General features: G+C 38.3%; 6 protein-coding genes across 6 annotated transcripts; 2 read left to right on the top strand and 4 right to left on the bottom strand.

Moving 5' to 3' along the window:
* The first annotated feature begins 6,320 nt into the window (after positions 1 to 6,320).
* LOC103955642 (ATP-dependent RNA helicase DEAH11, chloroplastic) lies at positions 6,321 to 12,700 on the top strand. Its single transcript, XM_048576214.1, has 3 exons — positions 6,321 to 7,364; positions 7,776 to 10,896; positions 11,334 to 12,700. The coding sequence occupies exons 1-3, from the start codon at positions 6,534 to 6,536 to the stop codon at positions 12,545 to 12,547; spliced, it is 5,166 nt and encodes a 1,721-aa protein (XP_048432171.1). The 5' UTR covers positions 6,321 to 6,533; the 3' UTR covers positions 12,548 to 12,700.
* Positions 12,701 to 13,114: 414 nt separating this feature from the next.
* Positions 13,115 to 14,047, bottom strand: LOC125473430. The gene has a single exon (XM_048576210.1). It carries the CDS (start codon positions 13,903 to 13,905, stop codon positions 13,285 to 13,287), a length of 621 nt encoding a protein of 206 aa, XP_048432167.1. The 5' UTR covers positions 13,906 to 14,047; the 3' UTR covers positions 13,115 to 13,284.
* A 5,130-nt stretch (positions 14,048 to 19,177) lies between these two features.
* On the bottom strand, positions 19,178 to 19,786 carry LOC108867950 (eukaryotic translation initiation factor 4 gamma-like). The gene has a single exon (XM_048576199.1). The coding sequence runs from the start codon at positions 19,784 to 19,786 to the stop codon at positions 19,178 to 19,180; it is 609 nt and encodes a 202-aa protein (XP_048432156.1).
* Positions 19,787 to 23,491: 3,705 nt separating this feature from the next.
* LOC125473423 lies at positions 23,492 to 25,770 on the bottom strand. The gene is made up of 4 exons (XM_048576198.1): positions 24,881 to 25,770; positions 24,481 to 24,789; positions 24,287 to 24,392; positions 23,492 to 24,184 (listed from the first exon to the last, which is right to left on the bottom strand). Exons 1-4 carry the CDS (start codon positions 25,768 to 25,770, stop codon positions 23,492 to 23,494), a joined length of 1,998 nt encoding a protein of 665 aa, XP_048432155.1.
* A 126-nt stretch (positions 25,771 to 25,896) lies between these two features.
* On the bottom strand, positions 25,897 to 27,147 carry LOC103942047. Its single transcript, XM_048576197.1, has one exon. It carries the CDS (start codon positions 27,145 to 27,147, stop codon positions 25,897 to 25,899), a length of 1,251 nt encoding a protein of 416 aa, XP_048432154.1.
* Positions 27,148 to 54,081: 26,934 nt separating this feature from the next.
* Positions 54,082 to 55,838, top strand: LOC103955640 (RING-H2 finger protein ATL54-like). The gene has a single exon (XM_009367539.3). It carries the CDS (start codon positions 54,123 to 54,125, stop codon positions 55,422 to 55,424), a length of 1,302 nt encoding a protein of 433 aa, XP_009365814.2. The 5' UTR covers positions 54,082 to 54,122; the 3' UTR covers positions 55,425 to 55,838.
* The last annotated feature ends 4,547 nt before the right edge of the window (positions 55,839 to 60,385 follow it).

Here is a 60,385-nt window from a genome sequence, read left to right as displayed (position 1 = left end):
AGGAACCCTAACCCTAACGGCTAGGAGACTTCCAATACTTTAACATCCTCCCTTAAACTGAATATCATAGATAATCAGTTTATCCTTGGGTATTTGTAGACACCCATTGCTTCTCGCATCTTTGCAAACACTTCTAACTTCAATGGTTTAGTCATAACATCTGCAATTTGCTCCTGGGTTGAACACTGTTTGAGCTCCGCTACTCCATCATTGACCAAATTTCGAAGAAAAAGAAATCGAACGTCAATGTGCTTGTTACGTCCATGCATTACTGGATTTTTCGAGAGTTTGATGGTTGAGATGTTATCACAGTACAAGACAGTAGGTTTAGACTGCTCACAATTTAGACTTTTCATAATCCTCTTTAGCCAAACAACTTGACAATCACTTGAAGCTGCAACGATAAACTCAGCTTCGGTAGTGGAAAGAGTAACCACTAGTTGCTTCTTTGAGGACCAAGATACTGCACTTGAATTCACCATGAAGACATATCCTGATGTACTTTTCCTGTCATCCTGATCTCCTACATAGTCACTGTCCGTGTAGCCAAAAAGCTTTTCATCTCCTCCCTTCCTATAAAACACCCCAAAACTGGATGTTCCCTTCACATACCTTATTACTGCCTTCAAGTGAGTCTTCATGGAGCGTTCCATATACCTACTGATTAAGCTTACAACAAACATCAGGTTAGGGCGTGTGGCTGTAAGGTACATAAGACTTCCCACTAGTTGCTTGTAAGAAGTACTATTAACTCCTACTCCTTCTTCATCCCTTGTGAGTTTGAAACCAGGAATCACTGGATTTTGAACCGAGTTGCACTAATCCATGTTGAATCTTTCAAGGACCTTGTAAGCATATTTTCGTTGGCTTATAAAAACCCCATTTTCCTTCTGCAACACTTCAATCCCTAGAAAATATCTCATTTTTTCGAGATCAGTCATGTCAAATTCAACCATCATGGACTTCTTAAATTGTTCAATCATATTTCCATCGTTCCTAGTGTATATAAGATCATCAACATACAAACAAATAATCAATATTTTACCTCTATTTGTTATTTTAATGAACACATGTGCTCATGAGGACATTTGTTGAAGCCTTCTTTGACAAAATATGATTCTATGCGACTGTACCAAGCTTGGGGAGCTTGTTTGAATCCATACAGTGCTTTCTTGAGTCGATAGACTTTTGATTCTTCTTTCTTCTGTACATAACTGGTGGTTGATCAACAAACACTTCTTCACTGATTTCGCCATGCAGGAATGCTGATTTGACGTCAAGTTGGTATATCAGCCAACCTTTATGTGCAACAAGTGAAAGCACTATGTGAATTGTGTCCAAGCGAGCCACCGGTGCAAATACTTCTGCATAATCCACTCCTATACTGTTGACTGTACCCTTTCGCCACTAGCCGTGCCTTGTACTTGTCTACTTTCCCATGCTCATTGAGTTTGGTATTGAAAATCCATTTCACTCCAACAGATTTTCCTCCTGGTGGCAGATTAGTTAATTCCCACATCTTATTTTTCTCTATTGCCTTGATTTCTTGATCCATTGCTTGCCTCCATTTCTCACTTTTCACTACTTCTTCATACATCATCGGATCACCATTAGTGAATAAGGCTAGATGAGCTATATTCACGTTTTCTTCATCAGAAAGACCTTGACCAGTCTCATAATATCTCATCCATGCAGGAGGTCTTCGTATTTGTCCTTCTGGGAGTGAGGTGACATTTGAAGTGTCTTCTTCGAAAGAACCACTGCTGTTGGACTTATGTTCTTCTAGTTCTTCAGCTGTCTCAGAACAATTTTCATCGTTTTCCTTTTCTGTACTTGTTTCTTCATCAACTTCCTATTCTAAATCAACCAATATGGTTTGCTTGTGGGCCTAATCCCAACTTCATTCTTGGTCTTCTTCAAAGACCACATTTCTGCTAACAATTATCTTGGAAGATATAGGATCAAACAATCTATAAGGTTTAGATTCGTCACTTACCCCCAAAAATATGCATTTGAGACTTTTGGCTTCAAGTTTCACTCTTTTGTTATCAGGTATGTGAACATGTGAATTACAACTGAAGACTCTGAAGTGCTCCACTGATGGTTTGAGACCCTGCCACGCCTCTTTAGGTGTTTTGCTTTTCACGGCAATGGTTGGACTTCTGTTTAGCACATTTATTGTCCAATTCACAACTTCAGGCCAAAAAGTTTTAGGAATTTTCTTCTCTATCAGCATGCTTCGTACCATATTCATTATGGTCCCATTTTTCCTCTCGGCAACACCGTGTTTCTGTGGAGTGTATGCAGCAGTTAATTGTTTATGTATCCCATTCTCATTGCAAAAGGTTGTGAACTCTTGTGATGTGAATTCACCCCCTCGATCTGTTCTCAAACTTCGAATGAATGCTCTAGTTTCCTTCTCCACTCTAGCTTTATAGGTTTTAAAGGTAGCAAAGGCTTCTGATTTCTTTATCAAAAAATAAACCCAGGTTTTTCTACTATAATCATTAATAAAGATGATTAAATACCTTTTGTTGTTGTTTAAGGTTGGGTTGATCGAACCACAGATGTCGGCATGCACCACCTGAAGAACTTTGGAAGCCCTCTATATGCTTTCTTTTGGGAATAGATCTCGATGCTGTCGTCCTACCAAACAGCCTTCACATACTTGCTGAATGGCTTTGTTGAAGTACTTTGAGTCTATTCCAACTCAGGTGCCCATATCGACAGTGCCAAAGAGTGGCCTGATCTGTGGTTAGAGAGGAGAAACACTTTGTCTTACTTGGTGGTGGGCAGTGAGCAACCACGATAAACATTCTGTTAGGAGTCATTTTAGTTTTAATGATGAGCCCCATCTCAGGGTGAAATATCTTACATTTGTCTCGTTGAATGAGCACAGTGAGTCCCTTTTCTTACAACTGCCCAATACTTAACAGATTGTTCTTCAGTTCGGGTACAAAGAAAACTTCCGTGATCACATGAACTATCCCTTTTACCTCCACTCGAACTGTGCCTTTACCTTGAACAATAAGACTCGAGTCATTTCCCATCTTTACTGATTCCTTGAAACTGCTATCAAGATCAACAAAAATGTCCTCTTGCCACTCATATGGTTGCAACACCCAGAGTCAAGAAACCAGATGTGTTCAGTACCAGCTTTTTTGAAATTGACATGCACTATCAATAACATCTCCTCTTTTGTTTCTGCATAGTTTGCCTTTGGATCCCATGCTTTCTTTGGGCATTCCCACTGAAAGTGTCCCAACTCATGATAGTTATAACATTCTAGGGTTGATTTATCAAACCCAGATCTGCCCCTTCCTCTTCCTCTTCTTCTTCCACGATAGTTACTGCGACCTCCACCTCGTCCTCCTTGTTGAGTCCTAGATGTGACTTGCAGCACTTGTTCCTCCACTACAACATGGTGACTAATCCGTTGTTCATGCACCAACAAACTGTTTTGAAGCTCATCGATGGACAAAGCATCCAGATCATTTGATTCCTCAATAAAACATACAACGTAGTCATATTTTGGGACCATAGACCTTAAGATCTTCTCTATGATCACCACATCCTCCATGTGCTCTCCGTGAATCCTCATCTTGTTGGCAATGATGAGAGTTCGTCCAAAATATTCATTGACAAATTCTCCAGCCTTCATATGCAGCACTTCAAACTCCTTTCGAAGAGCCTGCAGTTGAGCACGTTTGACATGTGATGTTCCTTGATATTTCTGCTTCAAGGAATCTCAGATGTCCTTCGCAGTGTCCTTCTTCAATATGGTCTTTAAGATCGAACGATCGATGGCTTGAAACAAATAGTTTTTGCACTTCAAGTCTTTCAGCTTCTGATCATCAATCATCTTCTTCTGTGCTTTGCTTGAGTCAGCTCCCTCTGATGCTGCAGTGGCTTTCATTTGCACCAGGTTCCAATACTTTTTGGAACGTAAAAAGTTTTCCATTAGCATACTCTAGTGATCGTAGTGTCCATCAAACCGCAAAATCGCAGGTTGAACAAAGCTGCCTTCAGACGTCATATCTTTGTTCCTCCACACTAGTTCTTGTGTAGTAGGTTTTGATCAGGCCTCGTGGTGGGGCTCTAATACCAGATGTTGAAACTCAGAGAAAATGGCAGAAAGCTTTTGTACGTGTATAGTTTGATAAAACTAGAAACTGAGAGAATGTCCTTGTTTATTGAATGAAACTTGTGGTTGTTAAATAGCCTTACAATGCAATGAAATAGGAAATAACAACCCACGATTTACATGGCCTAAGATCGTGGTGTATGACTAAGTCAGAAACAGAAAGATAAGCTTGTCCCTCAAGAATAGGAGAGATTATTTGCATGGTTAGAAACTGATCCCTAGAAATAAGGAACCCTAACCCTAATGGCTAGGAGACTTCAAATACTTTAACAGTATCGCGGTGGAAGATAAATGTGGACTCCTCCTCCTTGCCCCTCAATAAAGATAAATGTGGATGCAAGTTGGAAGAATGGTGTATGTTCGACGTGGGTTAAAGTGGTTATGGTGGTTCGTGACTCGGGGTCCAGATGTATCATACTCAAAAGGGTTGAGGTTTCAGCATCTAGCGCGTCCTTGGCTGAATCCTTGGCGGTCTTGGATGGGTACAATCTGGCGAAGAGTTTGAATATCCCTCGGCACTAGTGGAGCCAAGGTGGGTGCATTGGGATTCCTTGACCCCAATAAGTTTGGACTGCTCTTTTCCTTTTCGGTGCAAAGAAGAGAAAAAATGGGAAAAGACATTGTTTTGGCAGCATCCAAAATATATTAAGGCATTTATTATGCCTTTTGGTTCTGCAGTTGAGAGAATAGAAGTTGTATGTCGACAATTCTAGTTAGGTGGCGCACATTGATTGGTCAATGGCTAAAAAAAAAAAACAAATTGGGGTAATTTTGAAAGGGCACGTGGGTGGGATAGGAGAAAGAGAAAGAGTCTCTCTTCTTCTTCCCTCATCTTCTTCGTTAGACTTAGAACCAGAACTCCATTTCCAAAAGCTGCAAAATGCAGATCTTCATTTCTCATTTCATTGGCCAAGCCTAATATTTTTCTTTAAAAAAAATGAGAACCCGCACGCAGCCTGCGGTGTGCTAGAGAAGGGAAACCCTAAAGGCCAGAAAACTAGAAATTTCCTCGCCCTCACGTAGCTTCGTCTATTAGTATGATCGATTTTTTAAAGCTATTTTTGACCCCATTGTTGTAAATTCCTAGCTCCGCCACTGTCCCTCGATTAGTGGTCGAATTGGATTCGAAATAGGTTATATCATGCTTGAACAACTGTTCTTTGAGATGCGCTTGGGAAATCTTTCCAATCTGTAATCGTATTAGTGTGGGTGGGAAGACTTTGCAAGCTTGCTCCTGGTCTTGAATTTCAAGATCAGCAAATATTGCGGCGAACTTCGTTGCGAAGAGTTATACTCCAGAGATGTGCAACTTTGTTTGGGTCGACAGGCCCCCATCTTCCTTTGTTAGAATTTTGAACAAGGATGGCATGCCTTGTCCTTCGAGTATAGGATGTTGTTTTTTTGGGACGACATGTTCGCCATATGTGGTAGCGTCTTTATGTAATCTTGAGTCTCATGTTGTTTGATGGCTTTTCCATGTCTGTTAGCCTTTTCTTGCTTTCTTTGTTCTTGGTTGGCCTTTGTGCCTTGGTAATGAATCCTTGTTTCAAAAAAAAAAAAAACAAAAAAAAATAAAAATTGGAATAAAGTACTGAATAGCCGCTCATGTGTACAACACCTATTGGTGCATGTAAAATCCACTTAGAAATTGACTGGACCAGTAACTGATTAAAAATGATAAGGAATTGTTAGAAGAAATAAAAAAAAGGTAATTTAATAGCCGTTCATATGTACATCATGCACAAACGCATGAATGGCTACCTAGTGGTGCAGAATCCTCTCATAAATTGATGAGTACTAGTAGCGTATTGAAAATGATGTACACATGTCAATCATGCTAGTTACCTCCTCACCCACCAATTTATAATGATTCTTAATCCAAAAATTAAAAATAGAAAAGAACAAAACGAAATCTCTAGAGACACACCAAACTTAACCCCCAAGTCACCAAGACCTTTCACTTCTCCTATTGATATACAAAACCAATGACAGCACCCCCACACCACCACCACCACACCTCCCCCCAACAACAAAAACAACAAAACCCTAGATTTCCATAATCTTGACAAGCACGAAACAAAGCAATTAAAGAAAAAAGCACTTATTGAAAATGCAAGCGAATTTGGTTGGTTAGAGACAGAGAGAGAGAGATAAAGAGGGGAGAGAGAAAGAGCCAATTGTAATTGACTACATTATAGAGCACAGTCAAGTGAGTCGACACCTTCTTACCCCTAATATTAAGGCATTGCCCGCCACGGATTCACACTTGCAATTTCCCCTGAAAATTGTATTTCTTTTGTCCTTCTCTCTTCCTTCAAATCCGCACTCACTCTCTCACTCTCTCTCTGCTTTCTTGCTCTCTCTAGGGTTTTCCGGTTCTTTCGATGCCATGAGGTCGTCGTACCCTCGCTCTACTTTCCGGCAACCTCAGCCCTCGGAAATTCCCCGCCGTTTGCCTCCCCGGCGACCCAATTACCCGCGCAACAACTTCTACCACCAACGCCTTCCTCCCTGCCGCGCAAGCTTCATCGTCGAGCTTCTCTCCGACCACCGGAGCCTCCGTAAGCATGAAATCGACGCTGTGATCGCTAACTGCAAGTCCAGGCCCGAAGGCGTTGAGGTTTCTCCCGCCAATCGCATCGTCGCCTCCTTGTTCTACACGCAATGGGTCGACGCGCTCGAAGCCCTCGTTTATTTTTGGGAGTCCCGGCTGGACCAGGTTCATGATCTCACTCCCAAGTTGAACCGGATCGTCTCTGTTCCCTCCGATCTCGACGAGCTCCGGGAGAGGCTGAAAGCCCTGTTCGCCGGCCGGATTAAGAAATTGATGGACGGAGAGGCGCTGAAGAAGTGGGAAGCGAAGAGGGTCTGGTTGTGCAACGACAACGAGCGAGTTTCGAAGTTGCTTCGTGGGCATAACAATCTGCGGAGTTTCAGCGAGTTGAATGAGGCGATGAAGAGGAACAGGAGCGAAATTCAATTGGTTGAGAGCCGGATTAGGGAGTTCAAGTCCGCCATGAATTGCTTGCTTGATTATCTTGAGGAGAAGGGGGCGGAGGAAACTGGTGAAGAATGCGTGAAAGTGTTCAAATTTTCGAGTGAAGATTATGATTGGAGTCAAATTCAGAGCTTAATTGTTCGGGAATGCAGCAGGCTCGAAGAAGGGTTGCCCATTTACGCATATCGGCAGCAAATTCTTCAGCAAATTCTTAGCCAGCAGGTACAATGTGGTTAAATTTGGCTGTGTAGTTGTTTTCCGTCTTCGGTTTTATGTTTGATTTTGGTTTTGATTAGTAATCTCTCTTAGTGTTACTCAATTTTCAACATTCTTGATTGTCAACGGTACATGTTTTTCTAAAGGCTCAATTGCATTTGTTGGGAGTGAACTTTATGATTGTGAAAACTAATGCTCAAGCATGTACTAAATATTCCTGAATAGTTTAAAAATATGCCTTTTTTAATACAAAAAATTGATGCTTTTCTGCATTGTAGGTTATTTGTTTATTTGTTTGTTTTAAGCAATAATTAATTATTTAAGCTCAAATTTAGGTACTTTAGACATCTTACATAGGTTTCTATTTAGAATTTAGATTTTCCCCTTTGTCTATCTTTCTAACTTCAATCTGCACAGGTCATGGTGTTGATTGGAGAGACTGGCTCAGGGAAGAGTACGCAGATGGTGCAGTATCTTGCTGATTCTGGAATTGCTGCTGAGCAATCCATTGTATGCACTCAGCCTCGTAAGATTGCTGCCATGTCGTTATCGCAAAGAGTTAGAGAAGAAAGTAGTGGGTGTTACGGAGGAAACTCAGTATCATGCAATTCAACATTTTTGTCAGGGCAGGGGTTGGTTTCTAAGGTTACATTTATGACAGATCACTGTTTACTGCAGCACTACATGAATGATACGAATATGTCAGGTATTTCTTGTATCATAGTTGATGAGGCTCATGAAAGGAGCTTGAATACTGATCTCCTGTTGGCATGTTTAAAAGATTTACTTGGTCGAAGGTCTAGTTTACGACTTATTATAATGTCAGCAACAGTTGATGCCAATGTGGTGTCCGACTATTTTTATGGTTGTGGAATATTTTCTGTAACGGGGAGGAGCTTTCCTGTAGATGTTAGATATGTACCGTGTTTCAGCGAAGGAACTTCTAGTGATGCTTCCTATGTTTCTGATGTGCTGAGGGTAGCAGCAGATGTACACAGGAAAGAGAAAGAGGGGACGATTCTCGCCTTTTTGACTTCCCAGTTGGAAGTAGAATGGTGCTGTGAGAAGTTTATAGCACCTGGTGCAATTGCATTGCCATTGCATGGAAAACTTTCTTTTGAAGACCAATTTAATGTTTTCAAAAACTACCCTGGAAAAAGGAAAATTATATTCGCCACTAATCTGGCTGAGACATCACTGACAATTCCCGGGGTAAAGTATGTGATTGATTCTGGTATGGCTAAAGAAAGCAAATTTGAACCAGGAAGTGGCATGAATGTTCTCAGAGTTTGTATGATCAGCCAGAGTTCTGCTAATCAAAGAAGTGGCCGTGCTGGAAGAACTGAACCAGGAGTATGTTATAGACTTTACTCAGAATATGACTTTGAGGCTATGCCTCCTTGTCAGGAACCTGAGATCCGCAGAGTTCATCTTGGTGTTGCAGTTCTGAGGATTCTGGCTTTAGGCATCAAGAATTTACAAGACTTTAAATTTATCGATGCACCTTCTTCTGAAGCTGTTGACTTGGCTATCAGGAACCTTGTTCAGTTGGGAGCTGTTATGCACAAGGATGATGTTTTTGAGTTAACTCAGGAAGGTCGGTGCTTGGTTAAGTTGGGTGTTGAACCTCGGCTTGGTAAATTAATTCTTGGTTGTTGTGACCTTAACTTGCGTATCGAGGGTCTTGTTCTTGCAGCTGTGATGGCAAATTCCAGTAGCATATTTTGTAGAGTTGGTAATGACGAAGAAAAGATTAGATCAGACTGCATTAAGGTGAAATTTTGTCATCGTGATGGTGACCTCTTTACCCTTCTCTCTGTGTACAAGAAATGGGATTCCTTGTCTCGAGACAAGAGAAACACATGGTGCTGGGAAAACAGCATCAATGCAAAAACTATGAGGAGATGCCAAGACACAGTGATGGAATTGGAATCTTGCCTTAAACATGAACTCAACATGATAATTTCTGGTACCTGGCGTTGGGATCCACATGAATCAACTGGTTGTGATAAACATTTGAAAAAGGTTATACTATCTTCCCTTGCAGATAATGTTGCAATGTTCTCAGGTTATGATCAACTTGGTTATGAAGTGGCATTAACTGGGCAGCATGTTAGACTGCATCCTTCGTGTTCATTGCTAGTATTCGGGGAGAAACCTAGTTGGGTAGTTTTTGGTGAAATTCTGTCGGTTTCTAATCAGTATTTGGTGTGTGTCACCTCCTTTGATATCAACTCTCTGTCTACGCTTTATCTTCCTCCTTTGTTTGATGTATCTAAGATGGAAAGTCGAAAGCTTCAGCTGAAAATGTTGACTGGTTTTGGCATTACTGTCCTTAAAAGATTTTGTGGGAAGGGCAACAATTATCTGCTTCATCTCGTGTCACGTATTAGGACAATTTGCGAGGATGAACTTATCAACATCAAAGTCGATTACTGTCAGAATGAGATTATGTTGTTTGCCACTTCACATAACATGGATAGGGTTGAAAGCTTTATAAATGATGCCTTGGAGCGTGAACAAAAATGGATGTGTAATGAATGCTTGGAGAAATGCTTATATCACAGTTCAGGCGTGTTGCCTCCTGTAGCATTGTTTGGAGCTGGTGCTGAGATCAAACATCTGGAGCTTCAAAAAAGGTGTTTGACTTTTGATGTATTTCATTCAAAGCTGGACTCTGAAGATGATAAGGAGTTACTTAGTGAGCTTGAAAAGTCTATCTCTGGCAGTATATGTGCTATTCACAAGTTCACCAGCACTGGGCAGGAAAATTTTGACAAAGGAAAGGGGGTGAGGGTAACATTTCAAACTCCTGAAGCGGCTCAAAAAGCAGCTGAGCTAAACGATTCTGAATTTAATGGCTCCATACTGAAGGTTATTCCTTCGCAGGTAGGTGGTGATCATAAAATGTTTTCATTCCCCGCTGTTAGAGCTAAGGTTTATTGGCCTCGTAGGCTAAGCAAGGGGTCTGCAATTGTTAAATGCCACATGAATGACACCCATCCCATGATTGATGACTTTTCTAACCTTGAAGTTGGAGGAAAAGTAATTCGCTGTGAGATTGGCAAAAGAGACACAGATGCTATCATGATATATGGACTAAGCAAAGATCTTTCTGAGGCTGAAATTTTAAATGTGTTGAGGACTGCTACAAGTAGGCGAATCCTTGATTTTTTCCTGCTGAGAGGAGATGCTGTAGGAAATCCGTCATGTAGTTCTTGTGAAGAAGCACTCTTAAAAGAAATATCACACTTTATGCCTAAGAGGTATTCCCACAATAGCTGCAGTGTTCAGGTTTTCGAGCCTGAACCAAAGAATGTTTTCATGAGAGCTTTGATTACTTTTGACGGAAGATTACATTTGGAAGCGGCGAGAGCTTTAGAAGAATTAGAAGGGAAAGTACTGCCTGGGTTCCTTCCATGGCAAAAGATGAAGTGCCAACAGTTATTTCATAGCTCTCTATCCTGTCCTGCCCCTGTCTATCTTGTGATTAAGAAGCAGCTGGATGGTTTACTCTCAAGTTTTATGCATCTAAATGGTACCGTTTCTTATCCAAGCTATTTATCTGTGGTTGCAAGTATATTGGCATTTTCTTCTACTAGTTTAGTGTCACACCCTTTTTTTTTCATTTTAATTCATCCTTCATGTCTTGTTGGGATTTTTGTAGTTATATTTTTGGCTGTTTTTTGAATATCCTGGAAACAAAATGTAACTGCTGCATTATGATAAAAACCATTCTGAAGAACTTGGTTCTTGCACTGACTGAGTCTTGTCATTCTTCTTAAAGCATATTAATTTTCATAATTATATGGGAATATTTACAATCTAATGCACTCTTCAGCTATATCTTGTCAATTATATTGTTATTTTGGTCACTCGTTTTATACTACCGATGGCTAAAACTAAGCACAATAGGTCTGTTTTCTTAGACATATGTGGGTGTTTGACCGTCTTTTATTTTTGTGTTGTTTACAGGTGTAGAATGCAATTTGGATAGAAATTCTAATGGTTCCTACCGAGTGAAGATATCTGCCAATGCTACAAAAATTGTTGCAGACCTGAGAAGACGTGTGGAGGAGCTTGTGAAAGGGAAGACTATCGACCACGCCAGCCTTACGCCAGCAGTTTTACAGATCCTTTTCTCCAGAGATGGCATCAGTCTAATGCATGCACTCCAGCGAGAGACAGGAACTTATATTCTTTTTGACAGACGTAGCCTTAGTGTACAGGTCTTTGGTTCTTCAGGCCAAGTTGGTGTGGTCGAGAAGAAATTGGTCGACGCCCTTTTAACCCTCCACGACAATAAGCTGCTTGAGGTCCGGCTTCAAGGTAATGCCTTGCCTCCTGAGTTGATGAAAGAGGTTGTTAACAGGTTTGGGCCAGACCTCCGGGGGCTCAAAGAGAAGGTCCCAGGGGCTGATTTTAGTCTAAATGTTCGCCGTCAAGTAATTTCCATCCATGGAAGCAAGGATGTGAAGCAGAAAGTAGAAGAGAGTATTTACGAGATTGTACAGATGTCAGGTAGTTCAACTCAGAGGTTTAAGACTGATGTTGATTGCCCCATATGTATGTGTGAGATTGAAGATGAATACCGGCTTGAGGACTGCAGTCATTTATTTTGCCGCTCGTGTTTAGTGGAGCAGTGTGAGTCAGCAATTAAAAACCAAGATAGTTTCCCAATGTTTTGTGCACACAAGGGTTGCAGGTCTCTTATTTTGTTCAGTGATCTGAAATCTCTATTACCAAGTGAGAAGCTGGAGGAGCTATTTAGATCTTCATTGGGGGCATTTGTTGCGTCAAGTGGGGGCATCTACAGGTTTTGCCCGTCTCCCGACTGCTCTTCTGTGTATCAGGTGGCTGCTCCGGGAACAGACGGTGAACCATTTGTTTGTGGTGCATGTTATGCCGAGACATGTACTAGGTGCCATTTAGAACATCATCCATACCTCTCATGTGAGCAGTACCGAGAGTTCAAGGAAGACCCAGATTCATCGTTGAAGAAGTGGTGCAAAGGAAAAGAACATGTGAAGAGCTGCCCGGTTTGCAGGTATACAATTGAGAAGATAGATGGGTGCAACCATATAGAATGTCGGTGTGGGAAGCATATTTGTTGGGTCTGTTTGGAGTATTTTGGAACGAGCGACGAATGCTATACCCATTTGAGGACTATTCACCTGGCCATCATTTGAATATGAAGCGCTCATGATGTTTACTTATCAGTTGGCTTATATTATTGTTGCATGATATGAAATAGGTAACATAGACAGAGTATAGCAAGTAGTAGCGTCTTTTCTATTTATAGCTTCTTCCCAGCACAGCGTTGCCGAGACATGTACAGCTGGCAGCGTTGCCGAGACATGTACAGCTGGTTGGGCTTTTCTCTGTGTAAACTGTAAAGGGCTTTTCTCTGTGTAAACTGTAAAGCGCTTTTTCTCTGTAAGTTCCTTTAACCAGCTGAGTGAATTCTAGCCAAGCTTTTCGGTGTTCTCATCCAGTCTGGATAATTAAGAAATGAGGAGCTCTGATCAGATCATTGATCCAATTTTGTGCTTGATTTTAACCATGACCTGGAAACGGATCGGAAACTCTAATAAGCTCTTTTATTTAGTAATTTTGAACTGTGCTAGGGTCAGTCGCTCAAGCGCGAGTGTACAGTTCTTAACCATTGATCTATGTAGGTCGACATTGCATCAATGGTTAGGTGTTGCTGCATTCGCGTATTCGGCAACTGCCCTTGGGACCATGGCGAAGTGCAAAGTGGGTCCTATACTCAATGGGACCACTAAATCAGAAACATATTATCCCAAAGAATCTCGTTCGAAATAGACCTGTGTTTTCAGTTTACAAGGTGCTTGTTCATATATATATATATATATATACATATACATATATACACCTATATATTTTCCAGTACGAAAATGAAATTTCAGTACAAGAATCTGCATCCGAATGCGAATCCTACGCCGGCGATGCCGAAACAAAGCGCCAAAGCTACAACCCAAGTGATGCCATCCCTATCATCGTCTCCTTTTGATCTGCCACAACCACAACTTGCCGGAATATTCTCTTCCTCCGCCCAATGTGACTGCAACCTTGAAACTTGAAGCTCAAGCAACCTCACCCATTGCTTGTAAGCAAACAACTCTTTAGCCTCCGCAAGCAAGGCATTAGAGAGATGGTCTTTTTCCTTCTCCAACCTCTCAGACTTGTTCTCCGCCTCTCTTGCCCTCGTCTGCGACAGCCTCAACGCCTTCAGCAGCTCCAGTTTCTCATTCTCGCCGTCAATTTGGTTACCATCCGTGTCACACTGATCATCCGTGTGATCATCATTATGGCGATCCGAGTTCACGCTGCAAACCCTTTTCATGGATGACACAACAGTTTGACCCGAACCCGTAAAGAGTTTCGAGGGTGGAGGAAGATCGCAGTTCTGTATGAGGTGTAAGCCAGCAGTCTTGTGAGAAACAGCAGTTAGACCCAGAAACATTTCGTTCCCGTCAACAGCTTTAGGATTCAACTTTGTGTTATTAGATATCCACCCAGCCATTGATGTGTGTGATTGATCAGAAATTGAAAACTGCTTAATTTGTTGAGGATTGAAAATGTACACAGAAAGAAAATTGGAAATTTGGTGGGTGTGGTGGTGGGGTGGTTGGGAAACACAAGGAGGGGGAGGGAGAGAGGGAGGGAGTAGTGTGCCTTCAAGAAATGGGGTGTTAGGAATTAGGATTTGGCAAAACAAAAGCTACGAGGATTGAATACAAACGTAATTGTTGGTCATTGCGTTTAGTACAAAGGTTGGAAAAATTCCTTGCTTGCTTTGCTTGTTTGATTAGCTTTACACACAAACAATACGTTATACAATTTGGTGGTGGGGAGAGAGATTCCCCCACCTAGACAATCACTTTGCAACTATAATTTTATCTTAACTACCCAATATAAAAGGGGATTATGAAAAATTCAATGCACCAATATCGCAATGCTTGTAATTAACCTTTTAACTAACATATCGAAGACTTTTAACCTACTTTTTACAAGATAAAAATTGTCTCTACAGAATGCCTGGTCTTTTTAAAGTGAAATGATAGCAGTTTTACTACTACAAATATTTTGGATATGTTAGGGCCTAAAAACGTCACTTAAAAGCCCAATCGTTGTGCAAGTGTCGCAAACCGAGCTTAAATCTATGCATAAAGTACGAAATGAAGAGCATGCATATTTATGATCATGCCATATCAATAAAATAATAGTCTATTAGATGCCCATCTCATACAACTCATGTATATTTTTCATGCTAAGCTGTATGATAATATTAATACATTAATTCGAGTCACGCAAAGCAGGCGACATGTTTAAATGAGCTCAAGCCACTTAAGGGGGCTTGTCGAGTGCTTAGGAAAGACAAATATGCATTGTGTTGTTGTGATGGAAAGCACCAAGTCAATGACAAACTGGAAAGTCCAGCAACTTAGGGGCTCCCTACCTTAACAGACTTTTGATGCACAAGCTGCCAAAAAGAATTGAAAGATACGAGTTTTCTCTCAAATTTTATTATACCTATATTTTCTTTCAAATAACTATGCATAAAGATTAGCTACCCTTTTCTATGGGTTTATGCTTCAGATGTCTACCCTCAAGCAAAATGAATTCAGCAACTCGGGGGCTCTATGCCGGTAAAGAAAAAAAAATTTCATAATGCCCAGTTCACTTTTCCACAGCAAGATCCAAGGACATTATCATCCTCGGATCCCTTTTCATTTTTCGTTCACATGCTTCAGGTTTCTTTTCGAGACATCGACACCACCATGCCATTGTCCATGCTCAATATTCCCGTGACATCGCTAGAGTCCAAGCCAGCTCTACTAGAGCCTCTGCCTACTACGTTCCACCATCCAATTTGAATGAGCAAGATTCCTTGGTACCTACAATTTATAATGCCCGTGCTAGCATAATAACTTTTTATTAGCATGCACCACTAAATCGCCGAACCATATTGAGTATAAAGATGGGGGGGGGGGGGGGGGGGGGGGGGGGAACGTCACTGTTGAGCATAATGGTGCATACGTATGCCGGAAAGGAATCCACAAACAACTCATAATAATTGTGGAACTATAAGGGACATGGGGGATACTTTTTCCATCCCCTCATGTACTAGCCTACAAGCAAAATGTCGTGCTCAACTACCATCAATTATCAAAGCCAAGCAAACTCTGCTAATTTATCATAGTTAAGCACAGAGGCGTCAGAAAGAGAAGGAGGAACAACCACAACGATGGCAAACTCCAACTCAAGCCACCATGCCATTGTCAAAGTTGTCATGCAGGCCACCTCTCATGCAGCCATAACATCCATATCACTGCTACCAACAACTCCCTTGAGCTTAGCTCCGTACGGAAGATAAGCACTCTTTTAACCCATGCTATTTTTTGTATATTGCTTTTCTATTCCTTAAATCAATTAGAAAGTCAAATGCATATTTTATAAACTCCCGGTTTCACACTTATACCATGTCAACTGATAATTTTGATATTTACATGTTACTCATGCATATCGTGACTTAGGAATAGGGATGGGCAAAATACTCATGGATTTAGGTAATCGCGGTTACCCGTTTATTTAAAGTTCACGGTTACGGTTATAGGTAACCGTTTAGATGAACAAACAGTTATGGGTATAATCATTTATCCATGAAATTTAAATGGGGCGGTTATGGGTATTACTCGCGGTTATAACCGGTATCCATCGGTTATGGGTATTACCTGTGGTTACAACGGGTATCCATTTACCCATTTAATTTAATATAAAGGATATCCATTTACCCATTTATTTTGGAGCTTTGAATTTTCTGCAGTTATAACAGGTATCCATTTACAAAATAATCGATGCTCACATGATTATTGTGTGTTCGGACTAATGAAATGAAATGGTTTTCTTAAATCATGTTTCAGTTGCCATTGATGCTATTAGGAACGGGGAATGAAATGGTTATTGTGTGTTTACGAATCATGTTTCAACTTCTGAAAATGCTTACAAGGGAATCCTAACTGATCTTCCAAAGCCTGGAGGTGGCAGTTATAATGGGTATTCATCGAAATATTTTGGAGCTTTGAATCATTTAGTATTCGAGATAATGACTACTTTTTGTTTTTAGAAGCTTTACTTTGTAATCATATGGATTATAATTAAAGACTTGCTTGGGTGTAGCAGAAAAATGTTGTTATTTCAATTATTGGAATTGTATGAGGACTTAAATGAGTAATGCTGGAAGCTTTCCCCAACAATTAAAACTTCACTCATCAGCTAAAACTTTATTCAGCAATGCTGGAAGCTTTCCCCAACAATTAAATGAGTAATTAAAACTTAAATGAGTAATGCTGGAAGCTTTCCCCAACAATTAAAGCTTTCCCCAACAGCTAAAACTTTATTCAGCAATGCTGGAAGCTTTCCCCAACAATTAAAACCTCACTCATCAGTGCCAGAAGCGTTCCCTAGCAGCAACTAAAACTTCATTCAGTAGTACCAGAAGCTTTCCCTAGCAATTGAAACTTCATTCACCAGCGCCGGAAGCTTCCCCCGGCAACTAAAACTTCATTCAGCAGTGCCTGAAGCTTCTTCTTGTAGCTACATGTCTCTTCCATCAAAGCCAAATTTTGATTCCTTTCACATGCTCATGCATGCAATGCTGTAAAAGACAATGAAATTTCAAGTTCAAGTACAACAAGAAAATTGTCATGCAAAATCAAGCTTGGAAGCTAGCAACGGTTTGAACTATTCCTTATAACATGAACTTGGGGGCTGGTTATCTAATGTTTGTGGGACCATGATTTTCCAGGGGAGGAAGGCGGATCAAAATACAAATACCTTGAAAGTCTGGTCATGGACTCAATAGCTCTAAGCGGGGCTAAACTAACGGATCAGTAGTGTCACCATCATCCTGTTTTGTAGCAAAGGGTGAAGTCCAAACAACTTCACTGATATTGACCACGTTTGTTCCGTAAGACACGGGAATATGATCCAGCATGGAATCAGCCAGGTTCCTGTATTGTTGTAGTTCCAACAATCTAGGAATTGCGTGTGCCGCAAGCAAGCATACTTCGAAGAGGATGCAATATCTCCTCGTAGATATCCTCTAGGATTCTCCCAGCTTAATATAGAATTCAATCCTAAAAAAATCTCTCTCCCGACTAGTGCAACCGGCTTGCCCATGTCTCCATCATTCCTAGGGCAAGCAACAAACTTCTGGAGACGACAGCCACCCCATGAAACAATGAGGTCCCAGTGAACCGGCCTCATCCATCCATGGAACAGATTTGGGAGGCCTTGACAAACATCAACGATTATGTTGACAAGCTACAGAAAACTCTCGTGGCCTCTCGGGCAAAGAGCCATGCTAACTTTGTGGACATCGAAAAACGGATGAAGAATTTAAAGAACTCCAGTGGGACTACCCCCCAAACTCAGATTCCTGCTTCTAAATATGGTAACATAAGTATCATAAACCCTGAGGGAGAGGTCATCATGTCGACCACTACTTCGACCCTAACAGATATCGGTGATCCGAGTAAAGGCTCGTCGCGCGATGAGGAAATCACTTACGTCACCTCCGCAAGAAAGCTCCGAATCCCACAAGATTCCCATCCTCTGAACACTACAGGGGCACAAGTTCATTGGCCTGAAACCCATGATGGTTTACAGAAAGTCCATTTAAGAGAATTCTCTTTTTCAACCAAAGAGAGTTGATTTACTCTTCTGCCATTTTCAAGTTTAATAAGTTGAATAAAAAGTTGAATTTGCAAAGGGATTATAACTTAATTGGTTAAGAGCATTTTTTCTTGTATTTGGTTCGTATTTGAATCCTCCAACCCGTGCTTTACATGAATTTAGTGTAAATTAATATATCGTTGTAGAAACAAGAAAAATGATAAACACATATGCTTTTCTCCTTTCACACACCCTTATTTAATCATATTCGTTGTTTCTACGTAATTTATCCACTTTGATGACTAGAAATATAGAGAAATGTAAAGAGATTAAAAATACTAATCAGCTCAAACAAATAAATAAACTGCAGGATCATTGAATAATATCACTCCCTATGCAGTCTTTTTATTTTCCCTCTCACTTAAATTTTACACTACTACAATATATGCTATCACCGGCAGAGAACAAACCGACGAGAAATCAAATTTCTGTCGAAAATTTGGCACAAATCCGACATTAAACAATGTAATGTCGCTTTTCAATAGCGACACTATTGCTAGCGTCGCGAAAGGGCTTCAGTGTCGCTTTTTGAGCTTAATCCACCACTACACAGTGTCGCTTTAAAGCGACACTAACTTTAACGTCGGTTTAAAGCGACGCATACTTACACGTGCATCAGCTATTTAATTATAAAGTATGCAGTCTACTGTCGCTTTAAAGCGACATTATATTAAAATTAAATAAATAAAATATTCCTTAAACCGACGTTAGATAACAATTAAATAAATAAAATATAAAATCTAGTAACGGTCTTAACCGACACTATATTTGTTAATAATAATAAAAATAGATGGACAACTGCATGCAATTTTAATTAATTCCAACTAAAGTAAATTATATAATCAAAATTATAAATTTTAAGATCTAAATAAACATTAATGAAAATAAATAACAAAAACAATAGTGCCAAACTGTACATCTAACATTTCACATAAAATCCAAAAAGTCGTCCGTCGTAACAAACATTAAATCCGACATTACAAACATAACATTAAAAAACAAAAAGATAGACCAATTATACTGTCGTATTTAACCGACAAGAAAAAGAACCAATTAAACTACCCAACCGAATCTGCGCCTGAACGTCGTCCAGATCCTTCTGCTTGAGAACCTTCTCCTTGAGATCCTCCTCCTTGAGATCCTCCATCTGATCCAAAAATCCTCGACAAGTCCACATCAAATCCAACACCTGCAAGCATTCCAGAAAATCCCCCAACTGGAACTTCAGGAAAAGATCCACTAGGAGCAGCCATCTCAGGTCGATATACTGGCACTTGATAAGGTGGCTGCTGCATGTATGGCATGGGCGGCTGCTGCATGTATGGCATGGGCTGCGCAGGCATCGGATACACAGGATATGGAGGTTGCTGATTATGGCCAATATACGGATATGCAGGGGGAGGCTGACTTTGGCCCGACTGTTGAGGAGGTTGACTGTGGCCTGATTGTTGGGTTCCCGGGCTATACGGTGGTTGTGGCTGAAATCTTTGAAAAAACCATGCAAACAACTGATTTTGCTTGTTCTCTAGGTCCGAAATCCGTTTATTATTATTTTCGTCCCTCATTTTCAACTCATTATTTTGAGTCATCAGCAACGCCATTGAACTCTTAGATGATCTCCTGGAGGAAATTGATGTAGAAGATGAAGAAGATGCATAAGACACCATATCAGGAGTCACACCATGACCGTATCCTCTGACTCTATTATACCTCTCAGGACCCATAGTATCAACATAAACTTGGGTCCTAAGATCTTCATTATCGTCTTGGCCCGACTCAATCAATGTTTGCAGGTTGCTCTCCATTGTTGACTTGCATTACAATTTTTAAAAACAAAAATTCAATCGTAAAACAAAAAAATAAGATATAGATAATAAATACTAATAAAATCAAATACTAACACGAAAAAATCAATTACCCCTGTACGCTCCGATGTTTCATCAATCCATGTTTTATCTTTTCGTGTATGACATTCACGAAAAAAGGTTACAGGATCTGCTTCTTTCCCATGCTTCTTCCACTTTATCAAAAATAAAATTTCATACAAACAAATTAAGCAAACCTCATACTAAAAATAAATATAATTATTTAAAATTAATCATCTCTTCAAAATGTACAATCCATACATATTCTTCCCGCACTCTTGCAAAGGATTTTGTACCAGTAGTATGGTTCATTGATTTCAATCCCCGATTAATCTTATTTTTTTCAGCAACCTCCTGAAAAAAAACGAACGAAAAAAAAAAAGATTATATTAGGCAACTTTAAAGTTATAACGAAATAAATCGTGTAAGGTTTACCTTTGTTTTGTCTCTATTCCAATATGCCAACAAATCATCCCACTGGGCAGGAATCACATCAGGAGGAGGCTCGCTGCGCACCTCTTCTGCTCTTTTAGTATAATACTTTTTTTTTAACTTATTTCTAAACTCTTTGTGCGCATGCTCTGCAATCTTAAGCGTCATATGACGGATCAAAGGCATTTTTACTATATCTGCATCTTCAAAAAAAATATTTCCGTACATACATAAAAACAAAAAACAAAAAAAATCACGCTAGTCAAATATTATTACAATCATTGACCTATTCTTCTATTTTCAACTAAAAATAAAAACATCTATATATACCTTTATTCTATTCCAGAAAGCTTCCTTATCTTCTTCCGTAACCTTACGCCAATCTTTCTCCAACGGCAGATTTCTATAGTCCCTAACCTCCGCTGCTACATGTTTTGAAAAAGCACTAGCATTATCACTAATGCATTTTCCGGACGAATCAAACGAACAAAGCTGTTTCGTCCATTTAGGAATTGAGGGTCCACGCCTCCGTTGAGATGTACCTTGTTAATACAAACACACAATTAAAAACCAGGAAACAAATGTATATTTTCAGTTTAGCAATAATAATAGTTCAAACACACACACAAAAAAATAAAAATAAAAACTGAGATTAATAACAATTCAAAAAAGAACCAGCATCACCCTCGTCCTCTTCCAAGTGACGTTCTTCAGAACGTTGATCTTCACGAGAACTATCCATAGCAAAATTTAATGGAAGGAGAAGGAATATGGCTGAAATGGGGGAAAGAGACGAGAGACAGAAGTGGAACGAATATGGCTGAAGTGGGGGATAGAGATGAGAGACAGGAGTGGGGAAGTGGGGGATAGAAAGGAGAGACAGAAGTGGGAGGAGAGACAGAAGTGGGGAAGTGGGGGATAGAGACGAGAGACAGAAGTGGGGAAGCGGGTGGGGAAGTGGGGGATAGAGACGAGATAGGAAATCAAGAAGATTAAATGTGGATAATTGCATAGCGTCGAAATATGAACACTTTGCGTCGGTTAAAACCGACACAAGGTCTGACTTTGACAGAAAGCCTACACAGACCTGACATACTTTGGGCAGAAAGCTACAGACCTGACATACTTTGGGCTTGACATACTTTGGGCAGAAAGCCTGACATAATTTTCAGACCATTGCGTCGGTTAAAACCGACGTTATGTGGCATAGTGTCGAAATAAGGACCCATTGCGTCGAAATAAGGACCCATTGCGTCGAAATAAGGACCCATTGTGTCGCTTAAAACCGACACTATGTCTTATAGCTTTTGACTGAGGACAGTGCCGTCTGACTCAACCATCATTATAGGCTGACATACTATGTCAGTAGCGTCGAAATTAGGCCACATTGCGTCGAAATAAGAACAAATTTGTGTAGTGTCTCTGACAGAAAATCCATTGTAGCAGATACTCTCGAAATTGTATAATTTTGCGTCGGTTAAAGCCACTATAAGCATAATTTGATATGATAATGACTGACAAAGTCTTCCAACCCATTCCCCCGTGCAAAAAAACCAGGAAAATTCCCGCCCAACATAAAAAAAAAAGTTTTAAGTTACAAAAAAAAAAAGAACAAGGATAAAAATAGAAACAAAAAAATTAAAAAATTTTAATCCAAAATTAAAAAGTAATCAGTTATGTTATCTCATATAATATTTTAATAAATAAATTTATTAAGTTGAATCAATTTTTTTGCACTGTAATTGTTATTTTAATTTGTTTTTATTTTGATAATTTTTTGTTGTTATTTACTAGAATGGATTAGATGAACATAATTTGAGTTGTTTTGAGAAAATGGAATGAATAATATTTATAAGCATTTATGTTAAATTAACAATATTAAATATAACATAAACTTATAATATTTAGTAATATAACATTTGGTAACATTTCTCAAAAGTTTAACTTTGATAACATTTGGTTGTTATTTACTATAATGGATTAGATGACTTTGATAACATTTAATTTGTTGTTATTTTGATAACTTTGATAACATTTGGTTGTTATTTACTATAATGGATTAGATGAGCATTTCTCAAAAGTTTAAACCTTGCCAATGTAACTCAAAGCTTGCATTTTATTCTTTTTACAAAATCATCAATTTTCATTGATCATCACACTTTCATTAAGTATAACGTAAGATTTTGTGGTATCCACTAGTATAAATATTTTAATTTGAAGATCGAATTCATTCATTGTATTCATATAGGTTCAAGGAGTGTAGCTGCAAAAAATCATCAAAATCGGACTTAAAATAACCGTTAAATCGTCATTTTTCGTTGATAACCGTCGAAATCTTTTGTCCCGTTACTTCATCCCAGAATGTTTGTTTTTTGCGATTTTTTTCGTATACGATCTCGAATTATATACAAACATGTTTGACGGTTGGATCGTTGAAATTAGTTTCGTAGAATTCGTATAATAATTATATATATAATTATTATAATTTTTAGGGGTGTAAAATTGTTAAATTAATATATAATTATATATAATTATTATAGTTTTTAAATTAATATATATAATTATATAAAACTGTTAAATTAATATATAATTATTATAGTTTTTAAATTAATATATATAATTATATATAATAATAATTATAATTATTATAGTCTTTAGGGGTGTAAAACTGTTAAATTAATATATAATTATTATAGTTTTTAAGTTAATATATATAATTATTATAGTTTTTAAAACTGTTAAATTATATATAATTATTACATATGATTCACAACATTGCGTCGAAATATGATAATAATGCGTCGCATAAAACCGACGTAAGGTTAACGTTGCGTCGGTTTAGGCTAAGGTTGCGTCGGTTAAAACCGACGCTAGGTTAACATTGCGTCGGAATAGGCTAAGGTTGCGTCGGTTAAAACCGACGCTAAGTCTGACACACATGACATTTGCCGTCGGTTAAAAGCGACAGGAAACAAGAAAAAAAAAAAAAAAAAACAGAAATATAATTTTATGATAGGATATCATAGCATACAAAATGAAACAAAGTCTAATTAATACAAAAAATAATTAATATATTTATTCCCTGTCATCATCTGTTAACTCATCGTCGGTATTTGCATGATTAACGAACTCGGTAGGCAACGCTAATGATTCAAGAAAGGGAGTCTCTTCCACGTCAACCCTTGTAAGGAAATTTTCATTATCAAGAATTCGATCATCCAAGTTCGGCATGGCATAATCATCAATAGCATCACTATCCTCTAACACGTCAAATAAATCTCTTGGCTGAGTTCGAACAACTACGTGCCAACCTTTTTCAATCGTGTCCTCCACGTAAAATGCATGTAATGCTTGTGATGCTAGTATGAAAGGATCATCTTTAAATCCCAATTGATTGAAATTCACCATAGTAAATCCATATTGATCAGTCTTCATTCCTCGTGGACTTTCACTATTAACCCATTCGCACTTAAATAACATCACAGCTCGACCTCTATCTCCTGCTTCAGTAGGACCACAATATTTGACCTCGAACATATCTACAACTCTGCCATAACAATTCACTTGCCCAATTGCTCCAGGAACATTTGCAGGTACAAAGACACCACAATTTTGATTCTTATGCTTATCATCCACAGATTTTATACGAAATCTAAATCCATGAACAATGTGACTTTTGTATCTACTCACAACCCTACTAGGATAATTAGCTAGCCAATGCAAGTCTTGAGATATCAATGTGTCATTAGCATCATATCTTGAATTCATCTGTAATAAGTATTAAGATAAAAATTGACACAATAACTATAAACATGTTATAATTAAAATGCAAAACAATAAATAAATAATATGATTGTTATATCAACTCACATGTTGCTTGAACCATTCTGGAAATTCTTTCTTGCTTAGCTCCTTAATTTCTCGCATAGTTAACCTTTCTCGACGATGTTTAGTTTTCAAGAATTCTTCATGTTGCCTACACAATTATGTCCAATTTAGATAATTATTTTTTCAAAGTTAAGAAAACCAATAAAACATTAAGACGTATGATTAAACGTTCTTACCTTCTAAATGGGCTAACCTCATCACAATTATTTAGAATGTATCTATGGCACTGATCAAGAACATTTAGATCGAGCTCCACATTTTCTCCTGAACCCATATAACATCCTTTCGAGTCAAAAATTGATAACCCACCAGATACTCCACGTCCAATACCATCTTCATTTCGGCCTTTACGGGTACGACGAAACTCAACGTCTCTAAGATACATGGAAGAAAATGACAACCACTCATCCACCAAATATGCTTCAGCAATAGAACCTTCAGGACGACCTTTATTACGAACATAGCGCTTAAGTGTTTGCAAATACCTACAATTATAAAACGAAATACAAATTATTATAATTATTAATTAAAGTTATGACTACAATTGTAAAAAAATTATAAAAATTTATTCATTACCGTTCAATTGGATACATCCATCTATATTGAACAGGCCCTGCAAGAGCTGCTTCATCTGCCAAGTGAACTGGGAGGTGCACCATTATATCAAAAAATGCAGGAGGGAATATTTTCTCAAGTTGACATAATGTCAAGGCAATTCTTGAATTCAGTTGCTTAAATCCTTCCTCAGACTCCTTCTTACTACATAACTGTCTGAAAATTGCACTCAACTCTAATAAAACCATAGTAACAGCTTTAAGCAAAACCAGACGTATTGCAAGCGGGAGTAACTGCTGCATTAAAACATGGCAATCATGACTTTTCAACCCATGTATTTTTCGTTCATTCACGTGCACACATCGCGACAGATTTGATGAATATCCATCTGGGACCCGAATAGTAGACAATACTTTACAAAACGCAGTTTTTTCTTCTCTTTTCAATGTGAACAATGCTGGAGGTCGAAATGTTCTATTTCCTTCTCTACGTGGGTGTTGACTATGTCTTATGTTCAAGAATTCAAGATCTGCACGTGCCGCCAATCCATCTTTAGACTTTTCTATATCTAGCAATGTTCCCACCACACTGTCAAATATATTCTTCTCGATATGCATAACATCAAGACTGTGTCTAATCAACAGATGCCTCCAATAAGGTAGTTCATAAAAAATCGATTTCTTCTTCCACTGACTGTTACTACTTGTACTGCTCGAAGCTCTTCTTCTGCGTTGCCCAACTGAAGCATCCTTGTTTGGTTTTCCAAAAGTAAATCTCAATGTAGAAAGTTCTTCGAGACATTGTAAACCAGTCCACTGCCTTGGTGCACTACGATGCTCTCGACGACCATTAAAAGTGATGGTTTGCCTTCGAAACCTATGATTATCTTCAAGAAAACGTCGATGCCCCATATAACAAATCTTGCGACTCGCTGGCAAGTAAATAGATTCTTTATCATGCATGCAATGTGGACAAGCTTTATAACCATGTGTGCTCCATCCTGACAACATTCCATAAGCCGGAAAATCACTTATAGTTCATAACACGGCAGCCTTCATCGTAAAACTTTGGTTGGAATACGCATCATAAGTGGGAATGCCCACCTCCCACAACTCATTCAGCTCGTCAATCAATGGACGCATGTATACATCAATCTCTTTACCAGGACTGCGCGGTCCTGGTATTAACAAAGACAATAACAAATTTGGTTGCTTCATGCACATCCAAGGTGGCAAATTATAAACAGAAAGCACCACAGGCCATGTGCTATGATCATTCCTCATTTTCCCAAAAGGATTAAATCCATCACTGGCTAACCCTAATCGGACATTTCGAATTTCTGACGCAAAATCCGGATATAAATTATCCAAATGCTTCCATGCGGGAGAATCTGAAGGATGTCTCATAAACTCATCCTTAGGACATTCAGTTGCATGCCATCTCATATGTTCAGCCATATGCTTCGACATAAAAAATCGTTGCAATCGTGGTTTTAAAGGAAAATACCACATAACCTTTGCTGCGACCTTTTTCCTCGAGCTATCTTCTGCATTGGTAATTTTATATCTTGATTTACCACAAACTGAGCACACGGTCAAATCTGAAGTATCTTTCCAATAAATCATGCAATCATTGGGACATGCATCAATTTTCACATACGACAGCCCCAAGTCATTTATAAGTTTTTTTGCCTTATAACAGGATTCAGGCAAACAATCCCCTTCAGGCAACATTCTTTTAATTAACTCCAGTAAAGTGGTGAAGATCTCGTCAGGCATTCCCGCTAAACGCTTGATCTGATACAATCTTACAACTGCTTCCAATTTCTTAAACTCCTTACAACCTGGCCACAAATCTTGATCTGCATCTTCAAGCAACTTAAAAAAAGTCTTCACCTCTTCTGGACGCCCTTCCCCAATAGGGGGCTCAGTAGATGGCCCAACACCTTCTTCTGTTAATGGTTGGACAAATACATCATTAAGAAAATCATGCATGCCAATCACCTCATCTCCTGTTTCTTCTTCTCCAATTCCCACATTTTGCTCTCCAATGTTTTGCTCGCCATGATGTCGCCAACAAGCGTTTTTATAATCTTTATCCATATCATACAATATGAGATGTTCAACAATGGTGTTCCTAACAAAAGTATATCGATTACAACATCTTTTGCAAGGACATCTAAACTTATCAGGACCAACACCATTTGCAACTGCTTGATCCAAAAACAAATTAATTCCAGTTGTATACGCTTCAAAATTTCGGGGTATTGTCAACCAACTCTTGTCCATATTTTACCACTTTACGAAGGTAAAATATTACGTTGACACTAAGATGCCTACAATCTTTCAATCCCTATCATGTAGGCATAACTATCAAAATTTTCAATTTCTATCTTTCACCCCTCGAACTCTATCACGATTGCAATCTTTTAATTTTCAACACCTATTATAGTAAAAACAAATTAAAATAACAACAAAAAGTTATCAAAATTATGCTCATCTAATCCATTCTAATAAATAACAACCAAAAGTTATCAAACTTATCAAAATAACAACAAATTCAAATAACAATTAGAGTGCAAAAAAAATTAATTAATATATTCTTATATTCCTAATTATTATAAGTTTAGGTTATATTCTTATATGAAAGGTTATATTCTTATATGAAAGGATATTCTTATATTATAAGTTTAGGTTATATTCTTATGAAAGGTTATATTCTTATATTCTTATATTCCTAAATATTATAAATTTAGGTTATATTCTTATATGAAAGGATATTCTTATATTATAAGTTTAGGTTATATTCTTATGAAAGGTTATATTCTTATATTCTTATATTCCTAAATATTATAAGTTTAGGTTATATTCTTATTAGAGTGCAAAAAAAAAAAAATTAACATAATATATTCTTATATTACTCAATATTATAAATTTATGTTATATTTAATATTGTTAATTTAACATAAATGCTTATAAATATTATTCATTCCATTTTCTCATAACAATTCAAATTATGTTCATCTAATCCATTCTAGTAAATAACAACAAAAAATTATCAAAATAACAACAAATTAAAATAACAATTAGAGTGCAAAAAAAAAAAAATAATAACATAATATATTCTTATATTACTCAATATTATAAGTTTATGTTATATTTAATATTGTTAATTTAACATAAATGCTTATAAATATTATTCATTCCATTTTCTCATAACAATTCAAATTATGTTCATCTAATCCATTCCAGTAAATAACAACAAAAAATTATCAAAATAACAACAAATTAAAATAACAATTAGAGTGCAAAAAAAAAAAAAATTAACATAATATATTCTTATATTACTCAATATTATAAGTTTATGTTATATTTAATATTGTTAATTTAACATAAATGCTTATAAATATTATTCATTCCATTTTCTCATAACAATTCAAATTATGTTCATCTAATCCATTCTAGTAAATAACAACAAAAAATTATCAAAATAACAACAAATTAAAATAACAATTAGAGTGCAAAAAAAAAAAAATAACATAATATATTCTTATATTACTCAATATTATAAGTTTATGTTATATTTAATATTGTTAATTTAACATAAATGCTTATAAATATTATTCATTCCATTTTCTCATAACAATTCAAATTATGTTCATCTAATCCATTCTAGTAAATAACAACAAAAAATTATCAAAATAACAACAAATTAAAATAACAATTAGAGTGCAAAAAAAAAAAAATTAACATAATATATTCTTATATTACTCAATATTATAAGTTTATGTTATATTTAATATTGTTAATTTAACATAAATGCTTATAAATATTATTCATTCCATTTTCTCATAACAATTCAAATTATGTTCATCTAATCCATTCTAGTAAATAACAACAAAAAATTATCAAAATAACAACAAATTAAAATAACAATTAGAGTGACAAAATTAATTAATTCGACTAAATTTTTATTAATTTAACAAAAATAGTAGAATTTTATCTAAGTGCTTAAATTATAATTTTTGAATAAATAAACTTGTGTATTATACAATTTAAAAATTAAAGAAGTTAGTGATACAAACCTAATTTGTTGAAGAATTTCGACGTCAACAATTCTTTATGTACTCAACCAACTCAAATAAATTTCCTACAAAAATAAATTGTAACTAAAAATTAAACATAAGAGGAGAAAATAAAAATATTATAAGCAAGAAAAACTTACTGTTGTGAAGAGGAACAAATGAAGTTTGAAAACCAAAGGAGAAAGCTGAAAGAGAGAGAACACGGGAGACTTTGTAAAAATTGGAAGAACGAATAAGAAAAGTGAAAGAGAAGAAAAAGAAAACACGGGGGAGAGGATATAAAGACGATCAATGTGTCGCTTACAACCGACACTGGTTTTCAAAATATATATGGCGCTCAAAACCGACGCAGGATTTAAAATATTAAAAACAAGAATTAGTGTCGCCTAAAACCGACACCCATAGTTTATGTCGCTTAAAAGCGACACTATTTTATTTAAAGCGACGCCAGTACTTAAAAATATTAAAATATATGTCGGTTATAAGCGACACTAAATTTTTACGTCGGTTTAAAAGCGACATAGAAATTTTATGACGCTTATAAGCGACAGTAAATACGACGTCATCTTCAGTGAGTGTCGCAAATCTCTTTTTCGCCACTATATAATATTAAACCGACGCAACAACTGACACTATTAGGTCCTTTTGTAGTAGTGTTATTTCTTTAGCAACTCCTGTTAACTTTCAATATATTGCATGTCACACCACTTTGGAGAAACAGAGTTGACAGTTGAGGTTACACTACATAAGGTAAAGCTTGATGCTACCTTGCGCTCAAAAGAAAACAACGGTGACAAATAACAAACTCTTAACGACTCAACAACCACTAATCGATCGAACCAAAATAGGATAAGCTTTGATTATTTTTGTACTCAGAAGTTCAATCTTTTCTGCATTAAGGATAACATTTGATTTATTTCCAAAAAGAAAAAGCAGAAAAAAAAAATCTTAAATTAAACTAGATTGGAGCTTGAGGCCTTGAGGGGACCAAGGATTATTCTATCCGAGAGTTAGTTCTTACTTCTTACTAATTGTTCTGAGGGGGAAGAAAACTTGTAATTGATGACTAAACCTGAAGCTACATGTCGTCAATGAGAAAATCTCAATAAATTGGTAGTGTAGTGTAGTCAAGGACCTCTCCCTTCCCAGGATCAATAGTATCTGATCCAGTTGTTAGTGCCTTCTCAACGTCTTTCTCCATTTCCTCTACCTGCAATTAAAATATATGAGACATTTTACATTGTGGAAAAATAGTGTCACCATTCATCAATAATGCACCTACAATGTGAAAAAATGCTTTTGAAAATCCAAAGCAAATTACAATTTTGTAACGCAATAGTAATTAATTATGTGAGCTGATTTTACATTTTTTAGCCTCCCACAATATTTTTATCGATGATTGAATAAATCAAATAAAAACAAAAGATATAATTAAACTGGATGTGTAAGAAGAAAAAAATAGTGTCTTTATCATTTCCCTTAATTATTCACCTTGTGAATGACATCCTTGGCTAGCTCAGCTTTCTTGACTGCCTCGTCAGCAAGATGTTCAATGGACTCCATAGCTTCTCTAAGCTTGGCATCCTCAGGAAGCTTGTCTGTCACTTGCTCAGCAACCTTCTCTACCTCCTCAACTAACTCTTCCACCACCTGTGTCACAGATTTCACTGTTTCTATTACCATGTCCACCTTGCCTAAAACCCCAAAATTTAAATATACTAATTAGAAGCTTAATAATCCAGATAATAATAATAGAAAAGTTAATACGATGGAAAATTAATGATAATTAGGTTTGAAAAAGTACCTTTAAGGGCTAGCAAGGGTCCCCATTTGTGTCTCAAAGAAGGTATTATGATTGTCAACATTAATCCTACAATCTAGTTTTTCCTGCAACGAAGGCCAAAAGCACCCGAGTTAATATGTGTGCCAAGTAAAGTTAATCAAAAGCATCCGCAGTTTAGATTAGTTATAAAGTAAAATATCATTTGTATTTGTATCAAAAAAATAACAACTACGATTCAAATAATGTCCCCAAGAAGATAATGGGGAGTTATGAGCAGGAAGTTGAGCATCTGGTGTGGATTTATTTGACGCATGAGTGACCCCTTAACCACAGCCAGATTTTGTGACAATTTAGAAAAACAATAAGTGGAAGATTTATGCAGAAAAATATATAATACTAGTGAACTGAAGCTTACAAGGTGACTAGTCTCTGATGATGATTTCTTCTGATCAATTGATGACGATCACATGGGATTTTGGTGAATGATGATCTTTGATATGCAAACGTGGTATGGAGTAGTTGGGACTTGTACATGTTAGGGTATCGGAAGCCATTGATGGTTGCCATAGATCAATTCCAAAAGGAGATGTTTCTAATAGAACAAGGAAGAGCAAAGAAAACGAGAACAGACTAGTTTACACGTACATCACCTTTTAGTAGACAAGAAAATCTTCTGTGACGGATATAGATATTCTCAAAGGCACTTTGTATCCCATTCATGAGGGGAAAAAACATTTGATTTTTTTATGTTGGGGACAACGACTTTTGATTTATTTTATTAAATGTAAGGGCCCTCTCGCCATTTTTGACCTCCAACTACATTTTATGATAATTGAGATGGAAATTTTCGAAACTGAATCTGGTCTACTCTAACTCATCATCACTACGCTAACACAATGGCTTTCAATAATCACTGCTTCAATAAATCAAGCAAATTAATCACTATTCTGTGACTTGGAAAAAAAAATTAGACAAAATATAAAAGTGATTGGTAACTTTTTTTTTTTTTTTTTTTTTTTTTTCGAAAGGAGGACAATTGGTGGTAAGCTACGATTATCCATCACTTTTAGGCCCAGAGTGGCTATTGGGAATTTCATTCTGCCCGTGACCACAATTAAACAGACTCACTAACTCGGAACATCGAACAATATGATCTAATAATATTTCATAGAGGTTGAATCTTTCATGTACCAGAGATGCATTTTCACATTGCCCCCATACGAACAACGTTGCAGAGAAAATTTATTGATATGGACGTACAGCACAACATTTAGTAGATAGGCCCCCTTCGTCCATAAGAATTAGGTACGAACAGGGTATATATTCATATCATTTTAATTCCAAAAAAACGAAGGATAAGTCAGCCATATAGGAGAATGATAAGGTGGTTCTCATATTTAATACCCATAACCTTTTTTATTATTATTATTTTTATACTAAATATGATATATTTGCACCAAGGACTCTGTGATTCATGCAAAGTCACCATTAGAATAATTGATAACAAAATCACTATTCATAGAAATTAAACCTACAACTTCTCACGTAGAAATGAAAGAATATTACTAAGCCACGATGTTAAAACCCTACATATCTAAGGATAGCTTAGATTGATTCATGTTCAATCAACTGGTTGGCAAAAAATGGGAAGTTGACCGTCTTGATGGAGGGTCGACCTTAATTACTAAGATTAGTATTATTAAAGACTTGATAGAGCTTAGTGGGCCTACTTTGGTTAGCGGGCCATCATGTATCCCTTGGTTTATGTCTAAGTGGCACCTTACCAAGATTTAAGTGTGTACTAGACCTCGAGTGGAGAGTAAGAATAATGTGTGATTGCTAGTATGAAAATATGAGCCAATGACCATATTGGAAGTATTTTGTAGAACTTGTATGTCTATATGACTAGATATTTGGTCGTCATGTGGAATCAATAGTGTATGTGCTCACAATACAATCATGGGTGTTGATATAGGATGTATGACGTATGTTGTCTGATGTGTGATGATGCGACTGCACCATGTAGTAGTTTGGTACATGGATAGTCCTGCTTGGTCAATCTGCAATGGGGGATCATACACATTCTAGGGATGATCTTGTTTGGTATATTCGAGATGGGTGATTAGTACCTAGTATTATATGAACTAGTCATGCCTAGTTAATCCATAGTAAGAGCCACACTATTAGGCTATGCCTATGGTTTTGCTGGTTAATCCGACTTAGGGGGTGTGATCATGCTTAGTATAGCACGATAGTTGACCACTACCTAGTACTATAGGATACAATACTTCTTGGTTAATCAGCATTAGGAGACCCCACTATTAGATGCATGTCTATGTTCATGCTTGGTTAGTCTACGTTGGGGGACCATAAGCATTCTAGGGGTGTTCATGATGGTATATCCACGGTGGATGACAACTACCTAAGGAATGGTTGTATCTGGTAAATCTGTGTTGGGCAGCCTCTTCCTATTTGAATTCCGTTGAGTTATCTGGAATCCCTTTTCCTATTCAGTTTTGTTGAGTAGTCCGGAATCGTATCTTCATTGGATTCCCTTGAGTGGTTCGAAATCCTTTTTGCTATTCCGTTCCGTTGATAATTGGATTTCAAGTAGGGAAATACAACAAACCTTACGGAGGTTGGCTTTATTAAACTTAGTGAAGTGATATATGATCTTAATGGTTAATCAATGTAGTTAAATGTTAACATTTAGCATCCTTGATTCATTGAATCGATTATTTTTTATTGTGATTATGGAATTGTTGTAAAAAAGAAATATAATGTATATATGGAAGATGAATTGATATGTTGGCCCATCACTCTTATTGGGAAAGGTTTGGAACTCTATGTTTATGGCCAGTTAATGGCATGAGAAATTCAGAGCTAAACAAATGGTGAACTACGAATGGCTTGATCCTGACTTAGGGTATGTAGGCAGCCTAACCTAATTGTTAGATGTAGCCATAAAGTAAAGTAAGGTTACTATGTTGTAGAATCATTAGTTTGTTTTTGGTCATGTCTCGGAAGCGAGACATGGTTGTTGAGCATGTACGCTCAAATGTCATGTATCGATCCTAGACGTATCTCAGGATTTGGCCGTGAGGAAAATCTTTAGGTAGTGTCATGGGTAACTAAGATGAGACTGTACATAAGCGGTTGACTTTGTTGGTTTGAAGTCTTATGTTATTCTTACCTACATTGTTATGGTTTGAACTAAGGTACTGAAAATTTCGAGGACAAAGTTTTTTATATGGAGGAAGGCAGTGAATCCTGTCCCAAATTTCACTATTCACTCGTTCGTATTTTGTATTTTTGAGCAATTTTTTTTTTAATTAATCTTTGGATTTTTTGTTAGTTAGTTAAAGTTTGATATATCATGGTTAGTCATTGAAAATTCATAGACTTCACAAGGTTGCTTTTAGTATTTTTGATAGAGCTCGATTCTACAAACGTGAAGGCAAAAGTTGCTCGTGAAATAGGATTATAACGAAGGAAAAATAAAATCAAAGGTAGGGGTATGTTTGTAAATTGGACCTTTTAAAAAAGGCAGGGGTGTGTTTGCAAAACGCGATAATCTGTTTATTAGTAAACATTAGACGGAGAACATGTTAATTTGAGCATAAAGAGGCTGGTTATATTTGGTTGAATTTATTCTTTGGAGAATCATGAAAAAAAGTTGGGATTCCACTATAAACCACCATAAAATCAATTGGTAATATGGGAAGTAGCTCAACGAGGTGATGGAGTAGCTCAACGAGGTGATGTGGAACGCTTGTAGCCATTTGGCTTCACATGTGGGACAACCTGCAAAGATCAATTTATGTGAATGTTGACATTAGTTCTTTGATTAACTCCTCTGATTAACAGTCTAAATTTTTTCAAGTACTTTTGGTCATGCGAGGTTTGTTCGTTCGGTGCTAGTATATATAAGCTATTTGGGTTCAATGGGAAAATGAGTTGAGGAAAGTACATAAAAATAATCCAAGAGGGACTCCATGATTATTTACTCGTCCATAATCTATTAATGGATTTGGTATATGTATGCACGCCAACACATTTGACAATAGGAAAGTATGAAATAGATCGATGACTTGTTCTTGCTAGCCTACCATGATCAGTTACAAATTTTCTTGAATAATAGCATCTCCAAGATGTAAAGGTTTTGTGTGCAGATTGCGATAGACCTTGTATGATTTCAAGCAGCCTCCTAGAGTGTGGTTTGTGTTTAGGTTTATATTTAACATTGGGCTTTGTGATAATGGAGGCCCAGAGATGCAAAAGCAAATGAAGACTTGCTCGAGCCTAATCAATAAGCTCGAGAGGGGTGGGAAGCCATTTCAGCAAAAGTATAGGCCACATGCCTATGATTGAAGTGATGAGGAGCAGAGAACGCCTCACCACCAGCCAAAAAGCACTTTTTAAGGGTATGGATAGGTAATTAAGTGATGACGCATTGCCTTCCGAAAGATATCAGCTAAAGGCAAAGAGGGGACAATTAGGCCATATTGTCTATAAAAGTAGAGAGAGACACCAGAGACAACGACACTTAACCAACCAATCAAAAGACATCCAAACTCTGCTCTCAAGCCAGTTCGTACCCATAAAACTTTTGTCCAGATCCAGTCCTTTTTAGCTATAGTTCCTTTAGGCAAAACCATCTTTTGTCAAGTTTAAAAGCTCTTCTACCTTCCCTTAGTGTTGATTCCCTTTAGTAAAACCTATTTACTTTTCATCCCTCTCAGTATACAAACCTCTGTAAACCAAAAGAGAAGTCGTTGCAAGAAGTTCAACCTTGCCCGACAAGGTTAAATCTTGCCCGAATCTCTTTTGCTTGTACCTATATATAGTAGATCTATCATTTAATGCATTTTTCTTTATGTATTTAAGCCATTTTCAACAGTTTTACACTTAAAAGTTTCATTTGCGATCGAATCTGGGTAACTTAATGAACCTGTTTTTATTAAAGCAAACTTTAATCAAGGAAATGGTTGAGAAGGCCTTGAACTCCTTTCATCTTGGATATACAATGTTATGAATTAAAAGCCCTTTTTTACAAGGCAAGAAAAAGAACTTAATGCAGACTTAACCCATTTGCGACAATCCTTTGATAAACAAGAAATTTAAATAACTTGTGGCGCAAGTAATCGGCCTAAATCACATCTATTCAACAATCTATTATACAAAGATAACAGTGGCATGCTCAGATCTTTGTTAGTTTTCATTATGAGCCTTAAGCCCTACACCAAAGGCCCCACAAAGGCACCTTTCAAACTAACCATAAACTTGTCTTGCAACACACCAAGTAGCAAGATCTTGCCCAACAGGCAAGAAATAGCCACTTTCTCGGGGAGCTATACAAAGGACCAGATCCAGAAATCTTGCCCAAACATAGTTTGGGCACGCTTGGTGAGACCATTGATAATCTTGTATGCCAAGAAGAAGGAATAAGTGAAATTTCAGGTGGAAAACAGAGTTTGGGTAATCCTCTTGTCCGACAAAAGTAAACATGATAGATCACCCAGAAGATTTTCCTTCACTACAAGGTCCTGCGATTCTAAAGAACCTATCTTCTTCTGAGAAGTCAGGTGGAAAAGTTACTAATGAAGACTTGCAAGCTACCATGGTGCAAGTATTAGGATGTATGGAGAAGATTACTCTGGAGACCAGATGAGAAGTTAACAGACTTTTTCCTTAACAGGAACTCTACAGAGAAAGTTGGAGTTAGAGTACTCTACACTAAGGGATGGCTATGCCAGGGATCCAACCAGAAAAACAAGTCCAAAGAAGGGACCAGTGATTCTTTTGTTCCCCTTACTCGAGGAAAAGAAAGACAAGGGGAAGAAGAATGGGGATGCTAGAACTAATCGGCCAAAGGAAGAAAAGATTCAAGAAACAAGTTTGCCAGACCCTCTACTACTCCCATTAGATAGCAGAGGGCAGATCGAGCTAAAAGGAAGGAAGTTTGAGACGACCCATCAAGTGGGAGCGACAAGTGAGAAAGGTTTACCCATAGCTGTGGGCAAACCCCTACTTTATAGGTTACCATCGTTGGCTAATAAGGGAAGATAAGCACGGTGGAGGCAGCTAGAACCATAGAGGGAGGCTTTCTCAGGCAATGAGCATAACCCAAAGTAGGGGACTTCTTACACCCCACACAACAATGTGGCTAACCAGCAACTCAGAAATAGGTTAGCACAATTAAGAATGATAGTGGTCCACAATGCTTAGCCATAGGCTCGCCCGCAATTCAGGATACCATACTAGAAGCCTTATTTAGAGTACATTGATAAGCAAAATCTTTTCCCTCTCAACTTCAAGATGCCCGCATTCCCAACCTTCAGTGGGGAAAACAGTAATGCGTCTTCCAGATACCACATTTTTAAGTTTTCAAACTATTGTGTGGCATTTGAAGACAACCCTAATTACAAGTTGAGATTGTTTGGAAATTCATTAATAGACTTAGCCTCTTAGTGGTATTCTCTGTTACCCTCTAATTCCATTGCCAACTGAGGGGAAAACAGAGATGGCCTTCCATGAGTAGCTCTACAGAGCCAAAAATGACCAGCAACGATTTGGTGGAGGTAAAGCAGTATGAATATGAGTTTACAAGGGATTTTATGATGAGGTTCAAGAGAACCAGGATGAGGTGCCACTTCCCAATCAATTATGCTAAGCTCATAGCCATTGCCCAAAAGGCTCTAAGGCTACCTTTGAGAAAGAAGTTTTATGATGTACAGTTTAATGAGCTTCAAGAGTTGGTGATTGTAGCTACTAAGTGTGAGAAGTTGCTGACAGAGGAACAGTAAGTGAAGCACTTATCTAAAGTGCCTCATTTCTATAAGAACAAAGCCCCAATACACTAGTTGGAGTTTGAAGGCCTAGAGCTGGGAGAAAATTATAGTAATGTGGGAAAAGGGATTGAGTTGTGTGTTGTAGAGATGACCACTCCTTTCAAACCTTTAATGGTGAAAGGATTAGTCCAGCCTGTCAAGGACCAGAAAATTGTGATGAATGATGGAGGTTTTGTACTTATGAAACCCCCAAAGTACCAGGCTTATTATTTTTATCTAACCAAGGCAGCATACATCTATGAGAAATTAGTGAGGGCTAGGGTGATCTTGCCCGACATCACCAAGAAGATGCCCAAACCAGAAGAACTTAGAGGGAAGAAGTACTGCAAGCTTCATTACACCTTCAATCACTCCATAGCTAATTGTGTGCAGTTCAAGGATTGGATCCAGGATCTCATAATTAAAGCAAAATTGTTATTGGAAAAACCCCAACCCAATATGATGATTGACACAAATCCATTCCTAGAAGCCCCAATCAACATGATCAACCTTAACTTGGTTGAAAAAGGAAAAGCAAAAGCTACCTAGGATATGATTGGAGAGAGAAGGCAAGCTATTAAGCTCACAGAAGGTATTAGAAGGTTGCCCGACAGACCCTATGCAACTATGGTCAGAGGAGTGATTTTATGTAGCAGGTGTCAGTCGAGTGTGAACTCAAGGTACCAGCATCAAGCGCGGTTATTGATCAAGATTTAGTCAAAAGAAGAAAGATGGAGGAACAAGAAACCCGCATAAGTGTTATTTGGGCCAAAAAAAAAGAAACCTCCAAGAATGTGTTCCAGAGATTGGAAGGAGATTTAGAACCTAAGGGCCTATTTTAGGTATTCAGAAACTATGAAGCCTTTGAAGAGGTGGAGAACAAATAAGCAAAGTTGCCAAGGTGGGTGGATGTGAAACCTCCCTAGCCAAGTTACCATAGCAGTGTAAGACAAGGATGGCAAGAGAGAACAATGAACCCAATTTCCCCAGTTACTAAGAAAGATTTAGCCTGACTCGGCCGAGGGTGGCACATAGTTGGGAAAGATGGGAGACCTATTAGAGAGATGAGGGCATCCATGATAAGGAGGGTTCAAAGGCAGATTAAGGCTCATATGAATTCATTGAAAATCCCTACCATTTCAGAATCTTTTGAAAATGTCAAGTTCGAAAAGGTCACCTAAGGGGGAAGAAGACAACTCCAATGAAAAAGTTAGAAAGAGATAGACAGAGCTAATAGTAAAGCTAAAGTGAAGGAGATCATGTACCTCAAAACCCCCATCTAGGGAAGTATAGAATCTTGAGAAGAGCTCAAGAGAGTGTGGTGATGATGCCTACACCAGGCTGGAGTCCATAACGTATCTTGTAATATCCCCAAATTTTTAGGTGGTGACTATGAGTAGATTACTTGTGGCCATTAAAAGTTCTCTTACTTTTAAGACCAAGCTTTGGCTTGAAAAAAAAAAGAAAAAAAAGAAAAGTTGACGTTAGAAAAAAGGAATAAAAGGGGATGGGTTCTAGAAAACCCCTCAATTAGCTGCTTCCCCTTCCAACCAAAAGAAATGAAAGGGTCATCCCTTTTTAGCTCTTGTCAAAAAAGGAAATCCAAGGAAGAGGACTTAGTTTTCCTTGCTTGTGAGGACTAGAACAAGTGAGGATCTTTCCTTTGTCTCCATTTAAGGTATCTATTTCTTACCTTTGGGATCTATTTGATTGTTTTTTGGTTTGTTAACCCATGAATTAGTTTGGGTGGGAGTAGGAAACATGAAGGTATCATAGTCCATGTTATAGTTTTAGACTTGAGCACCAAGTGTTTGATTAAAGTCCCCAATTAATCTTGAATTAGGGTATGTTGTTGGTATTTGTATAAGTGGTGTGTGATGATTTTTCTTACTTATAGATAAGGAAGAGAAGGACAAGGGGACTACGGAACAAGTTGACGAACACCTTGGAAGTTGAATGTCAAGAATTTAGTTTGAGGTAGGGGTGCTTTAACCATAAAAATATTTTGATTTTTCAATTTTACTTGATCAAGGATTGTTGGCATTTGAGCACTATTTAAAGCTTACTTAAAATGTTTTTCTTTTTCGATTATGTGAAAGAAGTGAAGAAAATATTTCTCTATGGTTTGATCTTAATGATTCGAATTCTGTTGCTACAATTTTCGTGAGTTCAAAGTGATTGAAATGATTTTTCAAGATTTGGTCTTGATGTGCATGCCTCTTATTTTACTCTATCGAATTTTGAAGCATCTTGATATGAATGTTCAAATTGTGAAATTGTGAAAGTAGATGGAAAGTAGTATAATACCTGTGCAAATGTGAATGTTGAGAAATGTATGAATGGGCACAATGACCCAAGGTTCCCCGGGGAAAGCTCCATGTGTGGAGGCTGTGAAAATGAGTTACGAAAGTGATAAATACATGTGATATGAATATTGGTCAGGTATATTACGGTTCTTTCCAATATGCTTGTCGCTTGTTTGGGATAAAAGAAATTCTTTGTGATTTGTTGTGCTAGTGATTATTTAAATGGTAATGGCTTTGTTATCTTCATGACAAAAGAAGTGACTTTGAACTTGTGTGTTGTACCGTTGTTATCAAGCTATTGATGCTCCGAAATCTTTGGTTTTCTATCATATGTTATTTTCCACAAACTTTTGAGCATATTTCAGATTTGTTGGATTACGTAGTTGTGAAAATAAGTGGTTTTGAATCACTCTTACTACTTTCGGCATGCATTAGAAATTTTAAATGACTACGAACTTACCCCTACTGGGTATTTTATGTTCACCCCGTTTTTACTAAACATGTACTTTCAGGTGTGTAAAGTCGACTAGTTGAGTTTCAAGTGGCAGCTCTAGTGTGGGCTAGTTGAAGGGAGTCCAGGAGTACAAATCTTTTGGGTGAGCTGCCAAAGTGTTGTATAGTTAGTCTCTGTCTGTAATCGATCCTTTTGTTGTGTAGCAGACTAAGTTGTTGTACATCTCAATAGGTTAGAGTCTCTACTTACCTGGGCTATGAGAACTATGTATATATAATACTACTCATCTTTTGGCTTGTACAGTTTTTTTTGCTGATATACATTTCATCAAATGGCCTATTTATGTTTCCGTGTAAGAAGCTTTGAAGGCCTTTTGTGAACTCATTATAATATGCAAGGTTTTATGAGTGGCTCTTGAAGAACCACTATAAACTTGGTTATGCTTAAAACCGTGGGTATGTATATCCTACGTAGGTGACTTTTTGGCAAGGTTCAGAATTTTACCCTTTGGAATATAGACAGTTTTATTTACAAAGTAATTTGGTGCTGCTGAAATTGTTTTTACAGGAAAACAGCTGCATGCCTATTTTAGTTTTAAATTTTCTTATACTTCTCGAACTTGAAAATCAATGAAATTTTGATACAACTTAGTTTCATGTGTCTACTTTGTATTTGGAAAATTTTCACTTGTTTTGGTTGAACGAGCTATTTTCGGTGAATTTTACGGTTCGGGTCACTTTTGTAGTTTGTATTACCATGAGATCTTTAACTCTATTTCTTTAAATTGACTTTTGTAGTTTGATTTAATGGAATTGTGAAATTTAAATTTTCGTTGTTATCATCTTAAGATGATATTTGTTTTACATCATTGATTAACCACTCTGTTTTAGTTATTTTTCTCAAAATCTTACATCTTTAGTTTTGGGGTGTGACATATCGGTTTTGGGACCATCTCCCCTGAGAGAAGGATACCTCCACCTCCACTGGTAGATACTCTATGTGAAATCCCAAGGGAGTTGCATGATTTTGGTATAGCAAAAGAAGAGGAAGTGCCTGAGTTAATGTTAACCAAGGATGCACAGGCATGGATGGATCAATTTGTTTATCAAATTTGAGGAAAGAAAGAAGAAGAAGTGCCAGGACCCAACAACTTCCATGTAAACATGACTTATGTCTTATCAGCCATGTTCTATGCAAAACCGGATCAACCAGCATCAATGGAGGGTGATTATTTGGCACCATAACCATGATGGCACTTATGAACATTAAGGAAGCTAGGAAAGAAGGATCAAGCTTGGCAAACTTGCCCTACCTTACACGAAAAGAGCTCGAGAGGGTTTATTATGACAAAATGGTGTTCAGCAAGCTAAGTCTAGCCTTAGCAAACCATCTAAAGCCCATACATGCGACAACTCATTTGGAGGGAGTACCCTTTAAGAAGGAATTAATAGATGGTGGGGTAGCAGTCAATGTGCTTCCACTTAAATAAATGGTGAGGCTCTGTAGAAGTGAGGAATATCTTATTCCTACTGATCTCACAGTGTCCAATTTCTTTGGGGCTATCACTAGAACCTATGGGATGTTTCCTTTAGAGGTAGACTTGGGATCCAAGAAAATCATGTTGGCATTCTTTGTGGTGGACAACAGCTCTACCTATGGGGCATTGCTAGGGTGAGATTGGATCTACCAGAGTTTATATGTGCCAACAACCTTACACCAACAAGTTGTTGTCTACCATGAAACCATAACTGAGGAACCAAGATTCTGGGAGATAGTGGAGGCCGAATTACGGCCATTTCTCCCCACAGCCAATGTTTTAGAGGCAAATTTTTACAATCCCAGTGTTGGTATCTTACAATGCTTAAGTGCTGATAAGAATAGCTGCCCCACCAAGGTGACGACCTAAAAGCTCCTAGAGCAAGGATTTTCTCTCACTAAGGGGGAATGGGACATGCCTTATATTGTCCTAGCAAGTTTACATCAAAGAGGTGTTCATTTCATTTCATCAAAGAGGAGGTTACAAAAGATCCTAACCTAGCAAGTTTACATCCCTAGCACCTAATCCTAGAATGATAGGTCTGCATAATGGTGAATATGCAACCAGGCTCTTCTAAAGCGATGTTGTTGTTAGCTAATTGGGCTTCAGAATCCTCCACTTCTTGGTTGACCTTCTTCACCTTTTCAATCTTCTGATATAACTTGCTTGAGAGGGTTATCTGCTCAGCCTTCAATGTAGAAAGTTGCTTCTCCAACTTCTGGATATCAGCAGCAACCACCATGATGTGATCCTCCATGGCTGAGCCCTCCTCCACTAATTATTGTAAGGAGTTGGAGGTTATGAAATGCTTCTCCTTATAACACTTCACTCGGTTGGCTTGCCTCTCAACCCAAAGATGTTGATCCGTTAGAGCCCTAAAGTTCTCAAAGAAGGAGATAAATTACTCATATTGGACTTTTGACATTTGTTGAGCCTTGTACAACTTAGTGAGTGCTTTCTTAACTTCTTGAAGTGCCTTAAGGCTGAAGGAGGCAATGAAGTCCCTCTGCATCCATTCGTTGAACCCTCTATGCAGATCTTAAAGATGTTGAGGCTCGAAAGAGTGCCTTGGAGACCTCAGCTTTGTCTTAATTTGCCCAAACTCCCTGACTAGTTCAGGCAAGGAAGTCATGGTTAGAATAAATGCTAAGGGAAGAGGCATCACTCTAGCACCTCTAAAAGCAGTAGGAGCAGAGGCAACTTCAACAAAAATGGAAGAGGAAGATTCTGGGGTAGCAGCAGCAGCTTTTCTAGGCTAAGGGATATGGATCCCTATGACTCCAGAAGCTTTCGGAGGCCGAGGAAGGGCATCCTTGCTCACTGCTAGCGGGGAAAACTTTCCCGAACCCTCGACAAAAACCTATAGAACCCAGAAAGAAATGAATTAGAAAGCTGGTCTACATCTAAATTGGAGAAATAACAGAAACGAAAAGACTTGTATACCTAAGCTAAACCTTGAGCTTCGGGATAAGATTTTGTTAATGCTGTTGCCTTAAAAGAAGCACGAAGGCTAGCACAAGAAGAAGTTTAGGGAGCCTTAAAGCTAGTCACCTTTGAGACAACTGGTATCTTAGGGACTATGGGCTTCCCAAAAGCTGGTGTTGGTTGGTGTGTGGTCTCGTGCACTAGCGAAGACTACAGAAAACAATACAGATTATAAGTTAACAAAGAAACTTGATGAGAAAATTTAAGGAAAAGCTTAAAGAACAGAACTTACAAATGTGCTATCATCCTCCACATAATGAAGCATCTCCCCAATTATTGGATTGAACTGGGAAGTGGGAGTCACCACCTTGGCTGGAAGAAGAGTAGAAGAAGTATGGGCTAAGGTTTGCTCGACTTAAGGAACTAAAGTACCTCCCCTTGCCTAGACAACAATAGAAATGAATGATTAGCCTTTGAAATTTAGAAAACACAACTTAGCCAGTGTAAAGAGAAGAAAAAAATTGTACCTCTGAGGGATTAGCCCAAGGAGAGAGATACACCAATCAGACTTGGAAGTCCCCTCTGCTCTGGTATCCTATTTCAAGAAAACAACAAAGGCTTAGCAAGGGTATGAAGGAAGGTGAACTTCAAAATCAACTTAATACTCAGAGGTTGAAAAATTATACCTTTAACATTTCAAGGATCTTGGTGAGGACCTCCTTATCTTCTTGTTGCATTCATGTGCCCGACTATGCTTCTTTGGGAGTGAGGACATGTTTCTTAGTAGCTGGAGGCCCTAATTACAAAAGAAAGAAGCAATTAATTCAAAACTCATCAAAATCAGAATTGAAAAATTAAAGAACTAGAACTAAGTTACTTACCAGCACTTTTCTGTTTCTTCCTGCCCGCTTCAATTGGGTGGGCATAGGAAGATTTGGAGGCTTGGGATGTTTGAGCTTTAGTCTTTTTATTCATGGAAGTAACTCTTGGGCTATCCAAGGCAAGTTGAGCTTGAGGCTTCTCCTCAGGCTCAGACTTCGATAACTCCACTGTAGAAGCCCTTGCCCGACAAGAAGCCCTTGTCTCCACTTCGGGCCCAGCCTCAGCCTCTGGTTCACTAAGGAGCTCTGAAATGTCCCCAGTATCCCCAAAAGCATGGTTGGACTCTACTTTTAGCCTTGCTGCCTCCGCAGTAGCCTCTTGAAGGACCAAGGCATTTACAACCTCATTCTCTGGCCTGACACCCACTTACTTAGTGTTGCCTAGGGCTATAAATCAGAAAAAGAAGTTAGCTAACCATAGACTATAAAAACATCATCTAGAAAATAAAGACAGAAGCAAGATGATGTACCTATAAGTAGAAGCTGGTTCTTTTGGTTGATGGCCTCCTTCTAGCTTTCAAACTCATCCTTCTTGGGCAGAGATTTGAAGAAGACTTGCCTGAAGAGTCTATTGTGGGTCTCCTTGATGTCTCCATCGTATTTCTTTGACCACTTGGTCTCCCATCAAGTGGCAAACTGAGGAGTGCACTCGAACTTCAGAGCTATGGGCTTGTGCGCAATCCTAATCATCACCTTCAAGCTGCGCCAAGTTGCCTGAAATGTAACCTCATAGGGAAATGCAATAAGTAGAAGAATGGCACTAAGATGGCATGCTTGAATCCCAGTTGTCTACCACAGAAGTTGGGATGATAGACCTCTAGCCCACGCTCGTACCCTATTTTTTCACTTTGTATTCCCAGGTTAGGTCCATCTGTTGGATGCAGCTGATGAATTTCTCCTTGCACGAGCTGTTAACATCTTCCCCAAAAGAATCCTGAAAGATTTGGTCTGAGAACCATGGGTACCTCCTACGCACAAAGGCACCATCACTCCAAATCTGCCCCAGTTCGACAAATTCTGAAGAAGTAGAGGCATGCGAGAGTAGAATGATTGGTGATAAGAACATCTGCCAAGATTCGGTCTAGAGCCACGCCTTCAGGGAACTCGAGGTTGGTAGCCCAAAACTCAAGGAAGTACCACTAGAGCCAGAACTGTACTATCCAAATAGTTTCATTGATGTTGGTCTCGAATGGTTCGACCTTAGTCATCTCATGGAGAAGGTGATAGAGATGTGCCATGATGAATGGCCCCGTAGCGACATCATCAAAAGAATGCACAGCCTCCACTAGTAGAATCCACTTCAGCTTTACACCCTTTAATTTGTTGGGGAACATATGTTTGCTCAACTAGTAGAGGAGAAAGTACATGTGTTCATGGGTCCTATATGCAGTAAGAGTGGGTGGGCTAAACATCTTATTCGCGAAGGAAATGAAGCCTAAGAATGATGTTCCGTAGCTTTTGAAAGTTAAGGAGTTGTACTTCAAGTGGGTGATTAACTCAGAGGCTTCCAAGCTTTCAGTGGTCAAACAAGAAGGCGAGGACCAGTCGTGTGTGGTATCACACCTGCCCGAGGGACTCAAGCTAAAGACCTGAGCCATGTCCAAGGTAGTAAGAGTTATGGGACTTATTATGAAGTGGAATATATTGGTCTTATTGTTCCAGAAGGGGAGTGCAGTAGCCAGAAGCTCTGGCTTAGATGAGACAGTGACCTTAGTCATCATGATGAGCTCGTAGATGCCATTTTCCATCCATATCTACTTCTAGATGGGCTCGAGCTCATCCACCCACTATGATGGGAAACCCTTTCTAAAATTTCACACTTGGAGGCGGAAATCCTTGCCTCAATGGAATAGGGATTGAGGGTGAACTAATTGGTGGGCATGTTATTCTCCACTGTAATTAGGACTTAGGCAGTCCAGGCAGGCCCCAGAGAGTGCACCTCTTCCTTTTCGAAGAAAATAAACAGGTTCAGGCCAACCTGAAGGAGATGAAGGTCATTGAGCCGATGGCACAGATTGACGATTCCTTCTCCAGACTCACATGCAGTGCAAAGTTTGGGGGCCATAATTGATTTCGAGGAAGAAAATAGAGTGGTTGAAAGCAAAGGGCAAGAAAGGGTTAAGAATGCAAGAGGATCGAGAGTTTTGGGAATTCAGAAAGATGAGTTTGCTAAAGGTGATGGCCGAGGAAATTTAAATGGGGGTTATTAATAAGAAGTTAGTTAACATTGGAGATCGTGGGTTAGTGCAAAGGTTTGTTAAAAAACGGCTGAGTAAATGGCATAAGTCCCCAGTTAAAGAATGCAATTAAATTTAATCATTATCAATGTCTTGGTTAATAGACTGGACAATGACTATAGGGGGCACTGTTTGGGTTTATATTTAACATTGGGCTTTGTGACAATGTTGTCCCAAATATGCAAAAGCAAATGAAGACTTGCCGTAGCCCAGTTGATAGGCCTGAGAAGAGTGGGAAGCCATTTCAGCAAAAACATATGCCATGTGCCTATAATTGAAGTGATGGGGAGCAGAGAATTCCTCACCACTAGCCAAAAAGCACCTTTTAAGGGTATGGATGGGTAATTGAGTGATGACTCATTGCCTCCGAAAGATATCAGCTAAAGGCAAAGAGGGGACAGTCAGGCCAAATTGTCTATAAAAGTAGAGAAGGACACCAGAGACAAGGACACTCAACCAACCAATCAAAAGACATCCAAACTCTGCTCTTAAGCTAGTTCGTACCCAGTAAGCTGAATTTTGTCCAGATCCATTCCTTTTTAGCTATAGTTCACTTAGGAAAAGCCATGTTTTGTCAAGTTTAGAAGCTCTACTACCTTCCCTAAGTGTTGTAGTATCGATTCCCTCTAGTAAAACCTATTTACTTTTCACCCTCTCAGTATACAAAGTTGAATCTTGCCTGAATCTCTTTTGTTTGTACTTATATATAGTAGATCTATCATTTAATTCATTTTCCCTTTTGTATTTAAGTCATTTTCAACTATTTTACACTTAAAAGTTTCATTTGCGACCGAATTTGGGTAACTTAATGAATATGTTTTCATTAAAGCAAACTTTAATCGAGGAAATGGTTGAGAGGGCCCTGAATTAAAAGTCATTATTTACAAGGCAAGAAAAAGAACTTAATGCAGACTTAACCCATCTGCGACATTCTTTGATAAACAAGAAGTTTAAATAACTTGTGGCACAAGTAATTGACCAAAATCATATCTATTCAACAATCTGATATACAAAGATAACAATGGCACGCTCAGATCTTTGTTAGTTTTGATTGTGAGCCTCAACGCCTACACCAAAGACCCCGCAAAGCATCTTCAAACTAACCATAAACTCAACTTGCAACACACCAAGCAGCAAGATCTTACCCGACAGGCAAGAAAAAGCCATTTCCTCGGGGAGCTGTGCGAAGGACTAGGGACTGGTTTGGTATAGCTCCTAGCTTTTTTTAATGCCAGCCTTTTTCAGAATCCCCTCAGTGCCAAACCAGGCCTAGATCTAGAAATTATGCCCGAATAGTTTGGGCGGTTTACAAGTTTAATGAAGAGGTTTGGATAAGGTAACTGCATTGATTATTTATATTGATGACATGATAATGACTAGTGATGACCAGGAATAGGTATAACGACTTCAGACGTACTTAGCTACTGGGTTTGAGATGTAGGAAATAGGTGAACTAAATATTTTCTTAGAAGTGAGGTTGGTCCAAGCATGATATTTTTCTGCCTTAACGGAAATATATTCTTGTTTTATTCGTTAAAACAGGTATGTTACATTGCAAACGTATTGATACTCCGATTGAGCTGATTCAGCGTTTGGGCTTATTTTAGGATCAAGTTCTTACTTATAAGGAACAATGTTAGAGGCTTGTGGGGGGGATTAATTTCTTGTCTCACACTCGCCTTGGCATTGCTTATGCAGTTAGTGTGGTAAGGAAGTTTATGCACTCACATTGTGAGGTACTTGAAGATGGCTCCTGGTAGAGGTTTAATTTTCACTAAGAAAGGTCATTTAGATGTTGAAGAGTATATAAATGCAGATTGGGCGAGTTTTATCACTGACCGACGATCTACATTTGTATACTATATTTTTGTGAGTCGTAGTTTTGTTATTTGTAGAAGCAAGTAACAAAAAGTGGTTGCTAGGTCAAATGCAAGATCTGAGTTTCGTGGTATGTCTCATGGTGTATGTGGATTGTTTTGGTTGAAGAAGTTATTGAGGAATCTTTTATTTAAAACCAAGGGTGCTATGAATCTCCATTGCGATAACAAGGTTGCTATTGAAATTGCTCATAATCCGGTGCAACACAATCGTACAAAAGATGTGGAGATTAATTAGCACTTCATTAAGGAAAAATTGGATAATGGAATTATTGCTTTTTCGTTTGTGGGATTTGAAAATCAACTCGCTGACATGCTTACTAAGGTTATATCTAGTAGTTTGTTTTCTAACTCGCTTGACAAGTTGGACATGCGTGACATCTTTGCTCCAACTTGTGGGATCTGAAAATCAACTCGCTGGCATGCTTACTATGTGTACTATTTTTATTATTGATCTTCCAATGGAGGCAAGTTTTATACAATGGTGAGAGCCACCTCTCTCAAGGAGGGAGTTAGTGGGTATTGGTTGTCTCAAAAAGTTCATAGGCGTTGTAGGCCTATTTTTCTGAACAATTATAAAGGACAGATAGGGAGGGGGTCGGCGGTACAGAGAAAAAAGAGAGAGATTTAATTGTGAGGTGTGTGTTATTCTACCCTATTGTGCCTGTTTTTTATAGTAGTGGGGAAGGTAAATTCCTTACCCCAATTGATTACAACTCTTATGATAATATCTAACCTAAGAGATATGATACAATCTGCTAAAGATATCTCAAATACATTATGATTTACACAATTACATTCCTATATTAAATATGACTGCAAAAATAAGATCATTTCAATGCTTCAAATTTTATGAAGTACAAATAAATGAATAAATTCTTAAATATATAGACTCATAATATAATAACTTGCAAATATTATATGATTAGCATTGATGCTTCCCTAGAATTACATGCTTATTTAAGAGCACTTCCATCGGGGGTGGGATAGGCCGATACACAGCCAAAAAGATGGCACGGCGCCTAAGGAAGTCTCTCCAGCCCAACAGATTGCCTAGCACCCAGCCAAAGCTGGTCTCCAGGCCAGCCCAAAATTAACAGACCTTAGGACAGGCCCATCTGACACCAGCGTGGCGTTGAAGGGCAATTCAATTTTTTTTTTTTTTTTTTTTTTGCACCAAGCGTGTGAAATATAGGCGCACGTGGGCGCAAGTGGCCAACAAGTTTGCAAACAAGGGCTTGCATGCACATCGCACTCAAACCTCAGCCGGGGAGGCCACGTGGCCCGGCCTGCGCCGTTGCATTTCCAACAGCTAGTTTTTCTAGATCGTTGGATTTCCAACCGGTAAAAAAAATTTGAATTTTAGTTTTGATTTGGATCGTCTGATCACAAATCAACGGTCCACGTTTTTCCCCCAACAATTAAAAAAAAAAAGGCCCAACGCTCAAAATTATGACTGTTGGCCACATGGCACCTTATAGGCTGTTGGATTTTAATATTTTTCAAATCCAACGGTCCAGATTAATTAATAATTAAAATTTATGAAAAAATAAAAAAAAATACAGAAAAATATTTTATTTTATTTTTCTATAAATACCTAACCCTCATCTTCCACCTTACACCACATTTCAATATTTTCTACACTTTCTACATTTCAATATTTTCTCACTTTGAGAGAAAAAAATGACTCCGTGGAAGCTCATTGAAGATGTTACGTTGTGTGAATGTTGGGTTCACATAACTCATGACCTGATTACAGGGTAATGAGATGAATAAGCAAGAAATGTGGAGTAAAATTACGAAAGTGTTTTGCGATGTGCACGGAAAAGATGCCATAAGTAGTCAAGGTCTTCAAGGTCGTTGGAAAAAAACTCAACGCATCCTTTACTTGTTGGAAAAAACGCCATCTGCTTCTTGTAATCTGCGCAGTGGGACAAGTTTAGCAGATCATGTGATAATATTTTTATTTATTTACATGTATTCCACCCGCATCAATATTTTAATTTATTTATTTATGTTACACCCACATTTTATAATATTGTCTAATCCCACATTTATAGACACTACAAGCACAAGCTTTCTACAATGCGAAGAACCACAACAATTCATTCAACAAATGGGAATGTTGGGAAATTTTCAAAGATTACCCCAGATACAAAATTGTGGCAACCGGTCTAGAAGTTGTCATGCACAGCATGGGTCTACATAGTTCGTCAGAAGCAGACACGGCCGAACAAGAAGGCAACACATTTGAAGACACAGAAGGGACGACTGAAGAAGTGCCGAAGACCCAACCGACTCGTCAGTCCCTCAGGCCTTAAGGTAAAAAGGCATCAAAGAAAAAAGGTAGTTCTTCCAAAAATGACTACACTAAATATATGGAGGAACTTGCTCGCCAAGGTGAACTGAACATGGCGCGGAAGCGGCTAGAGATAAGGAAAAAGTTGCTGCTATGGTAACAATATTAGCAACTACTGAGAGACATTATGCGGCAGCTGAGAGATAAAGAGAAATAGTTAATCAAGAGTACGAGATGATTAGAGAAGCACTTAATCGAGAAAATGAGGTGCTTAGAGAAGAAAGGATAGCTCAAGCAGATCGTGACATTATGAACAAGTCTCTGGTAGGACTGTTTCCGAATTCAAAATATTTTTGGACATCAGAAAAAAGAGACGTCGCGCAAAGGAGGCGTGCAAGAGATGTGGAAACAAGTCGAGGGGGTTATAGCTACACAAATCCTAGCAACGAAGATCCTAGCACCATATATCCTAGCTCCAAAGACTTTGTATAATTTCGTATTTATTTGTAGTACTTTATTTAGTTTCTTATGTAATTTTTATGTAATTTCATCTTTATTTTTAGTACTTTATGTAATTTCTTATTTATTTTTATTTATAGATGTAATTTCTTTTTTATTATTAGTACTTTGTGTAATTTCTTATTTATTATTAGTACTTTATGTAATTTTTTATTTATTTTTAAAACTTTATGCAATTTCAAATTTATTTTTTGTACTTTATTTAAACACATCAAATAAGATTACATAACCTCACCAAATAAACTAAAAAAAAAAAAAAAAAAAAAAACACCAAATAAAATTACATAAACTTAAAAAAATACACTTTATTCTTCAACCACAAGCTCATTTTAATTATCTTAACTTTCTTGCAATCCTCATTGGTGCTCAATCAAGTTGTTCTGGTGGGTTGCGTGCCATTATGACTCTTGCACATCAGTGTAACGTCCATCCCATTCTAACAGCTTATGTTGCACGGGTCTTCGGTCCGATCATGAGCACAGTAGATACGTGTTCTTGAGTTGTTCATCGGATCCGACTCGTATTCATCAATGGCTTCATAATCATACAAATCTTCCACAATCATGTTATGGAGAATAATACACATCATCATGATGGATCAAAGAGCTTCGGCATCAAACATTCTAGAAGCAGACTTGACAATCGCCCAACGAGCTTGTAGGATACCAAAACAACGATCCACATCCTTCCTACACCCCTCTTGACATTTTGTGAAGTGTTTTTCTTTTTCACTTTGTGGATGTGGCACTGTTTTGACAAACGTTGACCACCTTGGGTACATGCCGTCTGCAAGGTAGTATGGTCCCTCGTATTTATGGCCATTAACCCAATATGTGCATCTCGGTGATTTTCCTTGCAACAATTCGTCGAACACTGGAGATTGGGCAAGGACATTTAGGTCATTCTGAGCTCTTGGAACACCAAAAAAAACATGCCAAATTCATGTATCAAATGAAGCCACCACTTCCAAAATGATACTTTTGGCTCTTTTTCTGTTGCCATAAGCTTCTTGCCACGCACTTGGACAGTTTTTCCAAGTCCTGTGCATGTAGTAGATGCTTCCAATCATGCCAGGGAAGCCTTGCATCTTACCCTTCCTTAGAAGCCTTTGCATGTCCTTGTCATGGGTGTCCGAAGGTACTCATTGGTGTACAGGGCTTCAATTGCAAAGCAAAACCACATCAGGGACTCTAAAATAATTATTTTTCCCATCCCCGCGATCTCATCCACTTGATCTGCAAATGCTCCATATGCAAACATTCGCAAGGCAGCCGTAATTTTTTGCTCAGGAAAAAAACCTAGAACACGAAAAGCATCATCTTTTTGCACAAAGTATGGATCATGATTGCAAATAGCATTCACGCTTTTGTTGAACAAACTTCGTTGCATTCTAAAACGATGTCTAAAAACATGATAAGGGAATAAGCTGTTGGGAATAAAATAATCTTCCAAGAGATCTTTACCTCGTCTTTCCCTTTTTCTATCTAAGTTTGCGGCACATCTGGGTTTGGCTATCTGACCCACAGCTTCCATGACACGACATGAATGTGAGGCCCTTTGCCTTCTATGGTCATCATCCTCATCCTCCTCCATTTCAAAAGCCTCATCTCCACCTCCACCTTCCTCGAGATTGATCAATTCTTTCTGTTATACCAACAATCTTTTTTGCTGCTCCTCAAATTGTTTATGCACTTTCCTTGAAGAAGGCATTGTAAAAAAAACTCAAGATTTGAAAACGATGAAGAAGGATTCTGAGCTAAAAAGAAGGATTGAGTTTGGTGTGAATATGGATGTAGAGATGTAGGGTTTATATGGACAAAAAAAGAAAGGATGAGGCTCTAGACAATGCCATGTGGCACTACATGATTGGTTGAAAATCTTACCAGAAATCTATCCACAAAATAGTACGTTCGGATAATGACACTTGGCATAATAAGATTGGTTGAAAATCTTATCGTAATCTTGGCTAAATTATTGTAAACAGATAGTGACACGTGACACGTCGGGATTGGTTGCAAATCTTAGTGGAAATCTATTCACAAAATAGTACGTTCGGATAATGACACGTGGCGTGACGAAATTGGTTAAAAATCGTATCCGAAATTAAAACTGTTTTATTTATTTATTTATTCTTTTATAAAAAAATTTAAAATATTTTAAATGGACTGAGTGTCAATGCATTTTATAGGAGTGGAAATCGTTTATACCAACACATTTTTAGACTTTGTGCCAGCGCATTTTTTTAAGGATGGAGATGCATTTGGCCTATTACTGTTCATTGGGGTCTATCACTGTTCATTGAGTAGATAAATGCGCTGGGTGCTGGCGCATTTGTGTTAGGGGTAGAAATGCTATAACAAGCAATGCATAAGTCACTTAGTATTATAGTCTAGTAGTATTCCTCTTCACTAATAAGTAAGAGGTATTAAATTCGATTCTAGCTAAAGACGAATTTGAACAACATTATTACTAACTCATTGTGAGACTTAGTCCACTTATCATCCTTTAATATAAATAATAATTTTCGTTCAGAAAAACAAAAAACAAGCAATACATAAAGAAGGCGACTTTATAGTGCGCATATTTAGCATACACAAAAGCAAATTAAATGACAAATCCTAGCTTTTTCCCATGGCTCACATAGTTAATACTCCATCCATTTCATTGAATGAGTCTTTAAAATCTCTTTGACTTTCCACAGTGCCGAAAAGAAACGTAAACTACCGATTAGATGCAAAAGGAAAAGTCATTTCGAAAGCGACATGCTTCAAGGAAGCTACAGCCCTACAAGCAATATTGTGGAAAAAAACTTAGCCTCCCACCCATACCCACCATCTTCTCTCCATCGCAATCCATTCAAACCTCTGTCTGCGGTAGAAACCTAACCCTCCTAACAAAACCCTCCACCAACGTATTGCCTTTGACTCTCGCTGATTCTCGCTTTTTCTGGATCATAAGCAAAAAAAAGGTATGAACTTTTAATCCCCTGTTTTGGATCTCCTCTGTTTTTGCACTGTCTTGTTTTGTTTCAATGGAGTTTGATCACAGAAAAGTCCTAGCACAAACAAATTTGAGTGAGCAATTGGTTTGTTCAATTCCTTGTAATCCACATCTGAACAAAGGGGGTTATTGCTTTCAATCTTGTTTCAAAACCTGCCCTGATGTCTGTAAGAATCTTATAGTCTATGTTGGTGGTGAGCTTGCTCCTCCAATTGTACCATACCCTCCTCTGCCGCCATCTCCTCCGCTGCCACCGCTGAATGACTATGATTATCAGCCCGAATCTGAGCGGAAGCGTCTGATTGAAACGAGTATGACTATCACCGCTTGTATGGTTGGGGCTGCTCTTCTTCTCGCTATTGTTTTCTCACTTGTTAGATTTTATCGCCGCCGCCGTGATCATTCGACGAGGAGGAGTGGTTCTTTCCCGATTTTGTTTGATACCCAACAAGATTTTCTTGATGAAGATCATGGTCCTGTTCTTGATCATCCCATTTGGTACATCCACACTGTTGGTCTCCCACAATCGGTGATTGACTCCATAACCGTCTGCAAGTTTCGAAAAGATGAGGGTTTGATTGAGGGAACTGATTGTTCTGTTTGCTTGAGTGAGTTTGAAGAAGATGAGAGTCTTAGACTTTTGCCCAAATGCAGTCATGCCTTTCACATCCCTTGTATTGATACCTGGTTGAGATCACATAAGAATTGCCCACTTTGCCGTGCTCCGATTGTTTGTGACACTGCTACTGTTCAGGTGAGTGTCCCGGAGTCTGTTTCCAGTGGTTCGGGTTTGCGGGATAGCATTCAGGTGGAGAATTTGGAGGGTGATGAAGGGGTTGGAAGTGTTGGAAGAGGGACTAGTGATGTTGGGGTTGGAGATGATGGGAATTTTTGTGAAACTCGAATTGAGGGAAGAAGCATGGAAAATTCAAGGAAGGTTTTGCCAAATTCCATTGTTCCTGTGCGAATCTGTGATCCAAGAGCATTCAGTGATTTATCTGACAATCGACGTGTTACTGAAGAGGATGTTCAACCAATGAGGAGATCAGGTTCGATGGATTCATTATCTGCTTTGAGAATATATCGTGATGTGGCGAATGTAATTCCCAAAGAAGGAAGTTCGAATTCCCAATCACATGTAAAGAATATGAATTCGGGGATTGTTTCAAAGCATGGCAGTTCAAGTTCCAGCCTATCCAAACTAATGAGAAGCTCTTCAGTTGGGTTTTCTCTGCAGATGGGGCCAATATCAATGAAAAGGCCATTTGCATCTGGCAGGAAGCTTTTTTCATCCAAACATGGAAGGAGTCATAGCTCAATCCTACCCTTGTGAAGATTTGGGTACCCTTTATAATGTCTCAAATTTTGAGTCAGTTTCTAGCAAAATCAAGAAATCAATGGCCTTCTCAACGGCCTCTGCACCCTACCTACGTGAGAAAAACCAGCAAAGTTGGTATAGCGGTGTGTCAATACAAAGGACAGACTGAAGCGGGTTGTACGTTGAAATAAGGATTTTGGTACTGAAATTTCAAGTTTTTTAGGTTCTCAAAGGTTAAGAAAAAAGAAGATATGGACTGCAACAAGTGGTCTCATGTTATTGCTTCTTATAGTGAATTTTCTGTTTTTTTGTTTAAGTACGCATAATGCGTGAAATCTTCAAGACAATATATACATTGTACTACAGAAATTTGTCTTAACTGCTGCTGCTGCTGCTGCTGCAATATAAGCAAATTGCAACTTTGAATTATCCCTCTCGCTTTTGCTACATTACTTCCTCAAGTCTGCTTTTGCAATACTTCTGCATATTTGTCAAATGCCAACCTTTCATAGCCCTTGGCATAAGTCATTCCATAGCATTACGGTATGTAGAGGCACATATATGCTTAGGGAAATCGATTTCTCTTAAATGGTTTTTTAAGTTGATACTGATCGGTTGAAGTTTTTGGATTCCAAAAGCACTTGAAGTGCTTCATGTAAGAAGCACCAGTTATGTTCTTCTTGCAAGAAACACTTCAAGTACTTTTTCAGGGTTCACTTATATAGTTACTTAGGATTGGTTCCAAAAATATTTTTACCAAAAACGCTTTCAACCACTCTTCCCCTATGGGCGAGAGATTTTCAAAGTCCTAACGAAGTTAAATCCCTCTTACATGCATTTGTAATGTTATACAGTGCATTTCAAATCTCTCATCTTAACATTTTATGATCCACCTCGAAGGACTTGAAAATTCCTCGCCAAACAATGCCTTGGGATTCTTAGGTTAATTACAATCCGACGTGCAAGCTTTGGTGCTTCAAGGCAATGGCTGATTCAGGAACTTGATAGAAAAGCATCTGAGCAAGTCTTCAATGGATTAGTTGGGCCTTCTTGGAAGGGTCCACTTTAAATTAATCATGTAAGTAGTATTTTGACTTGGCAAATTGTCCAATGCGAACCGGTCTTTGAGGATCATTTGTGCGGACCAACGTAAATCGTTGGATTTAATCTGTCAAATCAACCAAAGCAAGCTTATAAAACCGGGCCATAAATAAATGCCCAAGGGAACCCGACAACACTTACAAAAATTGAAAGTTTTGCATTTAGTTTGTCAAGTCCTCCTCCGCCCAAAACTCTCACGCGAGCGAATTAAAATTTTTCATTTCAGCTTCACACCCAGCAACGTGTTCGAAACTCAGTCGAAGTTCCCCACTGTTTGTCGTCTTCGGCAGCACCTTACTTCGTTCGAAATTTGTCAAATTGGTTCGACACAAAGGACGTCCTACTTGCTTACTTCAAGTCGAGAGTCCTTGCTTCCTCCAAAATCAATAGTCCTCACTTCCTCCAAAATTGACGTCATACTTCCATTTGTTAACGTCGGGGTGCCCTTAGGCCTACGAAATGGTGTAGGTTGAGGTAAGGGACAAGACCAAGTAAGCCTAAGGCCATCTCTTACCGACCCGGTCAAATGATTAAAGGTAAAAAAATAGTTGGTTTTGACACGAAAACCGTTTTCAACTGAGGGCTAAGCTAAAGTGTTCGTGGGCCCCACCTGGCCAAACATTGGAGAACTGCCTAGCAGGCTGGCCAAGAGCAACCAACCAGCTAGCCCTGTAGCCCAACTTAAACACATGCTACCTAACATCATGCTAACGTCAGGTTACTGTTCGAATTTACTTTTTTTTTTTTTTTTTCATATAGATACCTAAGTGTTGTAGGTCTAATTGATTGAACTATATTTAGGATTAGAGAGGGGAGAGGGCCAACGACAAGAAAGAGAAGAGAGATGTAATTCTAAGGTGTATGTTGTATCACCCTATTGAGCCTTTATTATAGTAGTAGGATAGGTTAAATCCTTACTCTAATAGGATATTAACTACTAAAAGGAATATTCCAAGATATCCCCAGATACACTAGGATTTACACAATCACATTCCTAATCTAATAGGATTGCAACACTCCCCCTTGAGTGTGTAAATACTCAAACAAACTTCGCATCAGGTCTTCAATAGTTGAGGTAGAACAGTTGATGAAGTCGTTAGCACAATGGGCGAATGTGAGTCTCAAATTTAAAGTAAGTATGCACTGGTAGTAAAACTCACAAAATCTTGCTATGGTAAAACCTAAGGTAGGTGAAAACCCATAAACTAAAGAGAAAAGTGAGAAGTATGCATAATGTCTAAAACAAACGTCAAACAGGACGAAAGTAGTGAACTCAACAGAGTATGATCATCCTAGAATGGGTGCCTCATCAAAACCTCGTTAGGTAGCAAAAACTCAGTGAGAAAAATGCTCCTAATCATAGGAAAAAGAGTACATAAAGATCAAGTGAGTATGCTTCAGGATACTCCCTTTGAGTTAAACACAACTTCCAAATGAGAGAACTACAAGCAATTCAACTCAAATAATTTACGCATACTGATTCCTTGGATGAGCTTCTGAAAAGTAGACTTGGGTAATGACTTGGTGAAGAGATCGGCCAGGTTCTCCTGGAAACGGATTTGCTTGACTTCAATGTTCTGATGCTGTTGTTGCTGGTGAGAGTAAAAGAACTTTGGCACTATGTGCTTGGTGTTGTCTCGCTTGATGTATCCCTACTTTAATTGCTTGATACATGATGCATTGTCTTCAAAGATCATCGTAGGAAGGTCAATGATGGTAGTAAGACCACTAGTGCTTCATGCAAGGCAAGAATCTCAACATGGTTTGAAGAAGTTGCAACTAGCGTTTGCTTGGTAGACCTCCAATATATAGCGGTGTCTCCAACTGTAAAGACATAGCCCGTTTGAGAACATGCCTTATGTGGGTCAAACAGATAACCAGCATCTGCATAACCAATGAGGCGATAATCAACCTGAGGACCGAGGAGGCGGCAACTCTTCTCAAGGATTCACGGGTGTAGAATAAGCCCAAATCCGTTGTACCCTTGAGGTAGCAGAAAATGTCTTTAACACCATTCCAGTGTTTGCGTGTAGACGGATTGTTGTATCTAGCCAAAAGATTAATAGCGAAAGAGATGTCGGGTCTAGTGCATTGAGCCAAGTACAATGACGCACCAATTGCACTTAGGTATGGAACTTTAGGCTCCAAAATCTCTTCCTCATCCTTATTGGGACTGAAGGGATCTCGTTTAGCATTTAGAGTCTAAACAACCATAAGAGTACTCGAAGACTTCGCTTTATCCTCATTAAAACGTCGCAACACCTTTGGGTGTAGTTCGATTAATGTACTAAGATTTCATTCTAACAATGCTAGATCTCTCTAAGCCGAGACAATATCGAGTTTTTCCAAGATCCTTCATCTCAAATTTCAATTTTAAGTGAATGACAATTTCCTCAAGCTCTGTGAGAGTTCTGATGAAGTTCATGTCGTCGACATACACTACAACGATCACAAATCCGAAATGTGACTTTTTGATGAACATGCGTGGGCATAGTTCGTTGTTCAAATAACATTGACTTGTCAAATATTCACTCAGACGGTTATACCACATCTGGCCGGATTATTTCAATCCATAGAGTGATCTCCTCAATCTTATCAAGAGGGTGTTCCGTGGTCTAGAACTATTTGAACCAGTCAATGGAATTCCTTCTAGAACTTTCATGTAGATTTCTGTATCTAGATCCCCATAGAGGTACGTGGTTACCACATCCATAAGCTGCATATTCAGTTTTTAAGAAACTACCAAACTAATAAGGTAGCGGAACGTTATGACGTCCATTATGGGGGAATACGTCTCCTCGTAATCAATTCTAGGGCGTTAAGAGAGGCCTTGCGCTATGAGGCATGCTTTATATCGCACTATTTCATTCTTCTCATTACGCTTCCTCACGAAAACCCAATTATAGCCGATGGAGTAGGAGCTACGGGCCCAAACACCTGGTGTTTCGTAAGTGAATCGAGTTCAACCTAGATTGCTTGTTTCCAGTTGATCAATCCATTCTACGTCAACATTCATCAACGGAACGTGGTTCAATGTTATCACTAAGCATAATGTCGGTAGCAATTGTATACGCGAATGCATCATCGACAATCATCTCATTTCGATTCTAAATCTCATCCAATACTGCGTAGTGGACTGAAATCTCGCGATTCTCAAAATGTGGGGTTGTCTCATCTAAAACATGACTGTAATCTAAAATAACCTCATGCATTGGAACAGATGAGTAAGCGGTGGTTGGATTCAAACTAAGGCCACTAGTTTGTGCCGTTTTCCTCTTCTCGGGTCATGAATCTTTTGAACCAGGGGGTCTGCCACACTTTAGGGTAGGAGCAAATGATTGGCTAACCATCAGTGTACCGGGCTGCGTGGAAGGTGCAGTCGCCTCACCTTCGGGACAGTCCAGCCTTTCAAGGTAGTTTTACGGCGTATTTTAAGTATGTTCTTCCTTGTAGGTGCGTTTGTAGCGGGTATATGTGATCTCGTCACATTTGCTAGATCAGTAAAAACATCCGGCATGCTTTGCTCTGAAGATTTAGAATATGATGAACTTCAGTTTCAGACTAAGCAGTACAAGGATCTACATAAGATAAAGTGGGAATAATCCATGATAACTTGCAGCGTTCTACAGGAACGGTAGTGATCTTATTTCTCCTTAACGATGGAAAGGCTGTCTCATCAAAGTGACAATTTGCAAAACATGCGATAAAGATATCTCCTATAAAGGGCTCTAAGTAGTGAATAATTGATAGCGAATCATAATCGACATAGATTCTCATTCTTCTTTAAGGACCCATTTGGTACGTAGTGGCAGTGCTATTAGCACATAGACTGCACATCTAAACACATGTAAATACAAGATGTCAGGCTCGTATTA

Source organism: the organism of the source record quoted next, unplaced genomic scaffold (genome assembly GCF_019419815.1).
Source record: "Pyrus x bretschneideri cultivar Hongxiangsu unplaced genomic scaffold, Pyrus_bretschneideri_v1 Contig86, whole genome shotgun sequence".
NCBI classification, from domain to species: domain Eukaryota; kingdom Viridiplantae; phylum Streptophyta; class Magnoliopsida; order Rosales; family Rosaceae; genus Pyrus; species Pyrus x bretschneideri.
This window is presented reverse-complemented; position numbering and strand designations above follow the sequence as displayed.

Bases quoted from the DNA above. Each gene is read 5' to 3' on its own strand.
- LOC103955640 (XM_009367539.3), top strand. From the start codon at position 54,123: ATGGAGTTTGATCACAGAAAAGTCCTAGCACAAACAAATTTGAGTGAG.
- LOC125473423 (XM_048576198.1), bottom strand. From the start codon at position 25,770: ATGGGGCATCGACGTTTTCTTGAAGATAATCATAGGTTTCGAAGGCAA. The intron at 24,790-24,880 runs GTAATGAATAAA...TTATAATTGTAG, and splicing joins TGGATGTATCCAATTGAACG to GTATTTGCAAACACTTAAGC. The intron at 24,393-24,480 runs GTAAGAACGTTT...ATAATTGTGTAG, and splicing joins GAGGTTAGCCCATTTAGAAG to GCAACATGAAGAATTCTTGA.
- LOC103955642 (XM_048576214.1), top strand. From the start codon at position 6,534: ATGAGGTCGTCGTACCCTCGCTCTACTTTCCGGCAACCTCAGCCCTCG. The intron at 7,365-7,775 runs GTACAATGTGGT...CAATCTGCACAG, and splicing joins AGCAAATTCTTAGCCAGCAG to GTCATGGTGTTGATTGGAGA. The intron at 10,897-11,333 runs GTACCGTTTCTT...TGTTGTTTACAG, and splicing joins AAGTTTTATGCATCTAAATG to GTGTAGAATGCAATTTGGAT.
- LOC125473430 (XM_048576210.1), bottom strand. From the start codon at position 13,905: ATGGCTGGGTGGATATCTAATAACACAAAGTTGAATCCTAAAGCTGTT.
- LOC103942047 (XM_048576197.1), bottom strand. From the start codon at position 27,147: ATGGACAAGAGTTGGTTGACAATACCCCGAAATTTTGAAGCGTATACA.
- LOC108867950 (XM_048576199.1), bottom strand. From the start codon at position 19,786: ATGGTGTCTTATGCATCTTCTTCATCTTCTACATCAATTTCCTCCAGG.